This window comes from Melitaea cinxia, chromosome 11 (genome assembly GCF_905220565.1).
Source record: "Melitaea cinxia chromosome 11, ilMelCinx1.1, whole genome shotgun sequence".
Classification (NCBI taxonomy): domain Eukaryota; kingdom Metazoa; phylum Arthropoda; class Insecta; order Lepidoptera; family Nymphalidae; genus Melitaea; species Melitaea cinxia.
Genome location: NC_059404.1, coordinates 6,600,503 through 6,672,591, shown reverse-complemented (window position 1 = coordinate 6,672,591; position 72,089 = coordinate 6,600,503).

Genomic DNA, 72,089 nt, shown 5'->3' with positions numbered 1-72,089 from the left:
TTCAATTAGACATTTTAATACCTGTGTAAAAGTTCGATCAACATATGCTTAGGTATACTGTACACTAGGAAACAAATTTATTAAACATTAAATGTGTTTATTATTTTAAAATAAGTTTATTGATTTTATTTCATTATAATTCTTTACTCATTATTATTTCTTTTTTGGCATAAATTTTATTTGTACAATCTATTTTTGTATTGGACTAATGACTAGATCTTAATTGGCTTGTATATCGTAGAATTTTATGTGCCTGATGCTATTTTAGATTTAATTAATTAAAACTAAAAATATCTTAATTTATTTAAAAATATTATCGTTTATAAATATATTATATTGTTATTATAAGAAATGAAATTTAAAAAATTTGTTCTATGCTTAAATGCCGTTGTGACTTAATAAGGAAGACTACAAAATATAAGAAGGGGATAATACTACGATGAAGACATTCTGTTTTATCTGGGCGACGAAATTTTCAGGTCACGGAGGTCTAAGCGGTATTATCTCGCTCAACGCAAAAGGTTTCGCTCATCTTTGCTCATCTATAACGAAGATCGACTAAATTCTGACTTATATTTATACGATTTTAACGAAATGATTTTAAGCGATCGACGCTTTACTAATAATAATGGTCAAAATAGATTGTTGAATAACTATAACATAATTTTAGTAAAGTACGTTTAAAATTTAATGTTTTGAATATGAATATTTGACCTCAAAATTTAGTACTGTGACTAAAATACAGTGATTATAGATAAAAACGTAAAAAAAATTATCCTTAAAACTAAATTATCAAGACATTATATAGATCCTTAAGCGGCGGTCTGGCGCGTCCCGGTAATTTCACAATTTCACGCTGAGACGGAGATCTCGTTACTCGGCCGGGATTTCGTCCCGAGTCCCGACATTCGGCCCATCGCTAATGTACTGGAACGAATCACTCGGCATGTGAAAAATAATTATAAAGTCATCCGCTTTTCGTGAGAACTACGCGTTGGTTGGGCGGAAATTATTTATCGCAAGAAACATTAAATTTAGCTAGCGATTTACAGAAAGGGGTCGATGTGGGAGGCCTTACGCCCACACCTGCTCATTAACATTGTTACACTTTGGTTAAAAAAACACACATGTATGAAAAATATTGACGAGATTAAATACCTTGAAGTGAGACTATGGTATTCCTTAATTAATATGTTGCTATGTGGTTCGTTGTAGATACCGTTAGTGTAATTACGTCTACCTTAAACAACTCTTTTTGTTTCCGAGACGTTGGGTCCGAATTAGAATTAGGTTTTATGTCTCTGGATCCCACAAAACTCTTGTCGGCTGTGGACGATAATCCAACACTTACGCGTCGTTTTTTCAGCGTAAAAAAGTTTTTTCTTTTGAATAACTCCCTTATTTTGCCAGTGGCTACCCTCTTTATTCATAAGCCGCTGACGTAACTTGAAGAACCTTAAATGAATGGTTGTTCGTTGTTTTACGTGTCTATTTATAATATTTTACGTCGGAAACTTCTGAGATTTTCTCATGGAAATATTTATATAAGTTGCGTGATTTATTCAAAGAATAAACGTATTTTTCATAGTCCTTACATACAAAACATATAGCAAGTTTTATATGGACAGTAATTAAGTTGAAGTTTGAGAACAAAGGATATATTATAACCACCACAGAAATAGATATTTATTTCAACGACTTTGCACAACACTATATAAGATTCTTAGTTTCACTTTTTCTGCAAAATAGGTCAAAAATATATTCATCTGAAGATAAAAAATAGTTCCGATTTATTATACGGTTTATATGCAATAGTGATTCGAGTACGAAATTGTTAATTCGAGATTACAACACATTTTGCGTTAATTAATACGTTAGCCTTGTGAAAACCATTTTGAATCGCGTGGTCTGACGTCCTTACAAACATTGTAAGATTTAATTGGTCGGCATGCTCAAAGCGTTATTCGCAAAGCAGACTTCAGAACTTAGCGACATTTTGTCTCAATCATTGCTTAATTATGTATAGTTTTCATTTATTCATAGCATAAATTAAATAAAGAGATGTCTTAATAGCTATCTGTCTGATATCATGTGGGAGGATTGATTTTAAATTAAAATGTCTGAAAACGAATACAATTCGATCAACATGAAACCCATATAGAATGGTATAAAAATGCAAGATCTAAAATACATATAAGTTATGCAGATTCAACGTTTTATGTTATACCTCGGAATAGTTGGAAAAATTTGAATATAGATGTCGATTATTCGTTGTAAAAGAAGAGATCTTTCGCTTTACGACGTCGGCTGTAATGCTGCTTGCTGTAGACTGTTTAGTTTATACGAAACGGAGGTGGAGTATCCAAGACAGAGTCAAATAGCCACCTCTCGGGGCAAATGCTACGGGCGGCCTTTTCTGTGGAAATTTAAGTGTGTGAACCCTATTACGTGGATACATAGCCATATACTTTGATTAGAAACTTAAGACTACGTATACAATTTTATTATTGCAAAAAGTACCTTATTTTATTAAGTCTACGTAAAAATTTAAATTTTTTAGTTTGCTTAGCCGAAATAGTAAAAATTTCGTTGAGGTTAGTTAGCAATTGATATGTGCGATAAATGCTAGAATATTTTTTGTACATAAAGATAGCACAGAAATCTACAATGCGATATTAATTCGGATTTATGCAGAAAGCGACATAATTTTATATATTATTGATACGTCTGTCTCAGTCGCTGTGATCGTATCTTCAAATCGATAGCGACAGTCACGCACAATCGCTATGCTATGTACGGGATCGATACGTAATGAGAACCATTATCGGGCCTGGGAGGAAACTTACTGGAGTCCGTTACATACAAATGTCTTTCATTAACTCGTCGATGTTTCGTCCGAAATACGGTTAGGTACTACAAAGCTATTGTGTTTTAACTCGTTTTGCGCATCAGCCTTAAAAATTTATTACCTACTATCTGCTGACGTAACCGTGTACCTACGATGTCAAGATATTATTTATGCAGAGTATTTTGAAATAGTATTGTTAAAACTTAAATCAGTCTAAACTTTAACAAAAAATGTATATATTTTTCGAAAACAAAACATAATCGCACTGTTATTGTTAATAGTAAATTTTAATTTCGTAATAAAAAAACGTTGCCTCTCAGACTCGAGCTATCAATATTCTATGACGGTTTGTTATTTATTCCACCGTTTTGAACGAAGGTCGAAGAAAACAAAAGGAAACAGCGCTGTTATTTAACTCGTTTCCGATACGGCCTCTCGTATCGACGAATCAAATTTCCTCCTCTATAGGAATAAGTTTCTTAGATCTCGTTCGGTGCGGAGATGGCAGGCGACCCGGAGAATAACAATAGGTAAATTTATGTAAATGAACGTTCTCTACGCAACAAAAAGGAAATGAAGTGGCGGGTCTGTACACGACAGACGAGTGCTATGTATTACAAGCTGTAACCGTGGAGTTGCCTGCATTGTGCTTTTCGTTCTTTTCTACTTACACGCGTTCCTATTAAAATAAAGTCATAAATATATTATCTGCATACTTTTTACATTCCCTTTATTACAAGTGATAGTATTAAATAAACATACGTTACATTATGAAATAATTTGTTTCAGCATTATAGTTATTAACCGTAGTTAGTAACCGTATGGTGTGGCTATTTTATTTATTTTATTTTATTTTCTTTTATTTATATATGGCTGTAACAAAGATGGCAACCTATTAACTTTTTTGAATTTAAAAAACGTTTATATTTTCTAAATATTTGTAATAGGTACCTATATAAAATAAACATTTAGCATAATATTTAAAATACTAACAAACATACAAGTAGCTATTGACTCAATTTTATTAACCATAGTTTCTTTAAAGCAAGTGTAGGTATGTATACATAGTAGAGAAAATCAAGTTTGAAAATTTCACGGTAAAATATCTTACAAATAGAATTCAAACTTAAAATATCTTCGTTGTTCATATTTTAAAAAAGAATAATACATTGTAAAATTTAAATGTATTCATTCTCGTCTGCTAGACTATAAGAAAGAAAATGAGAAAACATGAATACGTTAACTGAGAATTTAATAAAATGTATTTGGGTATTTCTAAGAACTCTAATATTTTTAAAATCAGTAATTTTATTTTTATATTTTGTGTATATCAAGATTTTCTCTCCGTGCATATAAAGCAGCAGTTTGTTTTCTATGTTTTATAAATATTTACATTACGCACGCCTACATACACAAATAAATTTGTTTTAATATACCTATACAAACATTTTCTTTATTAAATTTAGCTGATTGAAGGCCTCGCAAACGTAGCGGTTCGTGAATTTTGCGACATATAGCTAAAATATCTTCCAATTTCATTTCTCTTTCACCTCCCTGGAGCGCAGTAAACACCCCCGTACCACCCTCCACCTCGCGTGTATTTGTCCGACAGATATTCTTAAAGATACACAAACGTTACACCAGCTAAACGAGAGCTCTTTATCTATTTAACATACAAACAAATGTTCTCAGAAGCGAACGCAACCCAATAGCTTTTAAAGTTCTCCATCAAATGGTCAGGAGTTTCTCTCCGTACTTTGAAGCTCAGTAAACATCGTGATGTCTAGAAAGTTTCGTGGAACTGTACACGGTGGATGTTTGTGACGAATTGTCGAACATTGTTGTTATTCGCACTGGGAATAAAACTATATTTCATATTTCAGTTTCTTCTCTACGTCTGGCCAACGAAATTAAGTCGTTTTAAGGATCTGGGCTTGCAACAATAGAGTTGAACTCACTGATTATTTTAAACGAGATACATCTCTCTGTGAACTTACAAATACCTTTTCATAATTAGTGAGAGCTCACAATATCTTTTCCAGACAGACGTAGATTAGACTATAGCGAACATCATTAGATTTTTTATAAATAAATGTTAGAGTAACGTAGCAAAGTTATCCTAAAAAAATGTTATATATAGGCGGTTGTCAGTAACGCATTAAATGTGGCAAACAAAACAAATACATCGGAATAACGCCCCTAAACAAACAATCACGACAAGCGTGATCACCCTTATTGGTTACAAGGGCTCTTCACACTCAATTGCGATGTTTGCTCGCTCTCATTAACTGTGTTTGTGTGAAACCTAATTTACGATGTGTTTGGATTTAGCAAGGTCTTGTTAATTGACCTATACTAGATATATAAACGTAAATATATCATCGTGATCGAAGAAGAAGATAAATTATTGAATTAAATCAAAACTATAAGCGTACGATAAAAATATCACTATGAAATTATTGTTGATGCAGGATCTTAGGTTGAAGTTTGGCGATAAAAAGAATATGAAACAAAATTCACGAAACTAAGCTAACAAAACTTTCAAAGGAGGAAAAACAAGTCCTTCTTACGTAGCCATAAAATTTATTGATAGACTTTATTCGGTACTAAAATCTTTCAAGTCTATCGATGTCAGAATAGCCTCCATTTTTTCAGCACATACAAATCACTTGGCAAAGGAACGGTATATTCTGGCTATATTTTTTTGTGGGAGAAATAAAACAAGACACTGGCTTTAATTTAAAAGACCGCACACTCGTATATCTGTTCGCACTGACACGTAACAAGCTTGTTTAACCTAAATACATTGGTTGACAAGAGATTTACATATATACTTATAGGTGACTATATATATACACAGATACAAGGTAGATAGAGGAGATAAGGATATATAGGATGTTTATACATTTTTTCATTAACTACTTTTGTGTACTAAAACGAACAGCAATCTTACGCAATATGCAAATCGAATATCACTACATAGTATAAAACAAAGTCGCTTTCTCTGTCCCTGCATATGTATGTACGCTTAAATCTTTAAAACTACGCAACGGATTTTGATGCGGTTCTTTTTAATAGATAGATTGATTCAAGAGGAACGTTTATATGTATTATAACATCCATTAAATAGTGGAGAAATACTGTTATTTTTGAGTTTTCTAATGTTATGTCGTAAATAATTATTTTTTTTTTTTCGCTTAAATTGCAAACGCAGGCTGAACCCTACCAGATTTATCAAAATAATGTACTAAGTATTGTACACATTGAAAAGGTCTACAGAAAACTCCGCGATGGTATATACCTATCTCTTATGGATATCCCACAATAACATTTTTTTGTCATTTACTTTTTACGACAAATAATGGCTAATTTTCGAAGCGATTTTAACCAATACAGTATTAATCCTTATCCAATTAAATACCTTAAATATATTTTTTATTTAATATAGATCTATATGGCCCTTTACAGCAAATGATTTAAATGAATATTTTCGAAGATATTACAGATTTAAAAATCGCGGTACGTAGCGTTTGCGGCGGTTCCGGCCGGCTTTTACTCTAAGTTAACGCGTGCGGGTCACGGGCAGTAATGAATAAATCAAAACTACTGGATCGATTTTAATCATTTTTTCAGTGAATGACATAGGCTATAATTATATTTTATACCCGTGCGAAGCCGGAGCGGGTCGCTAGTGGAATTATAAAAACCTAAATTTTTTTACTGTACTATTGTTAAAAATGCCAGTTTATTTTTATATCAAAAACTGTGATACTTTCGAATAAACATAACGTACTACAGTTATTTTTAATCACTGCTAATATCTATATTGTCACGAAATAGGAAATTTTTTGGTAGTGTGTAGGTTGTGTGTATTTTTTTGTATGTGTGTGGCTTATAGATATGTTAATGTTATAATTATTATAAATATATACTTTTTCAAAGATAATTTAAAACAATTTCAAATTTATTTTTAGGTTTTATAGGTCAAAGAAGTATCTTATAAAATGTATTTAAAAGGTCTTAACAGAAAATACCGGGTTTAATCCAAAGCCTTGAATTCCTGCCAAATACTGAACCTAAGGCCAGTGTAATGAGATTTTCGACAAAATTTCCGGGTCGATCGCTTTCGTTCAAACGAAATTTCTTCTTTACATATTACGACACGATTCGAGTTATCTTTATTTTTAAAATATCAAGAATACTTTCTTCTTTTTACACTGTTGAACGTTCAAATTAAAATGAGTAGAGAATATAGAGACTGGATCGGTTCAGTCTGTGACTTCCAACTGCTGGGCACAAGCCTCTTTCTCAATGAAGGTGACGGGTCGAAATTAATTCACCACGCTTCTCCTCTGCGGGTTATAACGATCTGCTTAATGTTCTTACCGAGGCACTACTTTAGAAATATTTATAATAGAAAATACAGATGCTTGTTTACGGCGAATGATATAGGTAGGTGCCTAACTAATTACATTATTAAAATATTAAGTGGAAGTTCCCAGATACTTTAATTAGTCTTGAAGAAATTGAATTTTGTACATATAGTGATTATTATTATCGTAAAGCTTCATCGTGTCGTTGTTGCGACGTCTACCTAAGTTAAACGCATCTGTAATGGCGGAGAGGTTCGGATAGAGACAGCGTCCTTGCTGTAACGACGGGCCAACCAATATGTAAAAGCTACCCGCTTACCCGCTCTAATATTATCATACACACTGTTGGCTACAATACTGAGCTTAATTTTTTGTTGTTGTTCTAATTGATTATTTAAAAATGTATAAATCACTTATTTTTTAATTTTATTTTGATTATAAATTTCAAAAATTATTTTTTAATAAGAAATATACCTACTCAAACCTTTCTAATACCTGATAAAATTAAAATACCAAAATATGTGTATTACACAGATGACATCGCTGATAACCTTTATCGCCTATTAGTTTTTTATTCATAAAACTGGTTTTCTAATGTTAAATTAAAGTTTTCTAACATCAGTAGATCTTTTAAATGTAGACAACCAAATTACCTATATCAAAATAAAATTGTGTTAGGGCAGGTTTTACTTACTATAATCTTTGTTTTAATATTTATTACATATAGACGATCTTATCGCGGCTAGTGACATCAAGTGACAACTCTAATATTATTCTTAAAAAACACATAACAAAGTACAACACTACCCATCAATAAACAAGATATAAAACCTAGCTCACGGAACTTCGTATATCTTAACAAATTGAAACAAAAATCACCCTACTGTTCAGCTCTAAAGTAAGCCAACACAACTATTGTGTCTTTCACAATGTATTTGTATAAATATACCTTTGCAGTACCTATATTAATAATTAAATTATTTCTGTTAAGCGTCATACTTAAATCACACAAATAACAGTTAATTCCGGAATTTACGACGATTATATACTTACGAAGTTATTTGTTTTCAAATAACAACAAAGTAACGTTAAATTGAATCTTAACTGGTTTCTTGACCTTATAAAACTCGATACAATATCAACAGAAGAAAAATTTATTATATTGAAAGATAATTTATTTAAAACTACTATAATAAAACGCTTTTTGTACGGTATTTTGCTTTGTTTATTGTTGGAAAATTGTAACGACTGGTAAATGAATAATAATTTAGATTAATTATTATAAAAAATATTTTCATTCAAACTAGTGTAAGGGAAAATAAACATTTCTGTAATAAAATGTGCAGGTACAAAATAATAATAATTAAACAATTAAAAAAAATAAAGTCTTCTTTATCAAAATATTAAAATCATTTTTAATATATTGATAGAATTAAAAATTATAAAAAAATGTTTCAAAATATTTCACGCATAGATAACTTACTCTGTGTAAGACGCAGAGACAAATACAGCGCCAATATGGGACATTTTAGGTTACGCCTTTACGCATATCCCATGTTACACCTCGCACGGCCAAATGAGACCATTACTCCACCCTTATCTGATGCCGTTCTTAAAACAAACTCTATTCGCTTAATATAAAAATCATTTTCATTCAAACGTTATTACAAACTAAAGTGCAAATACAACCGTTTTTGGAATATGTTTCTCATAATAACCTATAGCTGACGCGTTACTTCTTACGACTAAATGAAAATTTACCTTAATTTTTGTTGGTTATTTACGTCGCTTAAAAGGTATCTCATCATAAAGTAGAACAATAGGTAATTATGGTAGCTTTCTATTTTAAAATATAAATATTTTAACAAAAATTATACGTTTCTTTGTATCACAACTGACGCTAGAAAAAGTATAGAGATAATGAGTTTCATGAAACATATTTGACAGTCAACGAATAATCATGCCAAAACGCAATCAGAAGATAAATTTAGCTACGCTGCCAGCTTTACAAAATTACTTGTGCTCAAATCGAGCCATGAATAATCCCGGTTCAAGTTGAATAAACTGTCATTACAAGTGTCTTACGTCTGTATGTACTTCATATATCCAATCTCACTATCCTGCAACGACGGGTCATGGCCGCTTAAAGCCCTTGACGATGTTAAAGCTGAGTATCTATTACATAGGCGAACGCGGTTTTAATTATAATTAATCGCTTTTGAAGTATAGTAAAGGTATTTTGTTAGTGTTGAATTAAAACAGCTTTACAAAAGAAAGAATAAACAGAAATTTGGTGTATATTTATTAATTCTATTTATTAAGTTACACTACTTGTTAGTGAACAAACAATAACATTACCGAAAATCATGTAGTCAAAAAATAAAAACAGGATAGGTTTCTTGACAATTACAGGTATTAAACTACATGAAATATGAAATAAATCATTAATATAATATAATGAATGTCAAACCAGACATTCACAATTCAAGTATAAAATAAATGACAATTATAGAAAAGTAACGTTATATATTTCTATTCACTTTAAGTTAACGTACAAATAAACGTTACAAGTAGTTAAATAAGAATTAAGTATTTACATACGTTTATCATATATATACATCATTAAGTATACGGGTATACATACGTTTATCCTTCGTTTATGTTTTTCATTAGACAATATATAAAAACAAAATTTAGCCCAATATTTTCTATAATAACAAATAATAACAGTAAATCGTAAAATACAGCATAATATTCTTGAACACTCGCTAAGCCCACCACTGAAACAGCAGCCGAATTTAAAGCTCCAATCGGTGCGCTCGGTCGAACCCATAAATCTTAACGAGCCCATGATTTATGTACTATTCTGTGCATATTTTTAGAGTACACTAAAAAATCTGGCCTGATGCTGGTAGGGCAGAATAATGTACCTATAGTTACAGTAACACAGGAAGTCGTGAAGATCGATTATTTTCATGTACGTTTGCAATATAAAATACCAGATATAAATATCTACAGGTTTTAAAACTTTGTAGTGAGCTTATACTGTAATAAATAAGGTAAATAAATTTTATAAGTATATGTGTATCTAATAACCTTGCATTGTTTTGTTTGCGCGCTTGTCTTAACATTTTTTACTAAACTACTAATGTTAAAGGTCTTCTAAGGTTGCCAGGAAAAGATCGGTAAAGCGATAAGGCTGGTTTTGCACAATTATTTGTAATGGTGCTAAATGCATTATTTAATGTCTGAAATAAACTTTTGATAAATGAATTATATGTTTTTGTCCCATTCAAATGTTGAATGTTTAATATTTAATATGATTACGTAGTTTAGACATCTGTCCGTGCACACTCCATGCGGTAACCGCAGGACGGAATTTAATGAAACAGTACGGTGATAGTTGCGACAACGTTATGGCTTACAATCAACATTATTATGAAATTGAAAAGCTTATGGAGATAGTATTAATATTGTTATTTAATTACACTCGTAGAAAATATTTAAATAAACATGTAATGTACACTACGTATTGAAGTAATTGATAAGTATTGTAAAATTTATGTTTTGGGATAGTGAGAGTCTTGCGTGGTATTCGAAGTTATATTAAGATGTCATTGCGACTTGGCGTCTTCGCTCGTTGCCGTAGTGTGACATCCAATTTTCTATGTTTATAGCCAATTATAGGACACCTTGTTTCCTCTTGAAAATGTTTTCTTTTCTATTTCGATGTCTTGTTAGTATTGGCTAACAGTCCCATAAATGTTGTATTATTCATTATGTTTTGTATCATAGTTTTTTTTTCTTTTATTTCACTATAGATTTGTATAAAACATTTTCTATTTTGCTTAGCAATAAGAGTCATAACTATTTCGAAATTGTTCTTTTTTCATCTTTGCCAATCGAAACATGGAAACTGACTTGACATTTCACTCTTAAAATATACTTCACTCTTAAATATCAAAAACTACGATCCACTTACGATGAGTGACATAAATTAAAACGTTTTGAGGGCTGGTTTAAGAATAAAAAAAAAGTATTTTACTAAAAAACTGTGCTGTAAATCATACCAAATTGAGTTGCATATATTTCTCAATGTTGAAAAAAAATTCTAAATTTAATAACTTCTTCTGACTCTACCACTGTCGATAAAGTTAACTAGCTTAATTCCTGGGAAGTTGCAACATATGAAGTACCTATCACATAAAATAATACCTATGTATTAAAAAAAGTTCTCTGCTTCTAAATGGAAAACCAAACAATTTTTTAATTTTCAAATAACACGGCTTTTTTGTTATATAATGAGCTTACTTTGTAGTTGGTATTTACGTAAGTACATAGTATTCATAATATGTACTTACGTATATTCCAACTAATATAATATATAACTAAAATGTCTACTTTCTTTAATATACACCTTGATTTGGTTTTGATTAAAACTAAAAGTCCTACGTCTTTATGATATTTATCCTCTCTTAAATACAGTTTGGGTCTCCTAATAAGGTTGTCCGTAAAAGAGGACTAAAAACATAAACTTGGTGTTGATCAAAAAAATTAATAAATATAAATATTTTATTTATTTATTTTAACTTGTAGATGACAGAAGATAGGTCAATTCTTCATAAAAAGTGATTTCAAATCAGTCATACCTACATAACTTTATGGTAATATTCAGCTATGGTAATATCACTATAGAATGCAGATTTATTATATACACTTAGGTATCTTATTCCCATTGTGTAACAAAAGTTACGGCAGGTGACCTCTGCCCTTCCGCTATCTACCTACTAAGTAGAATCGGTTTTTTCTCAGTCTTTATTGGTAATATATAAATACTCTAACTCTATAATTGAATAAATTGTCGTGCGTTCTGCTACAATTAACCGCCATATAGCCTAGCTAGTGACGAGTGTTTACATTTGTCCAAAATGTAAAAGAAATATGCAGAGGTACAAATACATTCCCACACTGGATTTCCATCGGTGTTTTGTCGAACCGACCAACACGAGTTCGTGTTGTTATAGTATGGACGTATCGTATAACAGTCAAATGTTTTACCTAAATTTTTTTGTTCTGTTTTTCAGTTACAAAGAAAAACAGAACAAAAAAATGCTAAATGCTAAATGCGAAATTTTTTTGTTCTGTTTTTCAGTGTTACAAAAACTGAAAAACAGAACAAAAAAATTTCGCATTTAGAATTTAGCATTATTCGCATGACTGCGAATCGATCATAAATGGAGTGAAATTACATTAATGCGAGTATGTTAAGTAATATACCAGCGTTAAAAGAATGTCTTTATATTATAAGTCTATAAGGCTGAAGTTCTATTTTGTAAATAATCTTGTCTTAGAATCCATTCCATTATGCTAGCTGCAACTCTAAAACTTTACCCTCTCCCACATGGCAAATTAGTCACAAATGTGGCACCTTGACATACACATACGTTGTCGACAAACTATCTGAAAAGAAACAAAAAAGTAAGGAAAATAATTATAATTCAACCGACGATTAGTATCATTTTATCTCAATGGAGCAGTTATTTTTTTATTTAAATCCATAAAATATTATTTTAATTTCTAAATTCATTAGGTATAAGCACCTATATTGAACATGCTGTTGGAAGATATGTACCTATAATATCCTCTATTGAAGAGTATGATTTCTAAATTATATTAATTCCTTTTTGGAAAATTCATACCATTTATAGACTTAGACTAACGATTTGTACCTGAATATACCTGTAAATTTTTCTTCCTTTCCTGTAGTTTTCATTAACTGTCACGAGATAAATTTTTATAGGTACTTTTGTTTTTGTGCTTTATTTTTATAATTTTATACTTGAAAATAGTAATATAGTTCATTCAGTACTTTATAGTGCTTTACAAAATTAGATGACTATGACAATTGTACGTGTCTCACTCTTAGGCTGAGGGATCTTTAAGGGGATTCGTAAGCTTAAGAAGAAAATTAATTTAAAAATAATTTTGTCGGAATTTTTATCCAAGCCTAAACACACTCGACACAAAAATGCAGCTAAAGTTAAAAAAAGTCGTTTAAGGTAAGTGTACTAAAAGATGCTAACAGGACCTAAAAACTGTTCTCTTTTCATGTTGGTACAGAGAGATGTCACTTATTGTTGTAATAAATGATAATAGAAAATCCTTTCTTTCTTCTCTTTTAATTTTTACTTACGCATTCATCCACATCATTAAGCAACAAATAATTACGATCAGGCAGTGGAATAGTCTGCCGTTAAATATAAAAAAGGCTAATTCACTACAGACATTTAAGAAGTATGTAAAAAGTCACCATCTTAAGCTGGAGACGACATGAACGAGTTTTTGTTTTCTCATTTTCTTTTCAGAGTTTATTATGTATATATATTTTTGTCTATTATTATTATTTTTTATTTTCTGTGTGGCTACGGCACTTGCTGTGTGGCTACGGCACTGCTGTGTGGCTACGGCACTGCTGTGTGGCTACGGCACTAAAGAATTTAGCCACCCCTTCTCTTCCTGTGGGTGTCGTAAGAGGCGACTAAGGGATAACAAGGTTCCACAACCACCTTGGAACTTAAGAAGCCGACCGATGGCGGGATAACCATCCAACTGCTGGCTTTGAAATACACAGGCCGAAGACGGGCAGCAGCGTCTTCGGTGCGACAAAGCCAGTACTGCGGTCACCAACCCGCCTGCCCAGCGTGGTGACTATGGCAAAACACATGAGTTCACGTTATTTTTGGCGTAAACTTGTGGAGGCCTATGTCCAGCAGTGGACTGTATAGGCTGTAATGTATGTATGTATTATTTTTAACTTTTTGATTTTATGTATTATGGTATGTATGTATATGTATGTCTGTATGTATATGTGTATATATATATATATATATATGTATATATTTGCAAGTAAGTTTATCATATAACTGCACTACCGTCTTGAACGAATAATAAATTTATCCTTCCTTTACTTGTGTTGTCTGGAATGAAGAAATGGCTAAATAGCCATAAGTCCACCCATTGTGTTTCAGTCTTTAAATGTCTTTAATATGTTTAATGTTTTTTAAATTTAGTTGTGGTGAACAATAATTTTATTACGCTTCAGCCTGTTATATCCCACTACTGGGCATAGGCCTCTTTTCTCATGTAGGAGAAGGATCAGAGCTTAATCCACTACGCTGTTCCAATGCGGGTTAGCGGGTATATTCCCTACTATGAGTAACGATCGCTATCAGGTGTAAATGATAACAACCGGGACCGACGGCTTAACGAGCTCTCCAAGGCACGGTGGGGAGACCCACAAGGACTACACAAACACCCAAACAATAAAGTATAAATAATAAAATAAAAAAATAAAAAAAATTATATATAATAGTAAAATATATAATAAATAAAATATAATAATAAAATAAAATAAAGTATAAATAAATAAAATAAATAAATAATCTACGATATATAAACTTTTTTCTTTATATCGTACGACAGTACGGAACCCATTGTAAAGGTGTTTCACTCACCTTGGACTATTGGTTTAAAGTTTTACTATATCTAAGAAATATAGAAAAATATTCTCTTTGAGGTATATGAAGGTTCTTTTCGTATTAAGTTATTTGAGAAAACAAAAAAAAAATGGAATCTTCGACATTGAAATATGCACATAAGCATGTTATCATTGTTATTTTTTAAATTATACTTGGCATTGAAGCGTCCGCTTCGAGTTTTGTCACGGTTTTCAAAGAAAATCGATGAATGCGAGTGCCTCTTTGTTCTTCATAGAAACAATCCCTACCCTTTTTTGCATATTGCACAACTTAACGACTTCCTTGACAAATATTTGAATAAAACATTTGAAATTGGAGCAAAAAGTTTCCTCATATTGTACGTTCGTCCGTTACCTAGAAAGGGTTCAAACATTGCGGTTAACTGTTAAACAGTCGGTACTGTTATTGTGTTGGCTTACGGCTGGGCTGTAAATCATTTCAAGAAAAAAGTCCGTGTGACGTCATAGGCCATAAACATTTAACGGCGAGACGATCAGCTGAGGTGAGGTCGCTGTATTCGATGACCCTTGCTTGAGCTGTATACGTTCATTAGTAATTTTACAGAATATGTGTGTAATAAATATTCGTATTTAATGCTTGTATGTATTCAAACTGACAGACTGAATTCTTATTTAATTGTTTTTTTCTTTGGTTGAAAATAAAATTTAAACTCTAATAGTTTTAACAATTAATAGCAGCAATTATCTTATAAATATTTACTTTTAGTTTCGTATCCATTTAATTAAAATAATGGTATGACTTCTTGCAAAAAACAAACCTAGCATAAATAATATTATTAACATAATTACGGTATTACGTCAAAACACTTTAAAAAAAATGGGTTCACTATCAGTTTGATCAGATTAATTTAATTCATATTCAAAGAAGTTTTCATTAAGAAAAATATTTAATGGTTAATTTGTATGGGGCTTAAAGATTTAAATTTATGTAAGATTGTAACCGAAATAGCCGGGGTACTATTGTACTATTATTGTACTATTATTAGACAATAGCAAACTGTTCTGATCAGAGTATAGATTATTAATCTAATCACTAAAATCTAGATTTCTAGTGAGCTCTTCTACATATTATATTCATTAACATAATTATTCACGTAATTATCATAATTAACTTCCTACAAATAATATATACTTATTATTTTTAAATACACGTTTAATTTTTTTGATGTTTTCGAAGGAGTTTTCAAATGATTTTGTTCGTGATTCTAAATATTGTTTTATAGAAATAGTATAAATTCTTGTTAGAATATTTTTCTATCAAAAGATAAAACGTACAAAAAAGTTATTTTCTTTAACCTTTTTTAATATCTTCATTACTCTCGTTTTGTACGTTACTCGTTACCAGTGTTAACTTTGACATTATACATAACATAATGTCATTTTATGAATATTTTATTTTTTGTGTCAATTATTTCGTTAAAGATTTTTTTTAAATGATCAAACTAGTTCTAATACTTGTGATATGCTATTTCACAGTGCTTGTATAATTTGGTTTTTGTATATAAAAAAACGCTTCACACTCTACGGTTCCCAGTAAGATTATCTCCTGTGTCAGGAGTCCGGAAACACACACAATACACAAGCACAAACACCCAGACCACGGCATCAACAGTATGGCTAATACAAACGTTTACCATGTGCGGGGATCGAACCCGTAACCGCCAGCGCAATAGCCACAAACCAGTTCTGTGACAGTCGTCAGCGTTTAGGTATATTAAGACTGTTTATTTAAGTGCTTGTTTTCAAGAAAACGTTTAGAAAGAACGTTAGAAAAGAGCAATATTTATGTATTGTGGCAGTTTAATCTCCTCAGACCATATACTAAGCACAATAACAATTTCTACGGCAACCTGAACGATAACAAAATGGAACGCGTCCCTGATAACGAATGCGACTTTCTACGCATATTAAACTCGATAAACGGCGATAAGACTGGACCATTGTTGTAGAATTACTAATCAAAAGATCGCGATTGAAAATTCTTCGAGAAAACTCTGATAAAGAGAATCGATTTTGATTTATATATCGGTGAGAACTCATTCTGAGCTCGTTAATAAGGACTTTATTTAACTAACAATAGAAATCTTAGATATTATCTCTGGTTTATTCAAGTTTAATTATAAATAAAAAATACAGTTATAATAATATTGCATCGGACTCTCAACGTATATGTGTTTTTTATGTTAATTAGTTGCAAATTCAAATGAATAAAGATATTCAGAGACCGTTACGCACTGCTAGTCGAGTCAGCGCAGTTTAAATCAACTTGTGCTACATATCGCTATTAAAATCTGACTATAAAACCTATTATGACTCTTTTTATCGGTAATGCTTCAATAAAAGGCGCAAGTGTAACCGAGCCGTATAAATCGGCAAACTAAACAATAGCCAGGGCAGTTTCGCTCCACATTTCTATGCGGAATGTTTTTTATTTTGTGAAATGAAATTAACGTTTTATCACAGTTATTAGAATATCACGCATTGGGCAGCACGTCTTCGTTTTAATTAATCTGAAAGAGTGCCAGTGGGAAACTAAAAATGTTTCTGAAAGTAAAGCCAGTATTTGTATTGTGTCTCGACCCGAATACTGTCCAGACGTGTTTTACTGAAAACATGTGTGAAAAATCGCGTGCAAACATCCCGTCTCGTTTTTGGTAAGTGTTTCTATGTGACCGATGTGAACTGTTTCTTTTATATCCACGCACGATACACTCAATGCCATCTACCTAACCAATAGACAACTTAAGGGCTTCGGCAGAGAACAGTTGTACATGGGTCCCCACAACACATAAAGATGGCTACCACACGCACAATTTTGAACGTGTTTTTATGATAGTGTGCGTGAACATTTCTACGCATACAAACGTGGAATAAAGTCGTAAAACAACCATTGAAAAGCTTCAGCCGTTCACCGCACGGTGGCGCTGTTTTGATGGTTTGTATCTTAGTTTGCTAATAAACTGACAGTGGCGCCACTGTATTACCAACTTTAAATTTATTTCTGTTCAAACTTAATAACTTACTTATTCCAAAAGATGTTTTTATTTCTTCCATTTATCAATTTGTTTAAGTATTTCATGTTTTTACTATATTTTTTTAAATTTTAATTGAAACTAAATTGTCTCAGAAAAAGCATACATTCACAATATTTTATTTACCTACCATTATTTTTGTAATAAATAAACAAGAAAACAGTATAATAGGCACTTCTTATAGCATTCACTTCATGGCAATAAAATTATCAATTATGTTTCTCTTTATTTTTTACTAATTTTAATACTAATTAAAACAAATTCTAATAAGCATAGTCTACAGCTAATAAGACAAATAAGATCAACTGTAACTATTTATAAAAAATCTTTTACACTTCTATGTTTTGTCAACAATCTCACTTCTCAGAAAGTTCCTTCTGACTTTTTTATGATTTTAAAATGACCGTATCTGGTAAAGTTAGTCAAAGTTCAAGTTTTACTTCGGGGCGGTATAGCAATGCCCCCTTCCACCCCCTTTCATCTAACTTCAGCCATTACTGGGGTCTTGCGTTCGTTCCAATTTCAAATTTGAAGCTGATGCCACTATATATGGCACCGCAGCTTTGGAGCGCGGAATTGAGCGGATCTATATAAATTGGATAAGGCAGACTTCGCCGTATGCAGCCTATATTGTGATATCAATACTTTTTATGTTTCCTAATATAAAAACTACTCGCATTTTACTATCTCGCTTTATTGTAGTTTGAAATATTTTCTTTTTTTTTTGTTGTGTGACAATGCTGAAGCAATGAAAATAATTCTTACTTTACAATTTTTCTTTTGAGAGGACGCTATCGAATAAAACACTAATATGTATGTAATTTTGTTTATTTCTTTTTTCATTACGAACATGATTTTATTTTGTATTTATAAATGTTTTATTGAGATAACAGGTTAATGGTAAATATAAGTATACTATACTATAGTAGTATAGCTTTTATAAAAATAATTATATCACAAAAAAAAATATATAAAAGAAATATAAAGTTCTAATTCTATTTTAAATTGTTTTTATTTTTTATTTATTTATTTATTTATTTAAGGTGAATTTACAGTTATAATAATACACAATTAGAGTTTATACATACTAAAAAATTACAGAAACCAATTACATATTCACACAGATAGACATAAAATAGTAATTAAGGCATAAGTTGAGCTCGCAATAGAAACAACTTATACACATTATATTAGTAAATATTTACGTAATAAATAATTACTAATATAATGAATACTAGCATGGTTTTATTCTAGTTCAAAATAAATGTTGGAAAGCTTGCGTCTAGCAGAGATATGACTTACATTGGACAGATCGAAATCAATAGTCATACACAAGTCATTGAAGTGTTTACCAGCTTTTAGTAAAAATTAATTCTGCCTATAATTGCTTTTTGCCAAAGGCACATGTATAGGTTTAAAATTTCTAAGATTACCAGTAGGAACATTAAACTGTAACAGAGACCGAAGGTCGGGGCAATTAGCACCATTAGAAACGATTTTAATCCAGAATGTTGTGTCGGCTATTTTGCGTCGATATGCTAACGGTAATAGATGGTGCTTCCGAAAAATCTGATCGTATTGGTCGGATTTATATGTTTCTCCAGTACGGTAACATAAGTATTAAGTATAATATTTAATACATTTACTTATATAACAACATACCTTTATCTACTTATGTATATAGTTTTAGGTATATATATATATATATATATATATATATATATATATATATATATATATATATATATATATATATATATATATAAATGTAAAATCAAATAGTTCTAGAATTATACGTTAAAATATGATTCCAATACTATTTCTAGTAAGATTTAACAAAAGCATGCGCCACGCTACAATCGGGCGACTTAAAAATAATTTCTTTGAGTTGCAGGGCACGTCCCTTCGTTATTCCAGTCGGGCCAATTCCACCGTCTCGACTACACTGATATCTGAAATCGTTCCTTTCTAACAAAGAGAAATAAAATTTCGCTTTCAAAAACGATATATTTTCTTATATGCTCTATCAAGCATGTAGAGTTTGAATAATGAAGCCTTAATATTCAATTGGTAGATCTATTTGGATTTAAATGTCATTTGTAGTCAATAGATGTTTTTTTTTTGTAGATCAAATAAATTTTAATTAATTTATCTGAAATCATATTAAATTATCCTTTGATCATATCTCTATTTTATATTTTAAGTAGTTAAGCTTCGACTAATATGAGTTGTAGTTGATGTCTAAAGTCTATATTATGTCTAGATGATGTAGCTGTCCAGCTCTGAAAAGCTATTAAAACAGGTTTAACAGTTTCAGACTTTATCGATTGCAGACAAAATTACAGATATTTTTTTTATATTATTAATAGCTAGAAGAGTAAATAATTACGTCACTATTTTTTGTTTTTCGAAAAAAAAAATTACAAAGAAATGAAAAAATATATATCCAATTAAATATTCTAGTGGTAGAGAATTCTCCGTGTAAGAGCGGCAGTTCAACTTACCCAATATTACCTTCTTTAGCATAAGCAAAATTTATCCTCCACTTATGCATCTTACGCTTTTATAGTAATTTTACATAAATATTCGTTATTTATATGCACTTTATTTGCATTCGTATCGTCTTAATATCGTTAAATTTTACTCAGCCTACTTTCCTGGCTAAGTTTATCAATACTTTGTGTAATAACCTTATTTTATACCTACTGCTACAGTAACGGATCTGGTACTATCTACTACTGTTTACCAAATTATATAGGTACTTACTATTACTAATTCTGCTACCCATTTATTAAAACTATAAACCAAAAAAGTTAATCTGCAAATAACTACATTTTTTGTAATTACATAGTAAATAAACCTACTTTTTTTTCAACCTTATGGCTTTCCCACTTCTGTTAGTGATGATATGCGTTTAATTTGATCACTGGCTAGTAATAATACCAATAATCATATGGAAGAGACACAACATATGAAAGTGCACTCTGTGAAACTACCTTCAATTGATTTTATGCTTATTTGTCTTTTAATAATTACATTATACTTTATTTATTAAAATTTGTATCAACATTTATTCGTAAATCATAATCCAAATGTAGAGTAGAGTATATTGATTAAAATATTTTGATGAGACATTGACAAGAAATTCAATAGAATTTCTTAAAAAATGCAATGAAATTGCTATTTAGAATTTTGCAAAGCTTATTTATTGGTCATGCGTTTGGTATAAAAGTCAGAACTATTAAACATCTTACCAATACATAATTAAAAATAATAAAGGAAAAACTAAAATACAAACTGTAATACATATTAAGTTTTACCTACGACCTCAATAATGTACGAGGTTATACCAAAACTAGGCGCAGAGCTGCCACCCGTTTCTAAAGTCGTTCCTTATCACAAACCGGATCTTACAAACAGAAAGAAAACATTTTTTTAAATAACCCAATTTGACTATTAATTGACTTATTTATTTAATTATCTACTTTTATAACATATTTGCTGTCGAAACTTGTTTTTTTATTTATAACCATGTAGGTAAGTGTAAAACGGACACACACGATCGAAAATAAATCAAATTAATTTCACTATTATTATATGTTTTATGTAATTAAATGTGCGCCATAAACTAGGATTGAAGTATCCTTAAACGATGATTTATAATCTGTACAATTGCCAATGAAATCAAGTAAACTGCTCAAAATGTAGGGACCGCTGCCAAATATACTGAAACGTTAGTCTTTATGTTGACCAATAAACTTCTTAATTTAATTAAATGATTCCTTCTCAGTTCTGGCTGCCAAATACGATTTCATTAATAGTATAACGTACTGAAAATTCTAAGAATTTACAGAAATCGAGTGATTTTTAGATATTTATGTAGGTAGTAGGTACGTATATACCTACTTATAGCTCAGATAATTACAATCTTTTTGTTGCACGCTATTATTTTTTAATAATTGTCTAGAGTAGGAAATTAAGTTGTAACAACTTACCCTTAAAGCAAGTGGAGCCGGCTGTATGATGAAATAAAAAAAAGACTCGCGCAAACGGGTCCTAAAAAGGGTCAAAGTAGATATCCACACACCATATATTTCTACTACCTAGTAGGTATGTAGATAACATTGTTATACACGGTAATATTTTTCAATATACTATACTATATTAGACTTACGTATACCTGATATTTATGATTAATATAAACAACCCGATCTTCAAATAAATAATACTCAATCCTATTTCGGGTTGTTTGGAAGAAATGGCTAACTAACCATAAGATAAGCCATAATACCGCCTCTTGTACTACACATTCTTAAGTTGTCTGTATTATCATTATTATTTTGTATTTGCATATTGTGGTGTACAATAAAGGGTAAATAATAAACAATATAAGTTTCTATTAGACAAAACAGTATATTGAATACAATTAATATTAATCAAATTATCTTAACCATTCAGCGTACAAATTTTACTAAACGAATGACCACGCATACTCGGGGCATTATTCATTCCCCGTTATAACCCATCAAGCGACTGACAGCCTTAACATAAATCTCGGCATATACTTAACGAAGATTTTTGTTTCGACGAGTGAGTGTAACAATCCATTTTGCGTTTTATATTGAAGAGCTTTTACTCTGATAAACTTTGAGAGAATTTTTCTTTAAATTCTTGATGCAGAATATATCTAAAATAAATATAAAGCTACTTTGACGTGAATGAAAATTAACATTACATAGTTTTTTTTCTATATTTGTATTTTATTATTCAGCTGTCTATTTTATTGTTTAACTAGTATAAGAAAAAAATAACACATATTATTATTTAAAAAATAATATACCTAATTATTTAAAAAAAAGGAAATTTTCCTAAGTATTATAAAATTTGACAAAGATACGCATTTCTGAAATAACACTGCTTATCATTCTTACTAATCTATTCTAATAATATTTGAATTTAGTAAACTATTAGGTATTGAAATGTATACCTACATATATAAAAATAATCGGTAAATTTTTAGCATTTATATTCAATTCACCTGTCACATAATACTAACGAAATTAAAGCAGATGTTTTTAATTATAAAAAATTGTGTTACATAAAAGGAAACAAAATAAAACTTAATTTCATTACAACAATATATTAATATACCGATGATGTTTTTATGACTATTTAATTTGACATTTTATGTTTAGTAACTATTATTTATGTAGTTTGTATAATCGGCAAAGTGTTAAAGGTAGATATTAATTCAACTACTCCTCCCCTTAAATAGTAAATTGAATGAAAATATGTAATAATTACAAAACAATGTTTAATCTATCAGTCAGTTCAGCCTATCGCAGTCTACTGCTGGACATAGGCCTCCACAAGTTCGCACCAAATGCGTGAACTCATGTGTGTTGCCCATAGTCACCACGTTGGGCAGGCGGGTTGGTGACCGCAGGGCTGGCTTTGTCGCACCGAAGACGCTGCTGCCCGTCTTCGACCTGTATATTTTAAAGTCAGCATCTAGTTGGATGGTTATCGCGCCATCGGTAGTCTTTCTAAGTTTCAAGGTGCTCGTGGAAGTATGTTAAAAGGGAAAGGGGGCACTAAAGTACTAATAGGGGCTAATAACATATATGGCAAAACAACGTTTGCGGGGTTAGCTAGGGTATGATAGTTTTCTTCGATAACAGTCACGCAACGGACTAACGGTAAATTAGATATCATAAATATATTCTCTCGGTATAAAATAATTAATAAAATTAAAGAAAATATCATACTTAAGTATAATGTAATAAAATATATAAATTTATAAAAAAACAAATATCTACTAAAGTAAAAGCTCTCAATTTACAACAAAATTAAGAACAAAATTTAGGTATTTTATTTTTTTACGTAGGCACTCTACATAAACCAAATCATTATATAGTGTATGCTAATATAGGCGGTGAAAGCTTAGGTGGCGAATGCTAGCGCAACCCCATCTCGCCCCACCCAAGCGAGTGACTACTTACACATGGTGGTTTTTGGTCAGCAAAAGTCTGACATAACCTCTTCGGTACCTGCGTTGGAGGGATATCCATGGGAATTTTTCCAACGTAAAGAATGGTGGTGAGAACTAATAAATGACGACCCGAGTCTACCAATAGGTACTTCCTACTACCGTCTTTCCCAACGTGTTTTCCCTGACATTTCTTAAAGGGCTGCATGAATCGGTAATAAGTGGTTTATTTTTAAAATGCAATGATCATATTTGTATTATTCCATTAAATATGCAAGAAATATGATTAATATTAATGTTCAGTGAAATAATGAAGTTGTAAGAAGTATTAAGCAACGAAAACTAATCACCATATTTAAAAATGATTTATTGTTAGCAAAAAAGTTTTATTTTCAAGTAATATTATGTCATATCTATATACAGTAACGTAAATATAGAATCAGCAAGAATACTCTTCGGAATGGTAAGTTGCGATGTTTTTCGAGGCGGCCCGGAAGGCTCATGCAAAATGTATTTGAGCGACTGGCTTTCGTGAAATTTGTATTAGATGGCGAATAGTTTGTGTCCCTTCTTTAACAAACTTCATATTTTTCGTGAATATATTCGAGAAAATTCTGTATCGTCTGGATAGGATGGGCGAATAACACGCAAACAACTACAAACATTTATTTGTTATTTTGTGTAGACAGTATACTAATTTATATCAAAATAAATGTGTGAAATTCGTGTTTGGTACAGGATTTTTATTAGACTATCAAAGTTATAAAACATATTTCGGTACAATCAAAGTTGTTATATTATTATAGTTCCTAATATGTATAATAAAATACTAATTATTATACATATTAGGAACATTGATAGCTACAATGAGCAAATACTTATAAGTTGACGAGCAATTAAGAACATTCATTTTTATATAACTTTATTACACTCAATTTATACAAAGAACACAAATTTATATCAAATTAATATTAGCTTAGTTTTATTAATCAAAACATACCAAAAGCATACAGAGCTTTACCCTAGGAAAGTTCCTTACATTCAACTAAATTAGTTGCAACTGGAGGCTTCATCACTACAGCGATCCCTTGCAGTTAACCTTTGGGTAGACTAATTAAAAACTGTGGGAAGGGGTGCAAAATATTTGCAAAACTACACTCGAAATAAACATACATAAGTTGTTAAAAAGTTTTTAAACAATAATGTGCGTGTAGGTACATAATAAAATATAATCTTGATGTATTAAAGATATTGCATGTTTGACTACAGTAAATGTATGTAGGTATCTATTTATTTTGACGTTAACGCCACATTGCGTTTTTCACTAACGAATGAGCATTTATAGGCAAAGATAGAGATATTGGAGGACATTTAAAACGTAAGATCAGTGGAGTGGAAAAATCAAAAGTAACATAAATAAGTTCAAATTGCCTTTCAAAATAGAAAAAAATACACAGATCGTACACGATGAATTAGGGAAGAGAGAATACTATATCTTTTTTTTATTCGGGAACTTACGAGACTATCGAAATATCCGAATATAGTGATATTGTAAGCGCTTTAAAGTTGTTGAATTTTATACATTTTGAAGAAGAAATTAAGTAAGTTGTTTAACAACATCGTATATCGGTGTTATATTTATTAGTGTCACAATTCTTGATTTCTCTCATTCAAGTAAATACTAAAGAAAACCGTAGATTGCAGTGTAATACCATTTATTAAAGTTTCACATTACTAAGTTGGTTGGAAAAAAAATGTAGGTAATATTATTCATGTAGGTAAGTATGCATAATTACATAAAACTTTAATATAAAACTATTCAAATAAATAAATTATTAGTAGTAGGTATACGCACCGCTTTTTCAGTATTATCTAGGAAAATGTTAAATTAAGATAAAAAATTATAATATCATACGATCAAGTTTAACGAGTATTTTAGCACGTAGTTAAAATTAATAAAGATTTTGAAAAAGATAAGTAGCGTTTAGTTTTTATTGAAGTGTTAATTTTATTTAACTAAAGAATAGAAACTAGATTTTCAATACACACGTCAAAAATTAAGAACAAATTCTTTTCCGGTTACCTGGTTACGTGTGTCTTGAATCGTTTTTATGAACAAGGACGTAGACCAAAAAAACTAGTTTTTGTTAAAAGTGAAAGCTAAAATGTCAGGAAGTCAAGTCAAGATTTTAATGTTCTATGCATTTAAGTTAGGACATAAGTAGATGCGTATAATTTGGCACTGTTTGAAGTCATTAATCTGAATGAATGAATGAAAGGATAGGTACATGTATAATATTTACCCACAACAATTAAGTGTCAAGTTCGGATTGCCACCAAAAATTATTTATTATTTTGATTATCTATTTGCATTTTTATTTCTTAAAGTATTTTAATATGACATGACGCGGTCTGCAACGGGTAATGAAAAGAATTATTTATTATTTTAATTGTCCGTTTGCATGTTTAATCCTTAAATTATCTTGGCCGCACCGTTTAAATGATTATAATTTTAATTTATTTAATTTTATACAATTTTGTACTTTAATAATGTAAGAATTTTTATGTAAGAATGAATTTAATAAATCCCACTCCAAGAACAATTCCAAAATATATACCTACATATACAGTAATTTGACTTGAAGAGATAAAAGTTAGATGAACAAACATTATTTTACCTTTTCGTTTTATCTCTGACTAGCAAAATTGCTAAAACATACGAGAAAACGAGAAAAGTTGTAAGTACCTACTGCCTTTAGTACGACCACAATCATTGCGGCCCTCTAGATAAAGAGACTCCTTATATTCTGTAGCCTGCAGGTGAATGCAAATACTTAAAACTGAGACTCATTTGGCTAAAAATTCCTTGTTTTATGTTTAAATAAATTTTGCATTTCCTGAAAGAGAAATTAAAGTTAGCATTTTCAAAATACACAAACCTTAATATAATACAACTTTGCATAGATCTAAATCTACAATCTGGTATAAGAAAAAATTATTTCATCCTATCCTAGTAATTTATTTTAGCTGTTCCGCAATGAAATGCTTGCTGGATCTTAGTAGAAGTACCGCGGCGTCTTCTTGTCTGTGTCATTATGTAAATAAATCTTTTAATCTCCTTGAAACAAGCGATGTCGATTCCATCCCAGTTAAGTCCAGAAACTTGATGCAAGTCACGGACGAACCAATATCTATATGTAAATCGGAAAAACTCTCAAATACTATACAGAGACAGGAAATCGCAATTTTCGTTCACCATCCATCGGAACCCTGGAAGTAAAAGAAATTGATTTCATTAACATGTTTGCGCACTCCGCATGTTATCCGCCATTTTCCTTAAGTTGTTTATCTCGGAAAAGATTCAACAATGTTATGTTAGTAATCATACGTAATGGATGAATACATTTTACTACAGCTAACAATTACAATTAAAAATATTAATGAACTTGAATCGTATATGAATTATTCACAACGTTTTAAAACTGCATAATTATTGACTATATCAACTAAATTATTCATAGTTTAATTTAAAAAAAAAAACACTGCTGTCTGATACATTCGATGTGTTAAAATTGTAATAATTTTAATAACTACCTGAATCTATATTAAACTAGGAATGTTAATATGATTAAATTCATATCAATCGTGGCCAAAGCACTATCCCCGGCATATATGAAAATTATTTACAGTATAGAATAGCATCTTATTTAATAGGATCATATAGCCTATACTATATTATATCATACAATACATTATACTATACGCTTTAAAAACTTTTTTATTTTAAAACACCTGTAACATCATTAGAGATCACCTATCAAGTGCATTAAAGTAAACGATTATTTGAAAACAATAAAATATATCAAAAATAACTGACAATTATAGCACATCTAAAAAATGTATTTGATTATACCTATAACATCATTTTATTTTTATTTTATATATTCGAATTATTATTATTTTATTAGAGTTTATAAGTTTTTTTCAGACCACATTTGAATAAACAAGTATAACTGTTGAAATATTCACAAAGGTTAAAGACGGAATGTATAAGAGATCTCTCAATTCGTACGCTAATTTTACAGCATTTCTCCAAATTACAATATTTTGATCCCTTCAAAGTAATTGTGATGATTAAAAGAATTTTACCCCTTTGCTAAATTTATTCTAATTTCAAGAGTTTTGTTATGAATACGAAATTAATTACGACAAGTATATTAAGTCAAAATATTATTTAATTACCATAAGGTGTGTAAGGGTCTAAATTAAAAACTCAAATGACCTTAATAAAATCCTGGTCATTGGCAAGTGCGTTCTTTAAAAATGTTTAGAAGACAGCGCTCATTTATTTTTAATTATTAAAATTATGCTTTTTTTTAGTTCAAAAAAGGGTCTTTATATTTAAAAAAAAATAAGATAAAAAACCGTGTGTGTTTCTTACGCTTCAGCTGCTTTCAATTATATCCCAATTAAATTTTGATATGGATTTGTATTCCTTAAAAAAACTACAAAACCATGTAATTTATTTAAAAACCATTTGATCCTCTCAAGGGTGGCCTTGTTTCGTCGCGGGGAATTCAAGGTTTCATTTTGAAAGCGTCTATTGTTTCGTCTATGTGACTGCGCCCCATTTAGGGTAAGGGGCAGACATTAGACAAAAATATTATTGGCATAATATAGTTACATTAAAAATATATATAAATACTTACATATTATGTTTTGTGAAAAGAGAAATGAGAAAAAAGTTTTAGATGATTAACAGTAATTCAATAAAAAAAATATATTTACTACTATCTTATATATGAGCATATTTCAAACATTTATATACCATTTCAAATATGAAATACGGATTAAATTTCATTTGTAAAAACCTTATAGACATACAAAGTTAATTTATAATATCCAACTTCATCTATAATAATATTGTAAAACTGAAAAATTTGTGTGTTTATTTGTTTGAACGTGCTAATATCAGAGATTACTGGTTCGAATTAAAAAATGATTATGTTTAAAAATCTATACAAAGAAAGAAGAAAGCTATAGGCTATAAGTGTAATATTCAAGTATGTTTTTAATATAATATTATACTTAAACCGTTATAAAAAAAACAGGTTACCTAAAATAATCACAATTTTTATTGTATAATCTACCGATAAAATAATTACAGTATCACCCCGAACTTACTCGGTAGGCAGAACGGATTTCGTTCCCGCCTAACCGTATTCGCGATTAAGTCGAATTCGCGAAGGTAGGTACTTGAGTCAAAAAAAAAAATCCTTGCGGATATATAAACTAGACTTATGAAACGGTTTCGTAAGTGAATGATTTCTTTATTATATTCTAGATAATAATTTAGAATACCCGTATGTGTAATTAGTTTAATGATAAATAACCGAATAGGTATGATTTTGAAAATCAAGTAATTTCGGATACACCTACCTAAATCAGGGTATCAAGTAATACCTTTGTACGATTTCAACTGTAGGTACCTAGTACCTATCTATTATTTATTATACCTTAGTTACTTTTTATCATCAAATCAATAAAGATATAACGGTTTTTTTTTTGTATTCAGTCGTAAGTCTACGCATAACTTCTAAGGGCAAAGCTACGTACAATTAGAAGGGTATATACAAGAAGATAATTACTCCCCGCGGCCCGCGCCCCGCCCACCTCTGACCCTTGTTCTGAGCTTAATCCGTTTAAACTTTTATTTACTTTGTTCATTTAAATTGATGCGATTAGTACCTCACTGCGTCATTTATGAAAATGTTGCCTATTTTATCCAATATAGTATTTAATTTAATAATATAAAATATACCAATTAGGCATTTAAAATGTAATATCCAATACCAAATTTAAGATTTAATGTTACGTTTTTAGACATAAAAAATATTCGAAATGAAAATAAAATTACAATGTTATTTATTAGCAATTAGAGCTGATAAGTAGATTTTATAACTTCGCTTTCACTTTCTGAAATAAAACGCAACTCGTCTACTAAAATTATTGAAGTGTTCACTTTCATTACCTACACTACTACTCAGTTTAAAGTTCACACAGCTCTACAGTTATGTGTTCCTCATAATAGTTTCTCATTTGTTACAAATGTCTTCATTGTTACTGTCTACTCATGATACATCGTTGAGTTTTAAGAAGTAAAATAAATAAAATAATTAATTAAGTATCGCTACTTATTTATAACAAAATATAAAAATCTGGATAATTATTGCAAAATACAATAGTAATAGCAATTTTGTGCTTCCTTTATTTGATGCAGTTGCAGTTCCCGTCGGCCATGTTGCTGACCCGTCACTAAATACGCGCGACTATTTCTATCTTTTTTACACGTATGCAAAATTCTATACCCATCTCGCTCTCAGGTACGAGCCCCTGCACCCAATTAGAGCAATACGCATGCGTATCATGTCAATGTCAAATCAATCCTTGTAGGCTGATGCAACACGCTTATTATATAAAATTTTACAGTAAAATATAATAGCTTATATATACTATGTTTTTGTTACAGGATAACTGGTATAGCGCGAGCTTTAGTGGAATATGTGGTATGTATAAACAAGGCAATATTATTAAAGTATATGGATATTACTTTCATTTATTTGATGGTTTATAAGAAAGCTACGAATTAAAAAAAAAAACGTACGCGTAGTAGCTACAACGCGTAATATGTACGTTGTAAGTTTGTATAATATTAATGTTTAAGTCTTTATGGTGGGTATAGCTGTAAACTGTTACGTTATAATGAGAAAGGCTGTTTACCCCAATTATTTTCTTAACAATAAATATTGCTGCCGTGTGGCTTAGGGACGAGTTGTTAAATATTTAGCCATAGATCGGGAGCCAACATATTTTTACGAGTGGCAAGATCAGCTCATTACTATCTTATTACGTACGGTGTCGGCTTGGGCTTCGATGAGCCGAAACACATCCAATTTCCCAACTTCCCATTTATTGATATTGACTCTGAGAGGACGCTCCGTAAATTATCTATAGATAGAACTCAACTGGATATGGCTGGACTAAACCATATCATTGAGTGATTAATAGCAATGATTGTTTTATTTTATTGAGAAAGGAAATAGTAAGAAGTATCAATAAATATAAATGTAACAATTAACCATTTTATTTTTACATGTAGGTAATTATAATACCTATCTTTACATTATTTATATTTTATATGTATAAATGTATTATTTACTTTGGGAACTAATATGAAATACTCTACATTAGTAATTAATATGTAAGTATTTATATAAGCAAATAGAAATAAAAATACCTACTTATATCCTGTTTTCACCAAACCTATGATGATGGATGTTTACTTATATATTTATATTTTAGATAAAATTTTATTGAAGATTTAAATGTTTATACGACTTTATTTTGACATTAGTAACATTTAACAGGATATATGTGTATTTTGATACTTTAAGGTATTAAATATAGCCTTGTGAAAGTGTAAAAGTTTTCGCTCTCAAAATTAAGTGACTTTCATTATAATATTAATATAGGTATTAAATGTAGATATCCTATTACTGTATATATAAACTAGCTGTATATGCACAGTTCTGTTTTATTCACTTTTTGCTATTTTTTTTTGCATTTTTAGGTATTTTTAATTGAAAATCACTTTTTCAAATCAAAACAAAAATATTTTCAGAATCATTGCAATGAAACAAACCTATAAATATACCTAAAGAAGATAGGTAAGGATGTGAATATTCAAAAGTGATCACATCCAGCGTACTTAGTTTACGTGTTTCGATATTTCGCGGTATCACTTATTATCATCAAACCTAACGCCAGATAAAGCTCGATTCGAGACGTGACTTGCGAAAAATAGTCATTTTGGCTCTCACATTCGGATTTGTATCCACACCGCGTAAGAACGGATCAGTGCATATACGACGCGGTGGTAATGAAGTTTGTTCATACATACAATGCATATGGGTATACCCTGTAAGAACATGCTACAATATTCATAGAAATGATTACGTATAGATATTATTAAATCTATTAAGGGCACTTTCGAGTGACCGCACTAAATTGAATTATTCTTTTTTTTCTATTCATTATTGTCCGGGGCAAGGTTTAGAGAAAAAGAGACAAGAAAATAAAAATATCACATTAATTGTTTGTTGAAGAAGATCGCTAGATCAATTAGTACCTACATTATTATTCTTATTATTATTACATTTTTGCGGTGATAAGTTAATTTGAAAGTCTCACCGTCATGAATACATTATCAATAAACTCCATATTCTTTCATTAAGTAGCCAATTATTAATAAAATCACATTACAGAGGGAACTAAGCTTCGAAAAAGACGAACAAAATAAAACGCGAGGGTTTCGTGATATTTCTAATATGGTAATGTGATCGGATATTCGACCCCAAACTCAATATTGGCCTCTCGAATTCTTCGGGACAAAATGAAACAAACAAGTTACTGATATAAGTTTTTGCTATATTTGCGAAATATTTAGTATAAAGCGCTATTCGCTTATATACTCTGTCATATATTGAATTTTGATAAGAATTTTCGAAAGTAGGTATCGTTTACAACATGGAATGTTAATGCTTTGTCGAGCACGTGTTCACGTCCTGAGTTATAGTGTTGATAGCGTGTGCAGGTAATAGTGTGGGTAGTTACGACAATGATAATTTCGATAGCTCCTTTATATCAGGCACCTACAGGTTTACTGTATAAGTAGGTATGAATCGTCTCTAGATAATATAGGAAATAAAGCGGGTACTTATCAACAGGAAGACTCATTCGAGTGAAACAAAAGTTTTAATTGGTCTACTTACCCGTGTATAGGTATTGTGTGCTTATTATCGTATTTATTCAATTAAATTATTCCAACTACTTAGTCTTTAAAAGAAGTTTTTTTATTGAACCGTGGGATAATCAATTGATTCGTAGATTATAAAAGGCATAAATGAATCTATTGTAAATAGCTGTATGTCTTTTACTAAAAAAAGTTCCGCTAGCTAGATATTTTTTTTTTTGTTAAATAAAGTTTTCAAGTTATAATTTGAGTCTCTTACGTATTATTTATCGGCGTATTAAACTTTTTTTTTTGAAAACAGAGTCGCTTATAAATTTAACCTAACCTACTACATTTTTTATTTCTTGATTTAGTATCTATCTTGTATGTATATATATATTCTACATAAAATGTGCTTACATTTTATGTAGCATATTCAATTAATGAGTAATAATATACCTAGCAATTTAATAAATAATTCTACTGTATACAGTGAACCTCGTGAACAAAGCTTGATAGGTAGGTAACTGAGAATTAATTCAACTGTAAGCTGATTTCATTTGGAATTAGACCTGTCGTCGAAATTGAAATAAATGAAGCCAATCAGAGATAAATAACCGTCGGTCCATGAGCCGGTGGCGTGGGCTGTTTCATTTACATGTCAATGACGCGGGGCGGGGGGTGGATACGGACACAATGGCAGTTCACCTGACTTTAAACACGTGATAAGCCATAGAACCATTATATTGCGTGTTTATATCATTCATTGGCTCATTTACATTCAATCATCTATTATTAACTTAGGACGAAGTAAGATTCTTATCTTAGCTTGATGAAACTAACGAGAAATGTAGAGTAGAAAACGTCTCAGAGACGATCTTGTCTCACTTATCTACTCTAGACATTTAGCTTTACAAAGATTATAACAATGTTTTTCGGAACGATCTTTCGAACTTCTTTACTTGCAAGCGCGTTCTTTTTTCGTGTAATTTGTAATAATAAATAGTGTAAATTGTAGTTGGATTAACGACTGTATGATACTTGACTCTAATAACAAAAGAAAAATTTAATAATTTAGTTCATATTTAGAGTATAATACCCCTGAAATTAAACTCTGGACAAAAGCCCAGCCGTGGGCTTTTAACATTAACTATTTTTGTACTAACAGCAACTGTATGAATATTATTTAATATACCTACTAAATAATAAATTAATACTTTACATTTAATACCAGGAATATAAAACAAAACAAGTTAGCGTAAAGCGCTTTCTTCGATTAACAAAATTAAATAGGTAGGTATATAAACTTAATCAGAATAAATCGACTTGATACAACTGGGGAGTCAATCAAGTTTTTCTTGTTTAAGCTTAGTTACTGATTGCAAGAATTCTGTGAACATAATCTGGGTAATAGTTTTTGGGATTAAAAATAAAACTCAAGTACCTATGTACCTAATACAAATAACTAGCTTTAATTTTCAATGTAAAATACAAAATTATTTCTATGTAATTGTTTGTTGTATCGTGTTTGCTCATGTATTGTCAATTATTTTTGATACCACAATTCACGTAAAAAAGCTCTTAAAATAACAATTATAAAAATACGATTTTTTTAAGTTAAATGAACTTTTACAAATAATTATGTTTGTTTTCTAATAAAACATAAATATGTATAATATTTAATTTATTCATTTTAGTTAAATTGTAGTGTAATATGAATTAATAATAACATAGTCACATAACATACTCACAATAGACCCGGTTTTATTAACAGTAAGTACGTTAATTACAACCTATATAATAATTATAAAAATGTAAACATTTGATGATTATTATATACCTTATTCTAGTAATCGCTTCTTTCCGAAGTTCTTTCAATCTCTATCGACGTTATTAATTACGGTTTCCGGCGCAGAAAAAACATCGACGCAACGGTAAGGAATGTGTAGTGTAGACGGGTGCTTTAAATACTTATTCCAAATATCTCGTTTTCAGATTTTGAATGTACGTAATGAACGATTAAATAAAATATTTTAAACTAAGAGATGTAGACAGATATTATAAATATTTATATTTTTAGTTATCTATGCGTGCTATAGGTACCTTATATATAATTAATAAATAGTTTAACTCTTATTTTTAATTTATAAATATTTGGAAAAAATGTTTTTCAATTCGATTTTAATCTCATGATGAAATATTTTATTTACCGAGTAAAAAATGTACCCAATGTCATAACGAATAGAGTACATTAATTTTATAAAATAGCATATACAACACTTATGAGATCGTGATATATGCGTAGAAAAATAATCTGGGATTGTATTCAACCCCATTTTGATAAACATGTGATATTGATAGACATGATGATTGTATAAACAAGTCATTAATACAAAAGCAGAGAGTACTTATGTAAAATACTTCGTTGATACTACATCAATTTTGGATCAATAGAAAATTAATACATTTTTAGAAAAAAGCTAAATTCATGAAAATGGTATTCGTTGACGATTTTTACATATTATATTAATATTTAAAATAAACGATACACTTATGTATAACCTACGTATACCTGAGAAATGCGACTGACGTTTGGTAGTGACCATTGGTTGCGTACGTGACCTTCCTTCGTGTCAGCAATTCGTTCCTAAAACCATTTTCGTCGATCCTGCTTAATATAACCAGATATGGATGGTACATTTTGCCTCCACCGATGTTATACCTACGCAATACAATAAAATGCTTCTGCAATACAATTACTAAATTGGTATTTAAATCTCTTCAAACATGTAATTGCTAATACAATAAAATTTATACTTCAAATGTAATTTAAAACAATAAATGTCGAATGAAATCTTCGCTTATAATTTAAAGCACTTAAAATTTAAGATATGCTCGTATTAGTATTTTACAGTTACAGCAAATCGAGTGTAAAACATGTATTTTATTTATGTCATTACTCGATATATATACCTATATACATTAGTTACATATAACACAGACAGAATGGATTTGAAACCTCACGCAAATATGAAAACGTCGTGTCATGTCTAAAACTATTTTTATGTCTTTCTCTACCTTTCAAGATATTGGTTAGATATTGTTCAAACGAAGTCAATTTGCCTTGTTTATTCTAAAAATAGTTGATATACGTCACATGAAGTTCAATACAGACATGCCTATCGCAGGTGGGCGAGGGTGGATACAAATATAGGTGGGGGCAATATGGGCGCATGTTTTATATTATTGAAGCTCCGGCCGCCCGACTGTTTACCTTGTTTACAGAAATGCGAGCGAAACTTGTGTACGGGATAGCCACTGTTGCTTTGAATGTATCCCAAAATTGTGTTCGATAAAATTTTGTATTTCGAACTAAATTGTATTTCATTTTGAATATTTTGTCGTTTCGTTCAACTGTCGTAATCCTCGATTTATCCGCTTAAAGCACAATCCAATCACGTATTTTTATACAGGCCCATACCGTATCGAAATATCGCCTCGTTCCAATATGATGTTAAACATTTGCGTTACAGACCATCGTACCCGAACTATATAACATTGAATAAAAACAAGAAACTTGTTTGGACGCAACTCGCATCCCTGATTATATTTGAACAAATATTTCTTGTATCTCGTGTACACAGTATAATAAGTCTCTTGGGCCGTCAAATGGAGCCTAAAGGAAAACCATCGTGTCTCATTCTTACGTTTTACGTGATCCTTGCGGAGATGTAGGTAGGAATAGAATGAACGAAGGGAAATCTTTTGAGCTATGTTAAGGCACAAAGGTGGGTACCGATTCCCAAATGGCTTGCTTATTTTCTTGTACGGTCGTCGTGTGCGACGCATGTGACTCCGTAATTGAAACTCAATGGCTAACTAGAAATATAGAAAGAAATGAATGGAGAATGAGGGTTTACTCGGGAGTAATATTAAGAGTAGGTAGGTATTTGGCCTTGTTTACTACTTTTATATTTTTATTCCATAGGACACACATCTTAAAGAGAATAATATAGGTGTCTTTATGAGATAAAAATCGCAATCGTATTTAACATCGTGATTTTAATTATAAAGAACATTTCTGATTACCAATTTTTATGAATGTCTGTAACAGAGTTAATTAATTCGATTTTTTCCAAAAACTCATACTACAACAGCACAATTTCGCGGATAAATTTGTTCCAGTGTCGTCAATATCTACTTTGTTTACCGAAATAGGGTCTTGTTCTCGTAAGCTGAAGGTCTATAATTTCGTATTAATATAAAAAGCGTTATTTATAAATCTGTTAAAGAAAATTCTGCTTTCGGAGCAAAGAAATAAGGTCGTTTGTCGAATAAGGCGGGGGCTATGTAAAATAAAAATCGGCGTGCCCGCCGCCTGTTGAGATGGGACCGCCAAATATTTTGGTCTTTATTTATGTCCACTTGAAGTTCCCGTAACTATAACGAGGACATTTTTCGTAAAAGAGAAACGAGTAGGTACTGCAAGTTTAAGTAAGTCGGTAAGTATATGCATTTAAACTCATTTGTATGTTAATCTTAAACCTGAAGCAAGATGTTTCAAGCAAATTTTATTAAGTAAAGTTTGAACTGCCTTTAAAGAAAACAACGTTTAGGCAACATCTTTAGGTATAAAATTTGCCAGTTACCTACTATGTATCGACAGTACAATATTTTGTACATAAAATTTAGAATATTTTTGTTTACGTTAAAATTAAATAAAGATTATTTTAAATAAAAATTAAGCAAAATGAAACATCCATCCGGATACCTTAAGCCCGCACACATCCTTTACATGTTTTTCCCGGATGAAAATCCGGTGAAATACGTAAAAATGAAAATTATCTAACCAAAACTCGGTGGAGGTGAAAGCCTTCTTTATGTGCTACGTGGATAACATGGAGTGGGTCTATCTACTCTTCTTTACTTTACAAGTATAAGATACAAACATATTTTGGAATTTCTTCATACACCTTAACTATCTCTTTTACATTATATAATTTATTCCTTAATTCAAATAGCCTACGTATCTTAACTAAAAAACTTATTTTATTAGCCATGATACTTTACTCATTACTTGTTTATCAATAATGAACAAAGTTATTCTACGTGGCGTGTGTAGGTATAACAAAAAATATTTTAAACATTTGAATTACAAATCGATCGATTAACAAATTGTAATAAATAGTGTAAAATAAAAATCCAGACAGCTTTATCATATTACTAACATTAAATTTTTCTTATGATTAGAATTACAACGGTTACTTATGTACGTACCTATTGCAAGCTTACTAACAGTAGATAATATCAATATACAACGTAGGTATTTTAAGTAGTAAGATGAAACCTATCGAGTGAATTTACATAAGAAAGCAATATTACTCATCTAAGGCTTGTTGTTTGTGTACTCACAAATAAGCCGAGGCTTTTACTTTGAGATCCGACGGTATTAGGCTGATCTGCCTCGCGCTCCCACTTTGATTACCATACACTCCTTAAAAGCCTATATCCCGCTAAGGATTTACAAAACATCGTACGGTTCACGAATATCTTTGTTTCATCTGTTAATTTCTTTAGCAATTTGTTACACATTATTATTGTAAAAGAACTAAGCCGAAACAAAGATCAGAGGCGGTCTATTATGAATTTAATTATGTGTTACCTTTCTTATAACTAAAAGTTAAAATTTAAACTAACAGAAAAACATCCTAAATATTTATATATCTATTTACTTTAATTGTAGTTATTTATTCAACGAAAACTATATTATTAGTAGTGTATAGTTTTATTTATTTCTGATAGAATAGACACCTAAGCTAACATAAAATGTATATAAATACAGTTAATTCATTGTTTCTAGTCCTTAAGACACAATAATAAATTCACACACATATTTCTATGCAAACCGCGAGTGATTAAAATATTATTTGCTTTAAAACACCGAGGGAAGCGTCAATTCTTGCTCGCTTCAAAATTGTGTTAACCTTAATCAACTGAAAATTGTTATAATGTTACCTATTTGGAAGATAAACGTTTAAATATTTTACGTTACGATGTCAAGTCTTTATTAAGTTGAACAATAAAAATTTAGTGAGGTTATCTTGTATTTTGTTTCTTAACATCATATATTTAATACGTAAAATTAATACATTTGAAGTTTATCTTAATTTATTATTACAAATATTTTAAAATAACAACAAATTAAATTCGACGTATTTATCAGCATTCATTAAAAGAAATAATCGTATAAATTTGTTATTTCATTTTATTTTAGACAATAAATTGCTCAAATTTTGCTTATTAAAATCATAATTGAAAACGAAGAATGAAAATTACTTTAAAGTATTAATCATTTCATTAAGTAAACTGCAATATGTAGCATATAAATATGTCATATACTCAAAAGAAATATATAAATACTGAGAGTAGATATATGCATTTAAGTGGTAGACGCTGGCATGTCCCAAGTCATTTCGTCATAGATTCGAAAGTGACCGCTGAGTGCAGTCTATAGTAGAGTCGATAAACGTTGCCGGTAATGCACGGCACTAAGCACGTAGAACTATGTATACCTAGTATGGAGCGCATTTGGTTCTCCCCGAGGATTACTACTTAACGCTACCTAGCTAGAAAGGTCATGTTGTATTTGAAGTATTACTTGTTGTAAGAAATATAGTTTATACGTACAGATAAATAAGTATCTACGCTTTAATTTTACGTGTAATAAAAATATAAGAAAAAGTACCTAGTTTCAAAAATAATAAAAAAAATGTTTTTAAATGTAGAAAGGGACAGTAGATTAATAAAAATAGAAATAGAACTTTGATTAGAAAAAGAAAAAATGAAAAATTTGTTTTTAGAAATTAACATTGAATTCTTGAAATTTCTAATGCCGTATTTCTATTAATGCAAGCTATCACATTCTATACTGTATTGAACAACGTATTTAAGAACTAATACTAAAATATCTACACTGTCCACTATCACAATACAGTGGAGAGAACACTGCGCTCAAACGATTCTTTATTGCTTTCCTAAGGGCCTGTACTCATGACCGTTGAGACGGCGAGCTATGCGAGTGCGCTATACTCGTACATCGGACGTTCCACACTTGCAGTTATGTCATAAAGTATCTACTTTCATAGCTGCCACTAGCATACTGTCATAGTCTAGCTTGTGTGTGTATGTTAATGAACACAGATAAAATTATTTGAAAGTGATTAGAAACACCTGTTAAAAGTTAACGTTATGTATTTGTAAATATTATGTATGTGATATATAACGTTTGACTGGAACATCCTTATCTAAAGTTGAAAACTAATCATCAATATGTTGTTTAAAAATAAAGTAATAATACGTTAAAAATTCATCTTTAAAATATGTTTTTGTTTGGTATAAGTTAATTTGCTTTTATATAAAAAAATTACATAAAAAAATATGCCAAACTAATTTTTACATAAATCAACAAATTGTCAAGTAAAAAGTATTTAAAATATAATAAATAAAAGTAATTAAATAATAAGTTTCATTTAATAATATTTGTGTCATAAAAGTTCGTGTAAATTGTTATATCAATTTAAGATGACACATTTTACTTTAAATAGTTAATTTACATAAACTTACATAGTACGTTGAAATTTTAATAAAATAAAATAAAACAATAAATTAATCTCACCTATTTCTATATCCATTATTCACTGATAAATTAATAAATAATAATAATATTGAGACACAATACCAATAAAAAACGTACGAACCAAGATAATTCTTAATGTATAACGAACATTTCTTATAGATGGACCAGCTTGTCTTCCTAGACTAATATTGCAGCTACCACTGTGTCAACACTATTGTTTTATTAACAAAAATAAATTAATTGTTGAGATTTTTGTTGTGCAAAAACGTCGTTTGGATTAACACAACAGCTACGTCTGTGAGATTTGAATCGGAATTTATATTAAAAGGGTCACATAGCAAAAAATAGGGAAAGCGGGTCCCATTGTGTCACCCCGATGTAAAAACTGGGCCAATGGGGAACGGTTATCCCGAACAATTGATTTTTTTCTACCAATCGATAAAGTTTCACAAGATGGCGTCATTCTATTATATTTTTTGACGTGTTGGACGTATGACAGATGCAATGTAGAAGTAGAGCATGGACGTGTGGTCACTGAATGAATAAATGTTCATGCTTTAACAATTATTAGAATTTTTAAAATTGGAAAAATTATATGTTAGTACTTATATATTACATAAGTAATTGGCAATATACTTTATAATACAAAATAAAAATAAGCTTACAGGCTTACCTAATTTATTTATTTTTTTCGCCTTTTCAACTTATTATTATAATTAAAGGTTCTATATTTCTTTTAGATATATAAATTATTGAAAGTTAATTGAACTGAAATGACTTTTACATAAATAATAAAATGAATAAAATCTCTATCGATTTGATAAAAATATTAACTCGAATCAAATTTTAATCAATATGTAGATATATATAGTTATATAAATTTATTAGTACCTACTCAAAGATCTCATAATAAAATGTTTCGAGCTATCTAATCTAAATAACTATTACTTTTATCAATTTTGATATTATTATTAAACACAATAATATATAATATATACTTTTATTTATTTTTTACCTAAAATAAATAAATAAAATATTTTTGTAAAGTCTTAAACTAAGCTACTACTCACGTACCTACTCCATACCAATATTAAATAAATAAATAAGAAATAATAAACGCTTCACACCCAACGGCCCTCATTAGGATTTTCTTTAGTGTCGGGGGTCCGGAAACACACAATATACAAACACCCAGACCACAACAAACATGGCCAATACAAATGTTTCAATACAATGACAGGACTGGAATTAAGACAACCCTAACCCTATTTAAAATATAATCTAAAAATTCTGGAATTATAAAATCAACTCTATAAGTAATAAGATTATAAATGCTTCTTCCGAAGCAGGTAGACAAAAATGCTTTAGCTAATTTATAAAAGTACTATAATTTTTTTTATATATATTTTATATCGCTAGAAATATAATAAACAGTCCATCTCTATTTCATATCAAAATTTAATAAAAATCAATCAATGTCTACAAATTTACACAAAAATACAACACTTCAGCCTATCGCAGTCCACTGCTGGACATAGGCCTCCCCCAGTTCGCGCCACACATCCCGGTCTTCCGCAATCCTCATCCAGCCTACACCGGCAATTTTACGTAGATCGTCGGTCCAACGGGCCGGAGGACGTCCCACACTGCGTTTGCCAAGACGCGGTCTCCACTCTAGGACCCGTCTACTCCAACGGCCATCGGTCCTGCGACACAGATGACCAGCCCACTGCCACTTCAACTTGCTAATTCTGTACACAAAAATACAATGACCTCGCAATTGAAATGGATACTAATGCTACTATTGGTTCTTCGATGTAATCTACATCTACGAACTCCATAATTATATTATAGTTAGGTACGATATCGTCTACTAGTTCAACAGCTACTACATTTATTATTGAAAGTATTTAACATTGATAAACGTGTAACGCAAGCTCGCTAACATCAATTTTGTCTAAATAATAATCAAGAAATATCTTACAAAAAAATAACAAATATGAATATCAAAATAGCTAATACTAAAAACTAAGACTTCAAATGGATATAGTCACGCCACCTATCGGTGTTTTTAAAGAAATGACTTTTGCATAACTTCTCATGTATATAAATTCGCGTTTCACGTCTACAGTTGATAAGGGAGTGCTCTATGTGTGAGTGAGCTATATGCTTACACGACGTGTATTCGATCTGCGCATGTGTGTTGTGTTTATAACGTAAGCGTTAAGGAACGTAAACATCAGTGAAGATGCGCACACATAGAAATAGCTGCCATGCACGTGAAGCAAACGAAATCCGTCTAAAACTGGTTACTAGCGACATCTAGTTTGCGCGAGTGGAACTAAAACACCACAGAGCTTTTGTATCAGGTTGTACGTGAGATTTTGCTTAGCAATAAAAAAAGAGGTGTAGAAGAATTTCTCTTTAGACTCAATAGATGAATATCAATCATAATAAATATTATAAAAAAATGAAATAAATGAGGTAAATAGTAAAATATTTAGTTTTAATTATTGTGATCATTTTTTTAGAATAGGTATGCTTCGTTATTTAAGAAAAGATAATTCAGTTAACAAAGTCATTTACTAAATGACTTATGTTTTTGTTTTTTATCTATTTTTGTCTACCTAAAGGAGGTAACATCTTTTTCATTTTATTTTATTCTTCTCTCGAGTCTGTCTATAACAAATTCTTGATAGAATACCATTCTTAGTTCTCACTATTATTCTCATTGACGATTTCCAATAAGATACTCACTGATGATGGTCTACTGGAAATCAGAATAAAATTTTGAAAGAAGTTTTAAGTCTTAAAGTGGTTATTTTTTTAAAAAAAGTAATCTTACAATAACATTGAGTAATTTAAAATTAGAATATGGATTATGAGAAATTTAAAATCTCCTAGGAAAATATTTACTAAGTACTCGTACATATACCTAGGTAGTTACCGCAATAAAAATTTAATCTGTTTTGAATAAAAGTCTTTTTATTGAAAATATATGTTTGGTTGCATCAAATTTCAATGAGCGTAGATACCTACCATAACCACAACCATAGAGATGTTATTATAATTATACGTATATATATTATAGCTGTAAAAAGTATTTTTTTTCCTATAGGTACCCGCTGACTTTGGTATATATTTTTTATTTCGAATAAATATATGTAATGTTATTTTATTTTTGTGTTAGCATAAATTGCATGTGAAATGTATTTTAGTAAACAAAAATAGAAAGAAGAGAAGCATGTACTCTATTGTACATTAAATTCAAATTTATATATCGATTACCATAATAAAAACGGAATAATGATGATATTATAAAGTCAGTATTACCTAATATAATAAACTTAGTTAGTTACTTCAGAAATTGACATAACAACTAAAATGTAATGGATATCTTTTTTATTTTTCCTGTTTTTGACTAACTTTTAATATGGTAGTACATAAAAAATTAAGAGTTCGGTGGTATGTTTGGAGGAGTACAAATAATATTTTTAAAGTATTAAATACCAACATAAATTTTCACGTGCAACGTTATGCGCGACAGGCATAACTTAAAATAGAACTTTATCAAAGACTTACTTTGTACGTTAGCTGAGTGATGTTGAAACGATTCGGACATTGTGATTTAAAAGAAACAAATGAATCTTATGTACCTCATAAATAATCAAAATTATAAGTAGGTACTTATGAACTGCAGTATTTTTAGAGACAATTTTAAGTCGATATTTTTTACTTACGTTTGTAAAGAAATTTATTATCAATTTATACGACAGTTTTTGTTTGATTGTAGGTAATGTTAAAATTCTTACAACCGCCCAAAACACAATTTTGAAACTAAAATACCAGCAACAATGGCCACACAAACAGCGCACACTCGGTTATTTATTGAGCTTTATCTCATTGTGAATGTTTTAACGTGTAATAGAATTTTCGATATAACTCGTCTCCATAGAACTCCGGCGGTCGATAACTAGATATTTACATACGCGTCCTTGCCATGCTCATTTCAAATATTACTCGTGGTGGCTCTTTTAGTGGGTGTAGTTATCAAATAAATTTTCTCCAAAGTGAAAACATCGCTTAAAATGTAGCCGATTCGTTTATTTTCCCGAGCCCACGTCATGACATCTGTTCCGATCTAGTCACGTGAGTGTTACGTAAGCGTCTTTTATGACGTCTCGCTGATGGTCAAACCTGCATATCGGAATATGAGAATACGTTAAACAAGTCATCATAAAAATGCCGGCCGCGGCCATAAATTTCATTCATGTTTTGTGTCGCTATTCGTGTTTTAGTATTTAGATCGTGACACAGAATTAGAGTCATTATTTTAGCAACGACGTGGACATCTGTATTGTGGGCGCCTGTAGCCAGATTAGTTCATTGACATTCGGCGTAGACGACTCGAGGGGATGGTGCGCCTGTGCTCTTACCCTCTTTATTTACTTACGTTAGAACGAGACGGGTATAAAACGCCAGCAAATTGTCGCCTGCTTTCGTGGTAGCAGGTGGCAATTATTGGAGTTTAGCCGGTCGGCAGTGTTTGAACTTTTGAAGGTCGAAAAATAAACATTTGTACGAATTTAAAATCTCGCTATTAGTGCAGGTTTCGCGAACGTTAATGTATGCGGCCCAACATCTGAGTAGTTGTTACGTTCCGTTGAGCTCAAGGTTACACGGGTAGAGTGTACGTGCCACGTACATACCTAGGACTGGTGCTTAGATTAGCTATAAGATTAGATGACAATATTTACTCTATGTTTTGTATTTTTTTTTATATTCATTGCAATTTTAACCTTAACACGGTTAGTATTAGTATATATTTATAAATACTCAATATAACCTACTTATTTATCTATGGTCAATATCGATAACCTTCGTTTCGATAAATATAGTTTCGGTTTAATAAAGAATCGCATACGAAGAGAATAGCTGAAAGAAGTTTTTCAATAACGAAAATAAGTACTTATATCAAAATGAAAACGAATAGGAAAACCCGACCGATCATAAATCTAAAAATAAATTGAAAAGAATAAGCCTTTATTAGAAAACACAGAACAACATAAAAAAACTTTGTTGTATTATTACAAAACAAATGAAACTTCTATGACCTTCTAGTTAATAAGGAAGTGAAGAAGACAATTAAATTACCGTGTTAATATTTTATTACCTATTAAGTATTGGAAATTGTTGTTGATTACAATGTTGTATACTAACAGGTTGAAATTGCGAAAATATGTCTATTGTAATACTTCAGCAGTCGATAATAACTTTATTGTAGATGTGAAGGTAGATTCATAAATCTAAATAATAATTAATAGTATAAAGTATTAATATATGTCCACTTAAATATTTCTCAGACGTAGCTTGATTTTTTTTAAAATTATTTTGACATAATTTCGAAGTAAGTTTTATCCCAAGTAAATATACATTTATAAGTAGGTGCTATTTAATATTTATGCTAATGACGGTATTTTGTAATAATTTCATTCAAATGACAATTATCCTTGAAATAGTTTTTACTAATTATCACAATATGATTACCCATATAAGTACATATCATTTACCCGTCTTAAATAAAAATTAAAATCTTATAATTAATAATAATCAAGTAACAAACAATTCTTATTATAAATCGCAATCATTTCTAGTAGGTATGTATATGATAGGGACGGGCTCTAATAAAATATCAAAATGTCAATATGACTCTTAAAGATAATGTATGCAGATTATTAGTGTCACCTAAATATATTCATTCTCTTTTTAAAAGTCATTGATTATATATCTTGAAAAGAGACGAAAAGCAATTCGAATGAACGTCTTTAAAAAGGCTTCGCTAAGAAAACTTGCTTAGAGCAAATGCTCGGGACCCTCTGAAGAAAAAAATCTTTTTATACTTATTTTGATAGAAATTTATACAAAATGTGAAAATGATGATTTTCAAAATTAAAAAATTCAACTTTAAGTATTGTTTTATGTAATTAGGTTTATTTATTTTCGGATAAAATATTACATACCGTTTTTTTTTGATTTTACGTAAAATGTTGATGTTTACACAAAATAAGGATTCTTATAAAAAAGAAAAAATATGAAAAGCTGGGTGTAAAACTGTTTGTTATACTTATATTTTTGTCATATTGTTAAAATATAAAAAACAAGCGTCCCGAAGCAGTCGGTGCGGTTATAAAGAGCCTCCAACGATTTTGGATAGATGGCGTTACGTTTCACTTAATTGGAAATTTTACCATTACTAAAAATCTAATACGATTGAAAGTATAATTCACAAAAATCTATTTTTCTATCTATTTCTAACTCCATACAAACGAATCGTTCGCAAAATCCGAGCATTTAGAATTTCGCATACAAAGTAATCTTTTGTTTTGTTTCATCGTGATTCTGGCTTGAATAAATTTGAATAATGATGACTGTGCCTAATTTAGATACATCTAGGTCGCCCGCTAAATATTGTTCCGTTTTTTCCTTGTGAAATAAATATACTTTTTATTAATGGTAGAGTTCTCTTAGTTAAATTTTTAAAATAACTTGAATAGATTATATCAACGCTTTTTCCTCGTTATTTTTTTTTACAATTCTATTTTTTATCGATATTTAGAGGTGTAAATAAAATCAAAGATTTGTCTCATAGTAGAAAATATTATCTTGTAGACAAAAATTAAAACTTAAGATTTTTACTTGAAATATATAATATTCTGCTGTAATGCGTATGATTAATTGAGATTTCATTTTATTTTTAATCGTACAATCTTGCAATTGAAAACGCTTCTGGATTAAAGGATGTTGCATAACCGCGCTCGACAGGGCGTCCCGACGCCATACTTATAGCCACACACACAGGCGTAACGACGCATGCGTAAAACGATTTTCATCCTATTTGTTGGTAAACACTAGCTATATTAGGTCGATAATATCAGATCTCTAGGTAATAATAGGGACAGCAAAGGCTAGTTGGGGCGCTATCGAGCCAAACAGTTATATTAACATACTCGTGCCATTTCTAATTAGAATTCGCTTAATAGGGACTATATTATACCGGTTTTATTGGCTATTGGTACTTAATTAAAATAATTAGCAATGTATAAATATTTTCACCATTTAGTTAAGTAAATGTGTAATTAGGTATGACGGTGGTTGTGCGATAGACGAACTAATTTATTAAACACCTTTACTCGTTTATTGAGTTACAAAACTTTAACATAGATTAGTAGATAACAATCAATTTTATATATGGTTAACATATAGGAATGGTAAACACATTTGTGTTCATACGAGTAGGTACACTTCATGTAATCGAGTAAATTTTTAGTTGGTACAAAATACACATAAACATATTTACAAAACTATATTATATGTTTAAAAAATCTTAATATGTAAATAGGCAATAAAACATGGTCAAAATTTTATATGAAGTGGTACTGAATACGACTTCATATCTAAAATATCCATTCATACAATAGATAGGTAGGTACATAAAACAAACGGAAATTAAATAAATATACAAAGAATTAAAATATTTATTGCTTCATTTATTCACTATTTACCACATAACATATTTCAAATTCTTAAAAAATATAGCATTATATATAAACATATATAACATATAAAGAAATGTCTACGTAGTTATCTACTCTCATAAAGCAGGAACGTATCTAAATGGACCTAAAATTCCTTCTCACCTTTTCTAGGTGCACCACAGGGCGACATTTCTTCTTATTAAAATTGTTCCGGGTTAGAAAGACACGATTTCCCCAGGGTTATCATCTAAAAAGTAGGGTTAAATAAGGACCAAACTCCATTGCCGGTCAAAAACTAACCTTACTTATTGCTATTTATTTTTCCACGCATATATAACAAAAAATATCATAGTATTGTCATTTATATATTAATAGTCGACACTTATAGCTACTAGGTAAATAATAAATCTCTTATATTATTTATACCTACGTATTGCAGTCAAAGGTAATGATAAAAAATAACACGAAAAAAAATATTTTTTTATTATTATAAATATTGACAATTATAAATTTATCATTTTGTTATTGAACACTCATTAAAACACTGATTAGTACCTCAATATAGAATAAGTCAATATCACTTACTACAAAGTTACAAACGTATTAACATTTAATGGCATAAAATGTTATGATTTAATGTTTTTTTAACATGATAAGTATCAATTTACACGGATGAATGTCAAAACAATCTTATCTATGATTTGGGACCGTAACTAAACATAAGTACACAGTTTTTATCAATTGAGTTATATTTAGTTTTTCCTTATACAGTAACTAAAGTCACCTACGCACGTAAATATTATAGAGTCATTTCAAAAATCAAATCAACTGTCGATTAGAGTAATTAAAACAATTATCGATTTTATACGCACGATTAGAATAAAGTTTAATTAGCTGGTTTCCTCACTAATGTTATCTGTCTAAAATGTTTGTCTGTTCATTTTCGTTTATCAATGCTATTTAAGCTTTGTATTGTCAAAATAATATATTTAAGTATGGAAATTTGTATTTAAATTAAGTGCGCTGTAACATTTTGTTGACATAGAGTGGCACCTAATTCGTTCTGCTGTTCTACTAGAATTCACGTCGAAAATCTCAAAAATATTACCGATTAGTTTTCTTGCAAAATATTTCTCTATCACGTGATAAATAAGAATATAAATCAACTACTTTAATTTTAAAATGAAAGTAATTTGTACCAATTACAACGGAGTTTAAGAAGTCATTGACAGAAAAAACGGCGAAAATATAACACACTGGCTGACCCGCCGCACCAGATTATTTTTTTCTGGAATATTCGGATCTTATTTTAAATTTTCTTTTATACGAACTTTTTAGAGGCAATAATGAACACAAAAAAAAGGAATTATCCATTTTGGGTGCAGTCATTCGGAAGTAATGCGCGTACATTTCAGCGTTTTATTTTTATCGTTATATTATATAGGTATCTAGCTGATATATAGACATAGATATTATCATTCAATTTCACTAACATTTATGTTTCGTTTTATCTTGAATATTGAATCTAACTATTATTAATTAATAGCAAAGTACTTATACCTAGCACAGCTCTCAAACACTAGTCTGTTCAAACTATTTCATACATATCGTTATCATCATAACACGTGGTAGTTAAGATAGCAACAGTCGAAATGTTTATATAATTTCACAGTCCTAATGAGAAAATCGTGCAGCTCTCATTACTAAGATAAAACACATCCACTGATAACCCCTATGACTTATTGTAATGATATTGAAATTTATTGTGTATTATCATTGGCAATACCTCTTCTATTTGTATATTCAACACCTATATAATTCGCTTTATATATTCATTATAGAATTAAATTTTTATTACGTATTTGAAATTATAATAAAAACTGGACTAACAATATCTGTAATTTATTAATGTTACATAATAACCTTATTTAAACACAATTAAGAAATAATAAAATAAATAATATTTATATATATTTATTGAATATAGATCAATTCATTTTAATTACGTTAATATTTACGTATTATATTTATTAGATATTATATTAGGTACCTAACTACACCTAGAGTTATCTTTATCAAGATAAAAACACTTGCGTTACTGTAAGGTATGATACTTCTATAATTATTGTAGTATACAGAAGGTAAAATATAAACCAAGTAAAAATATAGCAAATGCAGTCTATTTTTTATCAGATTTCATTTTCAGCTTTCTATTTACCTAAAATTACTTTTCTACTTTAAAATATGTCATCTCTTTGGATCTGCGAAACTTTGTTACGTTTCTATTTGTACCCGATCCGTCTATCGGGAGAGTGTCCCCCATTCCTCAAGAGTCTTATAACAAAAGGCTTTGTTGCATTCACATTGATCTGCATACGAATAACCGAATTTGCGAAGTTCGATATTCGAAAACGATCCTCTGATAGCTGAAATGAGATTACTATCCCATAGACTCTGATGACATCCAACTTAATATACTCCTGACTTTGTTTTAAGAAACAAGATTGCTTAGTACAAACTCTACAAGCATATATTTCCAAAAATACGATTGAACCATCTAGAAATATCTAAATGAAATAAAAATATTAAATATACCCACATGACCATTCCACTTTATTTTAAAAAGAAGTGTATAATGTCGAGAATATTTTGTTGTTTTTCGACAGTTTAACACCGAATATATATGTAGGTAGAGAGTTGTTTAAAAAGTCATCATTAATAAAAATAATCAAAAAAAAATTAATATTGTTGTGAATAAACTTTATATTAAAATTGCCTTACGAAGCGGTAATATGAAATTTAAATTTGTGTTTTTACTAAAAAAATAACCCTAATTTAACATTTAATAATCCTGAGAATTAACTTAAAATTCAAATAGTCTTAAAATTTATTAAATATATACAATATACATACACGTATGTTTTATCTTAAGAACCATTTTAAACCCGACTATCGAGTTTGATATATATCAAATATTTTACGAACGATATTAAAAAAATATGACAAATTTATAATAAGCCTGCATTTCGATTGGACAAAAACCGGTACAGTGGGCGAAAATCTCATTTATTATAGCGTACAAAGTATTTTGAGCTGAATCTTAAGGTAGTAGGGGCTATTCTTCTATGTATCAATGGTAATCTTTAAAAAGGTAGACGTTGCAACAAAAATAAACGTTTGTTTACTTTTACAGAACTCTATTTGGTAGCTGAAGTGAGTAATAGAGAATGTTGGTACTAGAGACGGTAGCAAGTATTTTCTAGTAGGAAACCTTTCTAGTAATTAATGCTAGTCTTCAGTTGTTGGGACGGGTAATGGACGGAGTGTGCGTGAGCCAAGTTATAGAAGTGAGCGATTTTTAATTTATTTTAATTTTTTTTTAAATTTCACCTGCATGATCAAATTAAATATATATATTTATATCTTCAAATCTTAGAATAGATTCAGGTGACAATTTGTATACATACCTAAACCTATTTATTATTCAGATACACATTTTTCCGAATTGACCGCTCCAGCGGGGTTCGAACCCGCGTCTCCGACTGACCGTGTCGGCGCTTTAGCTGATTAAGCTATGGAACGATGTACCCGCTAGATCGAAATTTTTGATATGATGATTTTATTTTCGGTTTAAGCGAACCGTGGCGCCATCTATAGTGAGTTCTTTACAGAAACCCGTAACTATTCAAAGTTTCATATTACAATGAAAATCTTTGACAGGAGACGACACCATGCTATTTTTAACATCTACGATTACGATATTATAAATCGATTGTAACTTGTACACCTATGCTGATGCTAGACTATTTCCTTTAAGGTTGCCTGGAAGATATCGTTTTTTAGCGATAAGGCCGTCCTTTGTACCTAATGAACATATTGTTAAAATCGTTTTTTCTTTGCTATTTATAATTTCTATATTTGGTGTACAATAAAGCGTATTCTTATCTGTTCAGTACATTTTAGAGGAAAATTATATTAGATAATAGTTAATCTCTGTCAGGCGATAAGTTCTAAAAAGTTCGATAGGTTCATTTTATAATATTCCAAATAAAAACATTTATTTTAAGTATTAAAGAGAAGAAACTCTTAAATTTGACCATTCCCCTACATGCCTTTCTACATATCTTATATCTGAAATTATAAAGCTAAAAAAGTATAATTAAAACAGATATTTTCTCTTTGTTTTCAAAACAGCTATAAAAATTCTGTAGTTTTACAATAATATGGTTATCCTCCTCATATTTCATGTAGACAAATAAAATTTCAGCCAAAATATGTAATAGAATAAGTTTTTCAACCTAGATTGTTTTAAACGTATCATAATACTTATATCACTTGAATATTTGTTATAAAAAACTTCGATGCGTGAATTTAACTCAATTTTCTTTTATTATGCGTCAAATTTATTGCGTTTTCTTTTATCGTTCATATAAAATATATTCTAAAATTTCTCTTATGACAAGCACCAGTCTCCAAGTTTACATTCCGAAACAACCTCGCGCTCGGCTACCGTCTCGGCCATGTTGAAGGACATAAACGTAGAGGCCACTCGAGCTCCGGAGCAAAATATCTAACTAAAATATTACAGTTAAAAAACCGACTCGTTATAACAATCCAAGTCTTCTGTTAAAGTTTACTCTCTCAGCGCGCAAATAGCATTAAATTAATTATTATACTCCTAGCAAGACATTTGGGTACACAAAATGGTAACTCTTTAAAAATATTTTTAATATAAATCACGTAACTATATGATACGTTAAAGGTCTTGTGAATAATATTCTGTTATACAACAAAGAAAAATAAAGATTACGTCTTAATTTTTAAATATAAGAGAAATATTCTCAAGCCATCTGCCTAAATTAACCCGATTTCATGTTAATTAAGTACAAAATACAACAAGAATAATCACACGCTTCAGACATTAAAAGGGCAAGCACGGAATAATCTACAGACAATTTTTAAGATTAAACAAAAACAACGAGGGCATCTGTTCCCAACCACACTCTGATATCTAATAAACCTAACTAAGTTTGCTTCTCAACAACAACTCTCTAGACTTTATATCATGGGGTAGACGACTGTATTTATACAATGAGTTACTCGTTGAGGCGGGAGTTGCTGCGTTTGGTCGTCGATGTTGTTCTGTTCTTTAAATTAATTAGGCCCTCTTGAGACCGCTTTCGGTCGGTAGTCGAGATTAAGCCTATTCTGATTCAATTAAATCACCAGTTTCCTACCAATCATCTTTGGATGCCGTTTCGTTTTATCAAATCAAAACAAATAAATTTACGTAGTATTTATAATAAGTTTTAAATTAATAAATGTCATTACCAACCTATAGAGATTCGAAAGAATTTAAAAAAATATTCGCAAATTTAATGAAAGTTTTCAGTTTTAATAAAATATAATAAACGTCGACCAAACGACTCCTACGGCTTATAGTTCTTGAAAGCGATTCCGTAAACTGTAAATCAAGCTTAACGAAACACGTAGTTATTAAGTTCCGTAAGTCAGTCCAAGTATCTTTACCTGTCATAAAGTAACAATTTTATTACAAATTCATTTACGATACCCGCGCGTAAATTGACAGCGATATGTTATTACACAATGTCCCGGTATCGAATAAAATAAGACAATCTGAACGCATACGATAAATACATACTGATACGTTAATTTGATACGTATTATAAAAACTGCGAATTTATTTCGAATGTACGGCGTTATCCCCGTACATAAAATGAGCGGTCGAATGGCCGTGTGTCAAACAGGTGGTCCTGAAACTCGCTCCTCAGATTAGTAGGGAATAAATTAGATTTCATACTGTGAGCCTTTTAGCGAAATTTTATGTTGCAATGCATTTAAATGTAAAATTATTGACTTTTATCGGATCTTACCAAATAAGGCTCGTTAGTTACGTACCGCAAAGTCACCTTAAAATTAACTTTATGATATAAAACATAATAAATATAGCCTATTGAGTAAAATATCATGCTTGTCAATATATAGGTAATTAACAAATTGATACCAAAATAAGATCCCTAAAAACTTTTTAATTCAATAACTTCTAAGCCAGAATTGAAGTTACTGAAGCTTCGATTTTTTCACAACCTTGTAATTCTTTTAAAAAGAAGCAAAAACACGTCTAGACAACGTGATGTTTTAAAAATAAAGAACGTAAGAAGTTTAATTACGATTCTATCACATCGTTTAAAAAATAAATATTTTTACACCATACTCATATAATATGATTCATGTCTCAAAAAGCTCCTATAAGCGAACACGGCCATTTTGAACTTGTATTCCATTAGTGATCGAGTTAAAACATGGTGCCGAGTGCACCGAACCCCATTTCGATATTCGATACAAGTGACTAATACTACAAGAACCTTGAAGTTCTCTACATTACCACCTTTACATCGATAACCAGTTTGTGATAGAGGGGTGAGGTAGGTCTCGTCTCAGTGGATTATCCGATGCCCAGCCCTTGAGAGTGGGGACGCAACGGTACCAAGCAAGGGCTTGTCGACATTCATCATGCATTTTATGTCGAAGGCTTGAAAGCTCACCGATTACTTGCGAGTTTTCATCAAGACCTTTAGCTTACATTCAAATTATAATTTCTGTATTTAAAATACCATAATAAACAACGCATCGTCTTCATAAAGTTACTTAGCAATGTACCATAATAATTGGATTTTCAAGCATAACTTGTTAATATTTAAAAAAGTTTTCAATACAATAATTAATCATTTTACTCGTAAACACGTTAGCGCTAACAAGTACCACGGTAGTTATAATAAAATATTGTTAATTAATTTAAAAATTATGTCAAAAGATAATAAATCTTTACGAGCCACACGATGAAAGAAACATTATGCAAAGTATTTCTTCGTCAAATATAATTACATCGCATATTAAACTAAATCATTTGATAAGATTGCTTCGATAAAAAAAATATTATATTTTATTTTAAAAAGTTTCAAGTTTGCAAAACTTTCCTTAAATCTGGTTAATTTGCACGCCCGCTAACCGCCGATCTGTGAAATTGGATCATTTATAAACTTCTTCGTAGTCGTTTGCTCATCACGGAATTCAGTGTTATCAAACTTCCACACTTAACACTGCGACCTTTGAAACGTGAATTTATCTTTCCTGATATCAAAAATGGATCTTATATCTTGAAATGAGAGGTCTCCCTAAGCTCCTGTCCAACGGCGGCCATTTAATAATAATAAAAGCCTTTATTAACAATCTTATATGTTACATTTCATCTTATCACTACTTATGTACTACTTACTAATACTAAATTGGTTGTTTATGAAAGCAACGTAATTAATTTTATTATTTGTATTAGACACCGGTTTTGTGATTGTCTTGCTCTTTGGCATAGGCCTCCCCAAGTGTTCTCCACAACGATCGATCTCTTGCTATCCTCATCCAGCATGGTCCTGCTACCTCCTTGATATCATCCTCCCACCTTCTATACTGTCTGCCTTTACTTCTCTTATTATATCTAGGGCACCATTCCGTTACTTCGTTTGTCCACTTTTCTGTCCTACTTCTTGTTATGTGTCCAGCCCATTTCCATTTCAGTTGTTTAATTTGGTATTTTATATCTTTAATCTTAGTTCGTTTTCTGATTGTTTTTAAACTAATTTTATCTTTTAATTTTATGTTGAGAATGCTTCTTTCCATTCGGTGTTGACAGGTTTCTAGTGATTTGATATTTTTCTTTGTACAACTCCATGTCTGGCATCCGTAGGTAATGCTTGGTAGAATGCATGTATTAAATATTTTCTTCTTCCCTTCTATTGGTATTTCCGAATTTTTCATAATATCTTTTAGAGCCCAGTATTTTTTCCATCCTAGGTTTATTCTATTTTGAATTTCCTTGGTTGTGATGTCTGTTGGGGATATTATTTGACCTAAGTATGTATATTCATTTACATATTCCAGTTCAGCAGCATTTTCAGGTTTAATGGGAATTTTGATGTGATTTGTCATTAACTTTGTTTTACTGGTATTTATTAATAGTCCTACCTTTTCGCTTTTATTTATCAGTTGTTCGATCATAATCTGCAGAGTGTTTGGATCACCACATATTAATATAAGATCATCTGCGAATCTTAGATGGTTTAGTAATACTCCATTAACATTAATACCGTATTCCTTCCAATCCAATTGTCGAAATATATGTTCTAGGGTTGCCAAGAACAGTTTGGGTGATAAGGGATCTCCCTGTCTAACTCCTTTCTTAATGGGAAAACATTCTCCTATCTTTTCTGTGCGTATTTTGGCTGTCATGTTTATGTATATATTCTTTATTATGTTTATGTATTTACTGTGGACCCGTTGTGTGGTGAGGGCTTCCCATATTTTCTCATGTTTCAGCGAATCAAATGCTTTATTGTAGTCTATAAATGCTAAGTAGTAGTTTATTCCATATTCATTGCATTTCTGGATCATTTGTTTGATGGTGTGGATGTGGTCGATGGTTGAAGAACCACTTCGAAACCCTGCCTGTTCTTTCGGCTGATTCTCGTCTATAGTTTTTGTTATCCGGTCCAGTACTATCTTGGAGAAAACTTTGTATACGTTTGATATCAACGAAATGGGTCTGTAGTTCGATATATTATCTGTTCTCCCTTTTTTATGAAGTAAAATTATTGTAGATGTGGTCCATTGAAGGGGTATATATTCTGTTTTTAAAATTTCGTTAAAAAGCTTTGTCAGTGTTTCCAAGATAGTCTCTGATACTCCTTTTAACAGTTCGTTAGAGATGTTATCTTCGCCGGGTGATTTTCCTGTTTTCTGTGATTTGATGGCTTTGGTAACTTCATCTTTCAATATATTAGGAACTGGTTCTTCTTCGGTACTCGTAACTGTTTCACTACTTATAATTGATGTACTTGGTTTGTCATGATAAAGATTGCGATAGAAATCAGTTGCTGTATTTAATATTTCGTTTCTTTTAAATTTATGTTTTTGAGTTTTATGATGTATGACGTTAGTAATCCAGTTTGTGTGGTCTTGAAGTTCCTTCCACGCACTCTTGATTCCACCAAATTTTGTTATGTAGTGTTGTATTAAATTAGTTTTTTGTGTATTTCTGAACTTTTTTATTTCAGTGTTTATTTCTTTACTTATTTTAATTATGTTTTGTCTATTGTTCCTTCTGTTCTTAAATAAAAGTGCTCTTTGTTTTATTAATCTTCTTGCTTCAGATCCTATTCTATCTTTAAATGGTTTGTCTTTTTCAAAGAGTTTATTAGTTCTTTTTAATTCTTCTTCCAAGGTATCATATTTATCCTGGACTGTTCTTAGTTCGCTTATTGGTGTTAATTTAGTTTTTAGGGATTCTAGAATATGGCTTGGTAATGGTAATGTAATTGCTCGCTTAGTATTTTGCAAATGTTTCCTAGAATTTTTAGGTTCATTTAGGTGTAGTTGACCTCGGAGTAGTCTGTGATCAGTAAAGTAGTTAAAATTATTAAGGACTTCCACGTTTAAGAAAAGCTGCGGTTTATTTGTAGTTATGAAATCTATCTCATTTCTTATTTGGCCGTTGGGAGATTCCCACGTCCATTTTCTTTTAGGTTTTCTTTTATAAAAAGTGTTCATTATATGTAAATTATTTTCTAATGCGTAGTTTATCAATCTTTGTCCATTTTCGTTTCTCTTGCCGGTTGTATAGGGTCCAAGTATTTTGTCTTCGTTCTTTCTTCGCTGGCCGATTTGGCCATTAAAGTCTCCCATCACAATAATTGCCTTATACAAAGTCTCCATTGTTTCATTTAGGTTTTCATAAAAGTTATTTTTAATTTCTTTTTTCGCTACCTCAGTAGGAGCATATACTTGGACTATTGATGTCGGGTGTTTGTGACCAGGAAGTATAATATTTAAGACAGCTATCCTGTCTGAGACTCCTTTAAATTCAATTATGTTATTTTTCAGGTATTTTTTGACTAAGAATCCAACGCCGTATATTCCTGTTATTTCATTTTTATAGTATATTATGTAATCTTCATGCTCTTCTATATTTTCTTTCGATCTACGTACATCACTTATACCAAGTATATCCCAATTAATGTTGTTTAACGCATTTTCAAGTTCTATTAAACATGACAACAAACAACGGCGGCCATTTACTTTGCTCTAAATAATGTAATATTATTCGAATCATAATAACGCCGAAATGTATATTGTCTTACTCACTAATATGATATCCAAAATTTATATTATTTTATTGATATTGACGTAAAAGTTTGTATTATTTTATTGAACCAAAATTATAATAATCAACTGTTTTATTTGGTAAAGAACCTGGATTATATTTAAAATATTCTATTTGCATCTATGACTAAACACGATTTATGGTTTAAAAAAAAGTTGTTGAACTTAGTCGTGTCTCAAAGATACGGTGATGGAGATCTGTGCTTGTGCGGTAGTTAGACCGTGAGTCATCGTCCAACAAAGAAATGATATCGAAATGAAAATTTATGTTTGTTATTTTTTATACCACCAAATACCGCCTGTCGGTCGTTGATACAATAATAATATTATTTACGATATCATACATACTGCAGTCTCCATTTTGACTTCTGACAATTGACGAATGTTAAACACTAAAGCAGTGAGATCGACGCTTTTATTGCAGCGAAAAGAAAAGACGACGAGATAATAACGCGTGTAATAACGGAATATGCCGTTCTTGGCAACGTGTCCCGCCTAGATATGTTACATTTGACACGCCGGTCGACACGTTCGACAAATATTTTGCTACAGACTCGGCAAATACACGGTAAATAGTATACTCTAGTGGTGTAGCACAAACGCTAGGATATTACGAAAGAACAAATTGTGCACGTCGATATGAAATTACGTGTCGTTTGCACCCATCGTCTTTGTTGTTCGTTCGCATCTGTAGGATACATTTGTAGAGTAACATAAGGAAAATTTTAGTTCTCAATCATATAGAAAACTAACACTTTGGTCATAATCACAATAAAAAATTATACACATGATTAGAAATATTAGCGTTATACAGAATAAAGTTCACATTATTACTACATTTCTAATAAAGCATACCTAATAAAAATTTCTAAGAATGTCTGAACACGGTTCGTCTACGGTAAGAGATAGGTGAGTAACGTGAAAGTAATAATGAAATTTCGTACAAACCATGCCTCTAATATTGTGATCCCTTCCACCGCAGCAATAAATCAATGATTAGTTATAAAAGAAAGCAATTAAGATCACGCTCGAGACAAAAAGATACATTATCACAATGAGAACACGTTCACTATTTCACCTGTAATTCTAAACTGATGCACACCTCAAAATCTCACAATTGTCGCAACGCGGAAGGGTTTCGGTTTTTTTTTGTTTATGCTCTATTTTTACGGTCGCAACATAATGCAAACAAAAAGTAAAAATGGCTTGTATAACAACAATAAACTCTCAATTTCTTTATAAATGTATAACAATAGAGAGAAACAAAAGAACGGAGTAAGGTGTTTTTTTGATTTACCGAAAGAAACAGTCGCTAAGAGTTACGCAACGCTTGTTAAAATATATATTTTTTTGTGAGTCAATATTCGTTGCATGTGCCAGTTGTTTTTAAGAAACAGTGCATAAAGCAAAAAGTAGGGTTTCTTGTAGGACGAAAAAAATTGAATTTTACATACCTATCTATACTTTTTCTACTCCTATAAATTCCTTCCTATAAATGTGTTTTGTATTTTCACAGTTTTTTATTTATAAGTACAATAAAATAATAATTTTTATGTGAGTAAGCCAAATCAGAAACAAAAACTACTTTTTGGTAAGTACAATGTATCTACCTATTTACTTAGTAATAAAATGTATGAAAATTTATTCCATTTTTAAACATGTTCAGTCAAGTTTCTTAATTCGTGAGAGGACTATTTTATATACACAAAGATGTAATTACTATCAATTGGTATTAGATGCATGCACGGCGCCGTGAGAACTGAGCATTTTCTTTGTTTTTGTGAGAACTCGTGGCTAGGCGGTTAATAGATTTCGTGACAACAACAATCGACTTGAAAAGTTTGAAAAGACATATAAGTATATACAAGTGGCTAAAGATCGAAGTAAGGAATTAAATTATTCTGATTCCAATTAAATTAAAAAAAAATACTTATAAAAACATTTCTTAAATTCAAAAGCGTCAATAGTAAAGCCAAAGTAATTTGTAAATCAGCGTTTGTCTAGTATGTTGGTATGTTTAGAGACAAATAATAAGCTAAAGAATATACCTTAGATAGAACCCTCATGTTCCATTCATGTCGGACAATAACATTAGGGTTTCACGTCACTATCAACGAATATCATAAAATAACTACATATAAGATGTCGTTGCTCGAGTTTACGTGCATAATATATAACGCATAGGTGCAACAAATCTTAATGATGAACTCGTTAGAATGTTTAAGAATTATAAAAGAAATTGACATTATTATGCCTTCGAAATAATACTACAAAAATGAATTAATAAAGAGAATCCTAATTAAATAAATACAGTATCATTCAAAATGTTATGGATGCCTGAAGTTATAACGGTTCTATAAAATAATATAAACAAAAATAGAAATAAAAGATCTAAAATTATTTATTTTTATCTTAAAAAATATAACTTCTTAGCAAAATAATTAAGTTAAAGTCAGATTACCGTAGATATTAGATATGTATCAGGCCAAATATAGCACTAAAATGGTTGATTCTCGCATAGACAAATCTAACTTATTTGCATTTTTGATTGCACGTATTCTAAATATATTGTTTTAATAACAAGTCATACCCGTTAAGCATTAGACGTATAGAGTTATCATTCAGTTGGCAAAATCTAAAATAATATGGATATTTAATTATATAATATATTTATTCTACAGTTCTATAAATAATTCGTATTTTAGTAATTTATGAGGTAAGCTACTAAAGTAAGCTATAATAGTAAGTAAATACAAACTACGTTTCAAGATGTATTATCATTTTTTTTTTTGTTTAAATTATTGCTGTTTTCGTTTAAATCTATTTTGAATGCAATAAATTAAAAAAAAAAAACGCCAGAAAATCTAGTATATATAAACGTTTTCGGCACTCGTTGTGTGGGCTTGACATAAAAATGCAATTTTTTTAAATGATCCCACATTAGAAATTAATTCGAACCATGGTCAACTTTACTTAAAAACCATTTTAATATTAGGATGAAAAAATATTAAATAAAATAAACTTTTATTCGGCGAAGCAAATCGACGTCCAAAATACGAATCTGCATAAATATCAAATAATTGTTTTTATACAAAAAATAAAACGTTTTATAAACCACATATTTCGAAAAGTTCCATAAAAAAGTTTGTAGCTTGTATTTACAAGCGAATATCTTTGACTTCCACACGAACATTTTTCCGACAAATTAAAATAAAATAGAGTAAATTTATCGACCTTTGACAATAAAACAAGAAAATATGTAAAGCTTGAAATATTGAATCGATTTCATTTTATCTATATTCTAGTTTTTAGTACAAATTTTCCCGTAATATTCGATATAAATTACTGCCATTTAAAGAGGATGAACATTTCACACTTCCTACTTATATGTTAACTAAGTCTTCTCCGACTTATATATTTTAGTTTACGTTTATGTGCTTATAGAACATTTGTCTTTATGTGTCTTAATAAGTTATTTGTAAATAGAGCAAGTAGAAAGTCTAATACAACTCTATATGTTACAGAAAAGTAAATATTTTTTTTTTCTGAGTAACGCATATTGTCCAAGGTTTTTTTTTACTATAGAACCATCTAATCTCGTATTTATACACTACTATAACAGTAGTCTACTTTTCTGACAACGATATCTTTACATACATAAATAAATAACGGAATTACATAGTTTGTGCTGAGTGAAATGAAGAAAGAAAGTACTCGTTCATGTTTCAGAATTAATTAGCTCATACATTTATACCGTGTTAAATTTAATTCTATTCTAATACTTTATATCTATTTATGAAACAAGTTTTTTTTGTGATTTCGGTATTTGCATAGATAAAAATATTTTAAATGAATCTAACGATTAATAAACCATGCATGTTTCGTAGGTGATTTTGAGATATGTATGTTCATTGATTAGCGACTCCGAGATTTATATTTTCAATTTTCTTTCATATTTCTATACTTATATATTTAGTGCATCAAAGTAGGTACCTATATATCAATTTTCCCTTTTATAGAAGAGAAGGAATATGAAAGAAGGAAGCAGGTTTCTAGGAAGGTATACGGAAGTAACAGGCGATTGACCACAGAAAATTGTGAAAAAAAACCAATTCTTTTAACGAATTTCTGAATATTTTTTAAATATTTAGAAATTATTGTGACTAGCCCGTTGGCGCAGTTTGTAGTGACCCTGCTTTCTACCCCGAGGGTTGTGGGTTCGATTCCCGCCCTGAGTCTGGGTGTAATATAAATATTTATTTATATTTATATATGTATTATTTATAAGTATGTTTATCGAAAAAAAATATGTAGCTATATACCAGTCAGCTGTTACCTATAACACAAGCATTAAGTTGCTTACTTTAGGAACAGACGACCGTGTGTGTATTGTGTATATATTTATATTTATATATTTAAAAACGACGTTTATATCCTGTATATTTTAGTTTACGTGAAGAACATATATAGAAGGAAGATATACATATGTTCTATTTCCAGATTAATTAATTTTGCTAAAATATGTTAATTCTCACGTTCGTAACACATCTACAAGCAGTTACATCATAATTTTACGAGGTCAATTCTCATTACTCGCACTTTGATATGTATCTTCCGTTACGTTGTCGTGAGTAGCTAGCAGACGCCGATGCATGTTTAAGGCTAAGCGCGCACTGGCGGCCAGGCCACAGCGGCCAGTATTGCGACCAGGCCGCGAGTGTCGCGACCAGCCGCAAGCGTCGCTCCCAAGCCATAGCCCATAACGATATAATTTGAACACTCCGTAAACAGTAAAACATCTATCCGCGGCGACCAGTGCGCGCACACTAGCGCACGATCGTACAATTCTTCGAATCTCGATGGCCGCGGCGGCCGGCTGGCCGCAGGTACGCCGCAATGATCTCGTTGGCCGCGGCGGCCGCTGGCCGCTCGCGGCCAAGTGCGCGCTCTATGATATGATGTACATACATTTCGCTGGCCGCCGCGGCCCGGCCGCTGCGGCCAGGCCGCCAGTGCGCGCTTAGGCTAAGAGTACAACTTTAGCGTTATTAAATATTAATCTTTATAAGTAATTAAGCTGAGTGTTTACTAATTCTTCTTGAAATGTATCAAATGATAATTTTTCAGTGCTTTCTTTATAAATAATTTAGCTTTATAAATAAGAATTTATAGGTAAACTATCTATGATTTTATATATTTACATATAAATTAATTTTTGACGTTTCAAGAGCCTAAATAAATATTTTACTTGTAAGATATTTATATTTAATCTATATTTTTATAAACAGTTGGTTTGAACAAATCTTATTACTTACTGGTTAATTCTTATTGTTTAAAGGTAAATTAATTATATTATTGAAGATTAAAGTATCTGAAAATATGAAACAAGCAGCAATATCTAGATATAAATGAATTAGTACATAAACATAACGCGAGTGAAAATCGGGATTTGTCTTGTAATTTAAATTTGTCATAAAACAATGAAGACTTGAAGAGTTTTTTTTCTTAGAACGTCGCATTTTTAAAATTATTTGTTTTTCTTTTATTGCAAAAAAGTGCAACAAAACAGTCCAAGAAAATAGTCCGAAGTAGGAAGTCAAGTAATAAGGTACTGGCTGGATGCCAAACGTTCGTTCATCTAAATTTTAATATAGAAACATGGCGGCATTAATGTTCCTCCTTACTCTATTTTCGATGGTAGAGCTCTTTGTTTTGAAATCAACAAGCAGGTCTTACAAAAAGAAACTAGCGTCGTTAACGGCTCGTACCGATAATAATCGTAAAATGGTATTAGGTACCTACTTAATAACGCCTCCATTGTTCAGAATCTAGTTTGTACTAAAAAGGTTTATTTGCTTTTTATCTGTCAATATTTTAGGATATAGTAACAAATATTACAAATATTTTAAAATATTTAGAAACTTATAAACACTAACAAAACTATAATTTAATAGTGTACTAGATTTAGTACCGGTTTTGTTTGCGTGTAATTAGTTATGGGTGGTGGCTATCTTTGAAATGTTATACATACTGTTCAATTGATTTAAAACTTCGTGTTGATCTTTTGTCATACACGTAGCTAGTAAGACTAACAAAAATTCGATTAGATAAAATTAAATATAAAATATAAAATTAAAAACTTAACTAACTTACTAAAATATAAAATTAAAAACTTTTGAAAACATTTATTATTTTAATTCACAATTTAAATTGAGACGCGATATAATCTGAGGTGCTCCGAAGGTGGATTATATCATTAGTTCTCCCTTTGCATCGCGCTTTCAATCCCGCGGGCGCTCGTTGGCCAAATGGTTCCTATTTACTTTGGCGCAGCTCGAGCATACGAATTGGCCGCCCCGACGAGAGACGAGGTGCATTTCCTGCAACTTGCCTTTTTAGCGTAGCGTTCACAAAAACATTACGAAGTCTGTTGCAAATTTAAAAAGCGAAAAATTTCATATTTTCTTCTTATATTTTTAGGGAGAGACTTAGAATTACGAAAAATTTTAATAGCATTTTATTTAAAAATAAATAAAGATGTGTTTTTTTTTATGTGCTATAATAACCTACTAAAAATTAGAAAATAATTAATTTATGAGATTTCTGGAGTTGGTCATCGCCTAAGGTTATACCAATATATTAATTATTTTCCTGCACTATTGGAACTTTCATAAGGTGTTCTTGACTAGTTGTTCAAGTGTTCGCTACTTCTCTGATATATTTCATACATTTATATCTATATGATTTCTTGTAAATAGTTTTATTTAACAGGGTAGTACCAAGTTCTAAGACTGTCGGCTGCATTTATATATATTTGTTAAGAAATCCTTAAATGCAAAGATTAGATGACAATCATTCTGTCTAAAAATTGTTATTGCCAAATCTAAACTACAATAATAATCAGACAAAGAAAATAAAAATTCCTAAAGTAAAAAATCATCACAGGTAAAAAATATATTATAATATTTAATTAAATAAAGGTTCTATATATAGGTTAGCTTTGTAATTCGAAATGAAAATAGAAGTTTTTGTTTCTTTCATTTCCGGTGACATCCGGCAAATCCGAGATATCCAGGTTTACTTAAATCCATGTAGTCCGTATAATGTTCGTTGAAACATAGAAACGAAAATTGGTTTTCGGGTTCAACATTTCTTTGAATATTTAGATAGGTACCTATACCTACGAATATAACATTTTTTTTACAAATCTATTCATATAGGTTCAAACGTCGTGCTCGTAAAAATTTATGACACGTAATCATTGAAATATAGTTCAATAAATTGGTTTTAATGATTTTTACTTTTATAAAAATTAATATTTTAATTTGTTATACACGTACCTACGTCACCGAGTATTTTGATAACCGATCTTGGTGATTATAATACTAAATTACATTGACAGGTTTAACAAAAAATCTAATTTATTTCGTATAAACAAATAAATTATGATATTTTAGTTTTAATGTCTTCATATCGACATATATATGTGGCGACGACTTTTTAATTATAAATATTTAAACAATATTAATTCCCTTTAATGTCGTCAGTTTCCGTCGCAGAAACATTAACGTCAATTATATCAAAAAATAATTTTCAAACGAAAATTTTTGGATTTTGTTTATTAGCTATCGTTACAGCTTCACTCAGCGCTTGCAATCTCGGCACCCCATCTTATGAGATAAAAACATGTACCTACCTATCGACTCAGCTAAAAATTTCGACGCAAACAAGAGCCCGTGGTAATGAATGTGTAATTTTATAGAGGTGCCGCCCGCCACCAAACTGAGATCACGACGCTCCGTCACATAATATTGCACATTTTATGAATACATTCAAACCGTTTTCGGTTGAATCGTAATGCAGAAACGGTGTTAATATCGCTTTTTATATATTGAAACTTCGATCGTTTGATTAAAAATTAAATACATTTACATTTCTTATATCGTATCAGGTTCGCAAAAAAGATATGCTTATGTGTGCAGTTATTTATGCCAGGTAATGAGGGTTGGGTTGGATTTCATTTAACTTTGCACGAGAGTAGGTACCTACTTGGATAGTCTCGTTATGTAGTACAAAGGATTACCCGAAACTCAAACTCGGCTAGAAAATGGGTAGGTACTTAACACTGTAGGAACTTTTACTTAATGTTAGTATTCATAAAAATAGTAAGTAATAAGCAAGTAAATACGACTTAATAATTATAAATATCAAATTTTGCTAGTATTTCCGAATGATGAAGAAAATTCCTACTCGTATTGCAATTTCTATCGAAAATTCTCTACCCTTCGAAATGTACATCTGAACCCCAGCGAAAACATAAGATAATAACAAAAATATTTACCGAAGCTCGAAGAAAATAAAAAGATGTCCCTTAATGCGGACCCAGATGTATTAGACCTATTATTTGTTTCCCGGGAAACGTTACCTTCCTAAGGAAATATGAATGCAAATACTACTTTCCCGAGGAAAGACCATTTTGCTAGCACGATTTGCTCTACCTTTATCCAATATGTAAATACCTCGGGGAGCAATATATGAAATATAGATAAGTAGGTTCCGGGGAAAGCTTATCTAGAACCTATACTCGTAAGATACAGAGTACCTATCTATTCTAAATATGTAAAGACTAGAATGTTGGCAAGCATTATAAAGAGCGGATTAGAAATGGAAAGTTACGGCGTATCAAATAAGACATGAGTCAGTCCGCGGCGTACGTTACGGTCTCATATTAACCACGTCACAGATTACGCCACGATCGTAAAATTCGTCCGTCCATTGAGCAAAACAATAAAACGCGATTTGGATCAAACGGTGTCACTAGCCCGGCAAGTTCAAGTGCGCTATTAAGTTGCACAACAGGCAATAAACACTTGAAATAAAAACGTAAATATTCACTCGTCGTAAAGGCGGTATCATTTATAATAATAGCGTGTGCACGCAGTTTTATACGACGGTTATTTTTATAGGCATCGGTTGGGTCGTAAAAACAGTAGACTAGAGGCAGACGGGTTTTACGGTGAGACTCGCTGGTGACGGATCGGGCCAGGTGATGAGCCGCGGTTACGACCTCGGATTGAAACGTACTGCACCGCGCACAATACAAGGACAGCGGGCGCGCTTACGAGCACCTCGTGAACTTAATGCATGCTTAAACACATGATCCGCATGCATGCTGAACACGTCTGAGGTTTCGGTTTTTAGTAATACTTCAACCTTAGTACGTATTTAGTTTGTGTACACGTTAGTTATCACTTAGCTTTATTTTTGTTATTTCACTAATAGCTACCGTTTTTTTGTTACAGATTTAAGGACTATGGAAGAAAACATCATTTAACTGTAAGGTAAGAGTTCACGATACAAATTTTATTTAATAGTTAACAACAATAGGTTAATAACTAGGTACATAAAACAGTTTAATGACCCTTGTTAGGTACGTGCAGTAACTTATTAAAATATATTAAGCTGTAGGTGTGCGAGTTTTATTATCATCAGACTGCCAGTTTATCAAATGTCAATATATTTTTATATTATTACTTTTTTGACCTTATTGTTAATAAATATTATTTATATTAAAATGTACAATAACAATATAAATGTACATATATCTAATTCTTACGTACATAGTTATAAGGTGTAAGCTTGTGTTGAAAGTGGCTCGATCTTTAATTTGATGGCTCAAAGATGTCAGTTTATTACGAAAACTGTATTCATATTTGTACAATATTAGCCGTCCCTCATAAAACTATACACAAATTACTTAATAAAGCCTATTTAATTATTCGTTAAGCGGTCAAAACAACATCGCGTGTCAGAAGGCTCTCATGTGAATAAGTAATCATAACAAAAATGTTTGTAACTATAAATTGATGCTTTCACACTTCATCTTACTTTATTTTATCGCTGTTACGAATTGTTTTCTTTTCTACATATTTCTTTGTTCTGATTTTAATTGATTTGTTTGTAAATTTCTCTATTTCATACCTACATGTTTATATACGATTTTTATGAATAAACTGCGAGATTTATTAAATAATATGTGTTTTTTATAAAATTTCCTAGAATAATAAAATCTTACAAAAATGATTTTTAGGTAGCTAAATATTTCTGTCAATAATAATAGAATAGTCGCCTAAAACACCGACTGCTTACGGGTTCGATTCCCACTCATGATGGATATTTTTATAAGTACAAATATTTCTTTCCGATTTAGATGTATCTCCTTGTGGGTCTTTCCACCATGCCTAGTAGAGCACGTTAAGCCATCAGTCAGTCAGGTTGTTCTCATAAATACCTCATACCTATAATTAAATGTTTTTATACTTAGTGATCATTACTCATAGTACATAGTACATACATGACTATCCGCCAACTCAAAGTGGAGCAGCGTGGTGGATTAAGCTCCAATCCTTCTCCTACAGGGAGAAAGAGGCATATGTCCAACAATGGGATGTTACAGGCTGAATGCGTCATAATAAAGTTTTCAGTTTTTTTTTCTTGAAATGAAACTTCTTTAGAACTGTTGTGATTTGAAACTCGATAAAACGAAAATGAGTTACGATAAAGAAACAAACAAAAATGTATAGGAGAGAATGAGACAGAATACATTATACCGTATTTTATATACTTTTCAGAAAAATCATTTTCTTAAACACTGCTAGTAATTTTTATTACCTAACACGTATTTGGATGGTTATATTATTGTTCTTTTAGTTTTATTATTTCCTCTTATTCCTAGTCTACTTATGATAACTTTTTTTTGATTGTCCTCTATTACAAATCGTCAATGATAAGTAGAGCACCAGAGTAGAGATTCATTTAGGTGCCAGCATCTTGTGTCTGTCAATGATAACAGATGTCAGCGAAAATATAATAAGGGTCAGGAGCCGCAGGCGAGCCGCCCACCGACCCTGCGGGTATTGAACTGGCTCGCGGAACAGCGCATTTCCTTCTCAAGTCAAATTATACCCACCATCACAAGGTTGGTATCTTAAACACAAAACTTTGTAATATGAAAAGAATATTTCATACATAGAGATAAATTGTTATTTACTAAGGTGTCATAGGTACCTATATGTTATGTTCTATTGTCTTTAAATGCTACCTATTACATTTATTGATAATTTTTAGTATGAGCATAGGTATGAAACACATATTTTGAAAAGAAAATAAGCTAGCTAAATATTTTCTTATAATATATTTTTATAAGATTGAAAAATCAATTGGAATTCAACGTGGATCATCCATTGGAAGACGTAGATACTTGGTAGATAGATACATTTACAACTATTTTTAAGTAGGTTCTTTAAGCCCACATAAGATAAATGTAATCATTTCCCTAGGAACGTGTGTAACATTCAAAATAAGAGGATTAGTTCATTCCCCGGCCGGGGGTTTTTAAATGTCTACTTAGGTAGGTACCTATAGGATAATAAAAACAAACTTATCTATTGTATCGTAAAATGTCCATATGTAGGTATGTATTCAAAATTATTTACCTAACAAGTTTATTATTATAATAATTTGTAGGTAAATAAAATTAATTTATGTTTATACAGGCAGTTTAGCTATTAACATAGGTATAGGTACAAATATGAACTGTCTTTGGAGAATCTACATAAATATCTACTTTAACTAGACTTAATTAATATTTTAAGTTGGTAGCTACTGATTAAATATTTATTTTTATATAATAGCTATAAAAAAAACATCTGTTTCATGTTATGTATGCTCTATACCTACACAACATGTAACAACTATATATTAGATAGGTATGGAAATAATTTTTAAATTTATTTTAATTATTTATGTATGAAATATTTTCATATTTAATTAGTTCATCATTTTTATTTAAAATCATAAAAGTTAGGCAGGTGGAATTAAAAATAAATAATGAAGAAATCTGTGTAATAATGAACATAAACGAACCTAAAAAAATCGATAACATTTATAAATTATTAAAACAAAAACTATTGAATAAAAATAAATAAATCGTAAAAGTAGAGATGTTTTAAAATCGTATATAAAATTGAACAGTTTTTGACGAGTTTTAATAGGCTAGAGATTCGAGTGATTTTATGATGGCCCGCCCGTGCCGCTCGTAAACTACCGGTCACCTGTTTTATAGTTATATTGAGGTATGATTCTGATTCTGACGATAGACATTTAAATGCAAATAATTTTTACTACATAATGCGTCAGAATTTCATAATATTACATGTTAAACGTAACGAAATCTACATCAGTAATACACTTTACATATTTGTATGTAAATTTTCCCTATGTTACCGTTTATTCAGTAGGTACTCTGTTTTCTGGTCAATCTTATAAATTATACCTATATCATAATATCATTCAATATATATTCTTCTAACGCTAAATGATACAGCCGATTCTAAGTAATAATAGTAATATATACAATGAATAAGCCCACTTAACCCAGATATTTGGCACGTATTTCACCAGAAATATTGGAACGATAGCAAAACTCAGCAGATTTCTTAAAATACACGCAGCTCGAACCTATGACGCCATGATCCATAACTCAAATGAGTGCATACGTCAGGAATATAAAGGAGGATCTTAACCCTTGCTCCGCCTAAAATATCATGGCCGACGATTCTTCGAGCTGTTGCCTTCTTTCTATTGGTACATTCTGCAAGAATCGGTTTTAATGTCTCTCTTTCACCAATCAGCGAGAAGACGATATTCAAAACCCTGCTCAATAGATAATTTCTCGTATACATCGTTCTCTTTCTTTGACTACGTGAGTAAAGAGCTTAGAGATAAAACTAAAATGTAGAGATGATTTGACTTCCTATTACAGAGCGTCGCTGATAGATGGCGCTGGTTAGGTCGCAGTTCCACTGCTTTCGAATAGATGGCGCTAAGAGATGGATGTGTTACTAATTTCGACGACTCTTAAATTATGCTATTTTATTTATATTATTGAAGAATTTTTAACAGAATTCAGGTTATAGATACGTGATTGATGCCATCTAATAACGACTTTGTATAGAAATGGTAAGTTTTAGTACATTTTATTTTCTACATATTACCTTTAATAAAAGCTACAAGTAATTTCAATTTATATTTATCAACACAAAATTACAATGTAATATACGTATAATGCAACTTAAACTTTGATTACGTCAGATAATAATAGTATTACGTCAGATAGTATACAGAATTTATTAAAATTAATAATCTTATTTCTAAGATACAAAAAATTTAATTACACTCTTACTCTACCTCTAACTACTTACTACTTTATATCTAAAAGTTAAAAAAAAATACTTTTTAGTCTATCTTTTCACTGTACTAACTTACAAGCTTAGATTCTAACTATATTATTTTATTAACTAATACTAACTACTAATTTTTTATTAACTATATTTACAAAAACAGAAGTAGAGGAACTGCAAAATAATCACAAGGAACTCTATTGATATCTTGATAGTGTCATAGTCTTAATTTTCTACGAAATTGATATATTTTTAATTAGGTGTTGTGGGCTATCTTTCGCATTTTAACTAACATAAAATGGGATATTGGTCTTTTTGGTTAAAATAATAAGAGCTATTTTACTTTGTGTGTCTTCATACTATCGTGTTTTGCGGGAGTCTTCATCGGTGAATTTGTATTCAAAGGATACCTAACATCGGAGTACGCAATGATAATAAAATGTACGATTTAAGCTCAGTCTTAACGTGTACGAAACATTTTTATTTTAAATGTTAAATCTTTGGTAAAATTTATTCTCTACAATTTGTCTTTTTAATTAACTGTCGAATAAAATTAACCTGTCATACGGTTTAGTAAATGAGTGTTGATAAACATATAATACCAACCTATACTTATTTGGAGTATTCTTAGTCACGTCGGTTGATCAGACACAGTTGAAAAGACTGCTTTAGGAAGTAGACAAGTGTTTTGTCAATAATGATCATGTGCGACAAAATCGGTATTCTACCGTCTCTTCTGTTTCTTCGGCCTCTTCTACCTGCTGTTTGATATTCTACTTATTAAATTGTCGCATTATGAAATGATATTACACAATGCGACAATTTTATTAAAAGTTTATAATCGAAAGGTTAG